General features: G+C 39.7%; 4 protein-coding genes across 6 annotated transcripts in view; 2 read left to right on the forward strand and 2 right to left on the reverse strand.

Moving 5' to 3' along the window:
• The window catches only part of cth (cystathionase (cystathionine gamma-lyase)), a 9,206-nt gene extending 8,219 nt beyond the window's left edge, over positions 1-987 (reverse strand). Inside the window, exon 1 of the mRNA XM_044044836.1 lies at positions 719-987. Coding sequence (XP_043900771.1) covers positions 719-904 — 186 coding nt within the window. The 5' untranslated portion in view covers positions 905-987. The remainder of the gene's footprint in view (positions 1-718) is intronic.
• A 2,711-nt stretch (positions 988-3,698) lies between these two features.
• ankrd13c (ankyrin repeat domain 13C) lies at positions 3,699-26,356 on the forward strand. Its single transcript, XM_044043905.1, has 13 exons — positions 3,699-4,375; positions 6,406-6,447; positions 11,020-11,124; positions 15,484-15,569; positions 16,298-16,343; positions 17,065-17,131; positions 18,029-18,173; positions 19,566-19,697; positions 20,423-20,584; positions 22,973-23,052; positions 23,415-23,513; positions 23,765-23,865; positions 24,320-26,356. The coding sequence occupies exons 1-13, from the start codon at positions 3,994-3,996 to the stop codon at positions 24,448-24,450; spliced, it is 1,578 nt and encodes a 525-aa protein (XP_043899840.1). The 5' UTR covers positions 3,699-3,993; the 3' UTR covers positions 24,451-26,356.
• A 178-nt stretch (positions 26,357-26,534) lies between these two features.
• Positions 26,535-34,175, reverse strand: LOC122780722 (serine/arginine-rich splicing factor 11-like). The gene is made up of 12 exons (XM_044043906.1): positions 33,816-34,175; positions 32,136-32,269; positions 29,402-29,511; positions 29,153-29,242; positions 29,019-29,065; positions 28,778-28,911; positions 28,439-28,520; positions 28,225-28,338; positions 27,894-27,983; positions 27,676-27,747; positions 27,410-27,587; positions 26,535-27,305 (listed from the first exon to the last, which is right to left on the reverse strand). Exons 1-12 carry the CDS (start codon positions 33,935-33,937, stop codon positions 27,099-27,101), a joined length of 1,380 nt encoding a protein of 459 aa, XP_043899841.1. The 5' UTR covers positions 33,938-34,175; the 3' UTR covers positions 26,535-27,098.
• Positions 34,176-34,924: 749 nt separating this feature from the next.
• Positions 34,925-52,278, forward strand: xxylt1 (xyloside xylosyltransferase 1). 3 transcript variants are annotated; one of them, XM_044043908.1, is made up of 6 exons: positions 34,925-35,288; positions 35,403-35,659; positions 36,225-36,862; positions 38,408-38,555; positions 44,022-44,154; positions 50,778-52,278. In XM_044043908.1, exons 3-6 carry the CDS (start codon positions 36,326-36,328, stop codon positions 51,172-51,174), a joined length of 1,215 nt encoding a protein of 404 aa, XP_043899843.1. In that variant the 5' UTR covers positions 34,925-35,288; positions 35,403-35,659; positions 36,225-36,325; the 3' UTR covers positions 51,175-52,278. The 3 variants fall into 3 exon arrangements, with proteins under 3 accessions (XP_043899843.1, XP_043899844.1, XP_043899842.1); XM_044043909.1 differs by having other exon boundaries at positions 35,457-35,659; XM_044043907.1 differs by having other exon boundaries at positions 34,925-35,659.
• Positions 52,279-72,089: the final 19,811 nt, after the last annotated feature.

Below are 72,089 nucleotides of genomic sequence, written 5' to 3' on the forward strand. Positions count from 1 at the left end.
AGATGATACAAAGCTTCTTCTTCTTCTTTTTTTAGCAATTGTATGTGCTTTAAAATGACTGAAACTCACTATGACACTATAGGCAGAGAATACTGTGTCACCTGAGTATGTGTTCATACAGGTCACATATTTGTCGGTGGCTGCACCTTTTGATATAACAAGAGGCAGATTAACGTCAAGTGTTCACAAGAGAAAAGAGGGAGAGGAAAAACTAAGGAAGTAAGGCCGCTTCTACTGAGGGAATTAAAAACATACCGTCTTGTGTCATGGAGGTTTTTAAACTTTTTGTGTACACATTGCACTGCAAGTTTAAAATGAAGTTCGAATTTACCAGATGTAAGAATATATATATAGTATATGGTCATCCTGCATTGGGGGTGGGGGGAGGAGGCCACCAAATTGCCAGGGGCACCAACACAAGTTTCGTGCCGGCCGTGCTCGATAATGTAACATGGTAATTATTCAGTAACAAGTGTTATTAATAGCTTGACATTTGTTCCTCGTTTACTCTTTGAGTAAACGAGGAAATATATATGCGACTTTGGGCTGAGTAACACAACACTGCTTTGCGTTTCTGATTATTGGTCAGACAAATCATACAACAGAAGGATGATTCAGCATCGTCTTCACTGAGAACACATTTGTTAATGTTACTGACAACATGGCAGTACGAGTATGACTCTGGGTTAGCGTAATGTAGGAGCATGTGGTTACTCACGGCGTGGTTACCAGGTCCGAGCTGTTTGAATGTGGTGGAAAGAGAAATCATTGGCACCACAGCCATAGACTTCCACTGTTCCGGCTCCTGGCCGACATGAATGGCCTCCGTGGCAAAGGATTTGTAGGCCGCGTGGAAACCGGCGAACACGTCGCTCTGCTCGTCCTGCTTCTTCTTCGAGTCCATAACGCCGGTGAACCGCAGTGGAGTGGAGATGAGTCTGCGTTAAGGCTGCATGGTATAGAGAGAACCCATTTTAGAGAGCGGTGTGCTGCGCTTGTCCCTCTCGACCAATCAGCGCTCATCAACAAGAAACGTAAAGCGCCGATTGGTCATTCAGGAGGGGCGTAAAACCCACGTGACACAGCACATTATATGCACTGTCTTCTGTCGGACAGTAATGATAGAGAGGGACGAATGTTCTGATGCAATAGTTCCTGTAATTTGAGTTACGAAGGACATGTTTCTTAACTCCTTTGTCCCCGAGAGTTTTACTTTTTTGCGAGTAGTCTTAACATTTAATCATTAGACAGGATATTGGTCCGTGTACACGGACCTATATTCACTACCGTTATCTGCAACGTCATGCTTAGGCTTCAAAACTACACTTACATTATATGTGCAATTTAGTTTTTAAGAATCAGAATGACGTCACTTTTGCCATTCATGTGTATAGATGGGGTTTGCGATTATAGATATCTACAATATAGTTGCGGGAATCTCTAGATATCTCTAATTCAGGTTTCAGATATCTACTACGTCATTGTGACAAGTCACAATTCAAGTTCGAGACATCTACAACTTCACTTTGAGTCAGAAATTCTAATTTTGTTGATATCTAAAAAGGACAATGTAGATACCTTCATCCATCCATTATCTACCGCTTTATTCTCCATAGTCGTATGAATAGATGATTGTTGGCAAAAGTAGTTTGAATCTTATCTAGTAAAAATTGAATTGTGATGTCATTCTGACTGTAACTGTAGTTTTGACTAGTAAGAATGACTTCACAGATATCTACAATTACAATTCAGACTAGTCACAATTATATTATTACGACCAGTCAAAATTAAGTCACATATGTGTCATATAATTTCAGACCGTCTGTTTCTTAACTCCTTTGTATCAAAGACTTTTATTTTTGTTGTTAAAGCTATATGCACACATCTATTGAAATCAGTGAAATTGTTCACAGATGGACATAAAGATTACATGTGCAAAATTTAGGTGAAAAAGTTTGGCAGAAAATTAAGATTAAATAACTATACTAACTTTTTATAATGTCAGTGAATAATGACCTTATTCACTGAAGCATTGTTGCGTCATTCACTTCATTCACTCAAATTGAAAAATGTAAACTTTGGTGAGAACTTCGCCTCATACAATGACGCAAAAACCAATCAGTGTTGAGATTCTCCGACTGATGCAACGTCATATCAGTGCCCAGCACACTCAGTTTGTTCACGATAGAGGAAAAGCTTATTATCTTTGTGTGTTTACACCCAGAGCTGTACTACTAAAAGTTTTATCTACAGAGACCAAAAAAAGTCAGGTGAAAAGACATTCCCGTCTTCCTGTCTCCTCTTCCAACCAAAATATACTGTTTCCTGGAATTGGCGCCACTTTCGAGACTCTCAAAAAAGTGCACACATCCCGTGGTGCGAATGACAAATGCAAATTTGTGTTTGGTGTGACCTTAGCATAGCTGAAGCGACACAGGTTCTCCAACACACTTGGAAGAAAAGGGTGACACAAGGGATAGTCAACTGCAACATGAAACTTAATGCTACTTAATAAATGTTGAATTTTACACAACTGTACCAATGCCTAGTCAAACTGAACTGTGTCACCTTGTCGTTCATACAGATATGTGCAATTTCATTTGATGTTTGTTGTTGTGAAACTTACTTATTTATAAGTATATAATGACCTTATTGTATAAATTGTCATTGTGACAAGGCAACATGACGAAGATAGCTGTAATTCAGTTTCTAATCAATTTGTTAAGCACTGTGTATGGGAACTTTTCCCAGCACCCACCTGGTAGTGTCCCCAGACCCCCCTTGGAGCCTGACTGCCCTACAAGGTCATTCAAACAATGCATCAGATATTATACTCTTGTCATTTCCTAACCATCAACATAACAGTTGTAGTTGCATAACATGATATTTACATTTTCGTTTCCTGTGGCACAATCATCAGAGGAGTGTACAAGTGTTTCACCCTCCCCATGTAAAACCTGTCACCTGTCACACAGGTTTTGACGCCCACAGCTCAGTATCAGCGAGATCAAGCTAGTAAGTACTAAAAAAAAAGAAAAAAAAAGATACATTCTATTAATGCCATTAACATTATCATCACATTATTTGATTTTAACACTAAATAATATTGATAATTGGGATCCTGACCACATAGTGAACTTCATACCGAACTCTGACTATAAACACACTGAAGATCAGTCAGTTGTGCAGGATTAAGAGAAATCAGAAGTTAAATATTCCACATGTAGAGTAAAAATGTTGACAATCTGACATTTAAATTGCTGTAAAAACACATGCTTCCACCGTTTTCTAGAAAGGACTATAATGTGTATAATACTACTATCATGTGCATAGTGCAAATCATACATGTTTCTTTTTGGATTTAGAGAATTATTTAGGGTTGGCTGGTTTGATTACAGAGGAATAAGAGCCTGGTTGCTTGACCGTAATTTAAACCATAGATTTTTCTTTCTTTTTTTGAAAAATTGAACGGGAAAGTCTGCTAAATTTTCATTACTGTACATGTATTAAAATTATAATTTGCTCCTAAGAAATATTAATTTTAACTTTATAATGAATGTTGGTGTAGAATTGTTTCGAAATATTTTGACAAATTGAATACTGTAGTAGTAGTTTGTCAACAAATGTTCTCCTTTAATATACAGTCAGTGACCATTAGCGGTCTCCTCAACTCTCGCGATACCACGAGGCGGAAGGCATCAGGAAAATATCCCCGCACTCGTCAACTGGAGCCGCTTACGTTGAGCAGCGAGCAGCGATAGTTTTTGAAAGACGAGAGGAGAGTGGACTGTTTGTTTTGACTAAAACCCGGCGCTGAACGGGGGTTACATAGTTGTTCACATCCGCTTTAAACTGACCAGTGTTAGGGGCGAGTGTTTCATGTTTTGCAGTTTTAGGTGTGCGCGTGGACACTTCCAACTGGCGGATCGCATCAGTTGGCCCGGAGGGTCATCGTCCTTCGACGACACCCTCTGCTCCGTAACTGTTTAGAAAATGACCGGAGAGAAGATCCGCTCCCTGCGGAAGGATCAGCAGAGGCCGAGCAAGGACGAGGATTTACTGGAGCCGGACGAGGAGGCTGCGACCGGGACCTTCACTGCCTCCAAGGCGAACAACAAGAGCAGGGCGAGTAAAATCTTCAGCAATCACAAGTTGGTCAAGTCGTCGTCCACACAACAGCAGCAGCAACAACAGTCACATGCGAACGCTAACACCAACACGCTGTCAACGGCGAATGTTGTCGATGACAACAACAAGAACCCAATCATTCGAACCGGGCTGGACTTCCCGGTGCATGAATGTGTGTTTAAGGGAGATGTCCGGCGACTTTCTTCGCTCATTCGGACGCAGAACATCGCCCAGAAAGATGTGCATGGTGAGTTTAACAGGTATTGCAGTCAATAAACGAAAAATAAAATCGTGATCCACCCTTTTTACGATACAGTGAAGCTTAATTCTTTACGATAAACCACCTGTCTCCAAGCAACAGTGAAATACTTGGCTTTTTACCTGTCAGGCCTGGATAACTGGTATGTAAATGGTTAGATTTGTCTTCCTTAGCAACTTCACGCCCAGTTTATTCAAGTCAGCATAAACAATACATTAATTGTTCTTTGCACATGAAGCCTCAGTGCTTTCTATTACCAATATTTATCAGATCGAGGACTGCAAGTAACAATTGGTTATTTTATTGATCAATCTGTCAGTTGTGATGGTTCTGTCACTTAATACAAGACAAATATGAAACATGTCCCTGTTTTCCATAGCTCAAGGTGATGTCTTCAGGTGTCTTCAGTAACCCAAGCTCTTAAACAGATTGTCCTTCTTTAAATAGTTGATTTAACTAATCATTATTGTAAATTCAGAGCCAGTCATGAATCAATACATTATCTTTAACATACAGTTGATGAGTTAAGGGGTGTTTTGTAAAACTTTAGGCGTCCCAGACTTATAAACAGTTGCCTAAAGGCCAAAGGCTGTTTCCAGTAAAACACTTCCTGAACTGATGAAACAGCAAGGTTGTTGTGTTCCGGTTCACTCGCTGATAAATAAATGGCCTGTAGTTGAGTTTCGTGTTCCTGACTGGAATCTGGTCTGTCCTCAAATCAAAGCTCTGACATGGTCTAAAGCAACAATGGTGTCAGGCAAGTTATGTGCCTGAGCTGATGTTGTTGTGCAACTTGAACCTGTACTTTACAGTGGTTTTACCGGCTGTGTTGTGAATTGGTATGCTTCAGTGGCAGCCGTTTGTGTTTACTCAGACATTACCTTAGCTTTTAGTGCCAAAAAACCAAAGTTGAACTGACACACAGTGGACTCTTGAATGAACGAGGCACAAAGAAATATTTTTTTTATGTCACGTCATATGCCACATACATGGCAGATATAACTTAAGCACCATATTATGGGTGGGTACTGATTCATACACAGTTAAAAAAAAACATTGTGGAAACTAATAATCTAATAAAAGTATTCACATCTGTCCATGCATATAATAAAGTTGCCTGTTTGCCCAAATGCCCACTCAACCAAAACATGTTCAATGTGATATTATTTGCAAAAAATGTCAGAAACGAAAACCGCTTTGTTACATGTGCATGAAAACAATTAGATGACTGTGTAATGAATGGGCATTTTAACCGATTAATGGACAAAATTCAGTCATTTTAGAGATGTTTTTCGTGCATATTCCCAAACGGAGTAGAAACCGCTGACAGCAAATTCTGGATGGTCTAGTGCCACGTTATTGTTCCGATTTTAAGAAATAGACTCAGTAAATGAATTTGTCTTCAATCTCAAAAGTAGTCTGGGTGCAGTTATTGTTTCAGTACTCCACAAGATATTATGTGTTGGGTTGGACTAGAGCAGGAGAGGCTTTGACTCCACTGACCTGCAACATGTTTGTGTTCCCAAATATGACCTTTTGTTGTTCCATTACACTCTTTTTTTGTTTCCTCATTTTGTATTTTTATCCACATCAAGTCTTCTAAAAGGCAGGCCCTCTTTATCTGGATGCTTGCCCACTCTTCCCTAGCACGAGGAGCCTGAGCACTTCAGCTTCCTCTCCAATGCTTATGAGGCACATTTCATGTCCTGGGAAGAGTACCAGTGCTTCTTCACACAAAATGAAAATGTTATTTTCCCTGACTTCATTTCTGGGGTGTAGCTCCGACCATTCAGTGTTGACTTTGTGTCTGATGACGAGGTTTGTCCATGGCTGTTGGGATCATCTTATTTTGGGGGTGCAGTAGTTTGATTGATTGCGGTATTGCAACTGACCATATCATTTGGTTTAAACATCACATTCTCTTCAAATGTGACTGTCCTAAAGGGAATGTGCTTGTCCAAGATCCTGAGATTATTTTTTAAAACAGCCAGTCAATTCTGTTTTCATTTCTTCTGCAGGAAACACTCCACTGCATCTTGCTGTCATGATGGGGCAAAAAGGTGAGAAATGTTTAAAAATGCACCTCCATGTTGCTGGGTTTTTTTGTCACTCGCTGTGTTTGTCTCAGTGGCTTTCTAAAGACATCTATTTTGGGCTGTATAGTTTGTGTTTGTGTTTCCATTTATTCCTATGTGTGTGTGTCTGTTTCACTTTATTTCTCCTCTCGAGAAAGCAAGATACCCATGCAGGAAAAAAAAGTTGTGTTTGTGGATTTGTGCCTGTGCAAAAGTGAGATTGAGCAGTGTCTTCTTTTTACATTAATACACTCACAGAGAAGATATAGAATACTCTTTGTGGTTGAAGTCCCTTGTCCTGATTGTTGTTCCAGTGCTGGCTTGAAGACTGATAGTTTGAAGGTTGCAGAGGAAAACTAGCTGAGAAGATATGGCATTTTAAATAACAATATCAGCTTAGTGTGTTGTTTTAATATGTTTGTAGCATTGTGCCATATCATTCAGAGCTTTGTGCATTTTCAGTTTCAGGCTTTCTACAACCTCAACATGATTTGATTTGGTTTCCTGCTGAATTGTGCTGGTCAGACTGAAAGCATGTGCATAAAACATTAATATGCTGCTCCATTGGTGTGTCGATGCTTACATTTAATTTCACAAGGAGACCTCAGAGCATCCTATTGAAAAATTAATACCCCCTTTGTGCAGGAGGCTGCCAGTGAGCAGTTCCGGCGTAGGGTTACTTGTACTGCACAGTCCTGTTTTTTTAGTTTGTGTCATTGGAACCCATTGGAGCATAGGTCTCCAGTGATTTCACATTTGTATGTTGGCCCTGAGATGGACTGCCAACCTGTCCTGGGTCTACCCCTCCTTTTTGCCCTGTGTGAGCTGGGATTGGCTCCATTGACCTACAATCCTGATGTGGAGGATAAAGTGGTAGACAATGGATAGATGGAATACCAGTTGCCAGAGTGAAGACTCTGGCTTTCGGTAATTCAGACAGCAGCTTTACAAATTGTGCTGATAGATGAATTGATATGGAACTGATTGCGCTCATGAGGTTGCCTGTCGCTTGCCTGAGCTGCTGCCCTATTCTCCAGGGATGCCATGACCAGACATGGGAAAGGCTTCAGCATGAGATCATAGTCTGGGTGTGGCCGCCCCACTGAGACTGAGAGGCGGAGGCTCTCTTTTTGTATATTGTGTGTGTTTCTTTATTATTTAAGTAATCAGTAATGACGCTCGTACATACTCAACATACTTGTTGTTGTGCAGTTCATATTTGTGATTCTGTTAAAGGATGCAAATGAAACAATCAGAAAGTAGTAGTAGTTGGTGGTCAAATCATTAATCATCTGACTCATTATTAGTTATGGTGCATGAATGCATTTTCTTAAAATGAAACATGACACACTATTTCCCGTCATGTTCTGTCTAACGACATATAATGACAATTCTTTCTATTTTGGCTAGTGTAAGTGATATTTGTTTCTATGGTAGCGAGGATACAATTTAGATATTTTAAAGGTGTAGTGAAGTTAATGCCAGGACATCACTAATAAATAACCACCAGTTAAAGTGAGAGAAAAAAGATGAGACTCCCGTGATGCACTGTCCATAAACATTATTTTTGTCTGCAGAAAAACATCACTGGTTTGGTTGCAAAGTGGGGAAAAAAACGGGATCATTGTGTGATCGATAGAGAGGAAATGAGCATAAAAGAGCCACGCTTTAGATGTACTGCAGAATGAGGGGAGGGAAGTTGCATAGCCCACAGAGCCTGTTGACCAGAGTCCCATGTGTAACCAATGTAGTAGTTTAGCATTAGATTAGCACTTCATTTCCCCACTCGTCTCTGCGTCACTCAGAGCTCTATGTGACTCAAGCAGCTGCTGCCCATGCTACTTACACAGAAACTCACAGGCAATTTCTTTATATCAGTACTATCACAACTCCATATTGGATCAAATAAACCACATAATTAGGTATAGGCTAAATGTTATTTGTCGATTTGATACTAAGAAATGACCTGAACTTGTTTGATTTTGATTTTGTCTCACCACATACTAGGAAAACTAGTATGTTAATTAAAAACATGGACAAAGTGCGTTCTAATTGTAGCTCTACTCATTATAGTTCTGCTTTGTTCATAATAGCTCTAGTGCCCAGATGAGAGATATTTTCCATGTCCAAATTTACCTCTCATTCTTAGGAATGATATTCAGTGAGTGAAACAAGTCCATTTAAATCACAAGTTCGTTCATACTCAAAGACCAAGTCATTGTAGCTGAAACACTGGACCTAGATCAGAAGGTAGCAGGTCTGTAGCCCAGACCACAGGGTCTGACTGTTTTCTCCAATGGTTATGCAACGTATATCTGCTAAATGTTGCCATTATTACACAATCATTGGGTTTAACAGGGTAAAATATAGGTCAACGACCCAAGGGAATGCAGCCCGTACATCAGAAAGTAAGCACTTGTGCATTGGGCTGGCTGTAATTTTCTGACATTCTCTGTTAACAGCTGCTTCTTCCCTGAGCTGAACTCTGGTATTCTAATGTATGAACACAGAGTTCTACATTGTCCTTTACTGATGCAGAACAGAGTTCTGGTTTCAGCAATGCATATTTGTTTGATTTAAGTGAAATGGATGTCAGAGTGCTATTGGGATATCAGATGTTTACATGTAATAACAAAGTCTGGAGAAAATCTTTAGTCTATCTTTTGGTGGGGAGCCTTCAAACAACCTATAGCACATGTCCTGCAGATCACCTCACTACGAACTGGGCAGAAATATTTTAAGACAATGTATTCAGACTAGTCATGAGCCAAGTCTTTGAGCTTGAGCTGCTCCCTGGTGCGAACAGAATTACTTACTACTGGCCTGTCTTTGTTCATTTTGGTTTTCTTTGCCATGCCTTCACCTTCAAGTCAGCCAAACTGTAAAATGATGGCATTGTTGATACTACTTACGGTGGCAAGGAAAGGTGCTTTTGGTGCTGCCCCAAACCTGCCTTTCTATTTCTCTGCAACCACATTGTCTGGACTGCCACGTTCTTCTTGGTTGTGTGGATATCCTGTTTAATTAGATTGAAATTTGAAATGTCTTTGTCATAAAGAATGTATGAGACTCCAGCATTTCAACATAGTATGTATGTAGATTAGAGAGGTGATTATGTGACAATGTTGTGTTACACGCTCTTCAAAAAGCAGAGTTTACTCTTCCTGGTTCTGGACACCAGGGTGGCTCTGTGAATGCGCCCCTGGAGGCAGGCTTTTTATTCGTGTTCATTATGACTTGTTTAGCAGAGAAACAAGTCTGAACTTGTGAGTAACCAGATGTATTGAGAGCTCGTCCGCAGCTTTGTTCACAATAAATGATCATTGAAAAGGCAAGTCAAACAGCCCTACTTATTCACTCGGTGGACTGTTAGCTGTTTGCCTCTGCTTTGCATTTGTTGGGTTTGCTGCTCACAGAGGTGACGGACTGCTTTTGCCCAGTGGTGCCACAGATCTGTATTGATGCCAACAGCATAATAAATGATGTCACGACAAACCTTTGACAGCTGAGCCAGAACAACAGGCTTCATTTTTTTTGCCTGGAGGTAGTTTGTTGACAAGCTGTCCAGAGAGTTGAGGGATTTTGTGCCGCTCTTGCCATTCATTTAGCCAAAGAAAAGGGACGAGAGCCTTTTGGCTGGTTTCCTGTTGTTTGATTCAAGCACGGCTCTGTGGGTCTCTTCACAGCATTTTTATTGGTGAGATTATTTTACTGGAGAGAAGCTCTCCTCATTTTGCAGCAGTAGTGAATAGGATGCTGAGTCTTGTGTAACTGTGGGCCCCATATGGCTCTTCAGTTAATGGGTCAGCTGTCGGTTCAATCCTACACACAATCTGTCCCTCTATGAAACCAGGATTATTTTTAAATCTGTGATGCCACAGGAATTATCTCTGTTTTTTTTATCAAGGATGTTTATAGCGATCAGATACCAATGATCTATTTTCACATTTACTGTAAAATGATAAGGCAAGATAAATGAATTAGATTGACCAAAATGGTTGGGATGAAGTTATATTAGTATCAGGGGGTTTACTGTCTTTTTGACAAGGTAATCTTTGATAATGGATGCAGTAAGAGGAAATGAATTTCTTCTAAGAAACGTTCATGTTAAGGTGCAGCTGGTTTGTCTTTTCTTGTCATTCAGGTAGAAAGCATACATACTTGTAATACCTTTTTTTTGCCTGATGTAAACATGTCTTCAGTTATTTTTGCTTGAATAGAAAGCAGCTGCTACAATTTCAGAAAGCTACATCTGAATTCTATGTTGTATTATGGGTTCATGGTTACCTGCAGAATGGCCTTTTTTATAGCTTGTTTGCACTTTTTCTTTTAAAGCACATTGAATTTGACTGTTGTTGCTTTTCTATGCCCCTTACATGCAAACCATCCCAGAGCAAAACATGTCATTGTATTGAAAAAGTTTGAGGTTAAGAGTAGGGGGGAAGCTGTGGAGTTTCTCTTTTTTCATGTTCTTTGTCCTTTTTCTATTAGCTGTGATTATATGATTCAAATAAAGTGTTTAATAATGATGTTTCTGTCTGTTTGGACCTTGTGTAGAGTGTGCCCACCTTCTGCTGGCCCACAATGCACCAGTGAAAGTGAAGAATGCTCAGGGATGGAGCCCCCTCGCAGAGGCCATTAGCTATGGAGACCGACAGATGAGTAAGTAAAAGCGTCGTCTGAATGGTGGTGCTAGGCAATACACTGAGACACAGACCTTTTGAAACTTTCCCAGCACCACTGCTACAAACCTGTTATCTTATCTCAACAAGTCAGTTACTTGACTCCTTCACTAAAGTAAACACTGCTTCACCAGTGGAGTTTCACTTCAGATGTCCTGAGAGAAAGAGGTCTTATCTGCAGATGCTAACTAACAAACGGTTTGGCACATTCTTCCACACGAATGCTACCTCCCTCTTCCCTTCGAGGAAGAGGATACATTCCACTCTCTTGCTTTTGAGTGTCAATGAAAAGCAGTTCATTAGAGAGAATAGATAGATTCATGTTTTTTTGTGTTCATTATCTTGATGGAATAAGGCCCAAGGTTTACAAGACAGTCAGACTGCAACACTGAGAGGCCAATCATATTAGCCTATACTGGTTCATGGCAGTGAAATGTGTATGAATAATAGAAGAATTATGTGTGTAAGTCTGCATAAATAATAAATATCCATGGATGTAATTCCAAAAGTGTTTTTGTTTTTTAAGCACGTGAATTGGCCAGCGAATACACATCTTTGAGTTGAAGTGTGTTTGGTCATTGTGCAGACAATGTCCAGAGAATCCGGTCAGGACTTTGTCTGGACGGAGTCTGGCCTTTGAGGGGAGTTTGCAGGTGAGCATCTGGTGGCTGGGTCTGTATCTGTCTGCTGTGTGAGGAGATCAGAGGACAGGTACAGACTCACACTGCAGACGTACAGTACAGTAGGTCAGTTTACCGGTCTCCCTGGTTAGCTGTGGTAATGAAGTTACAGAGACAGGGACTTTGCATCGGTTTGAGGTCTGTAATATCTCACTGAATTACAGGGTAGGGCTCTTATAATATTTAATATTAATTGATTATCTGTAAATTATATTTTTTTCCATGAAATGTCAGAAAATTAACAATGATGTTGCCAAATGTATTGTTTTGTAAATATTTCTTTGTTGTAGGAAGTAAAGAAACCAGAAAACTCTCAAACCGATTAATCGATTTGAGTAAATATAGTTGGCAATCAATTTAGTTGTCGTTTAATACTTGAGTAATTGATTGGTTGTTGCCTAATCCTAATAGTATTTAAGTCTAAAATGTCTTAAGTATTAATAATGCGTTAACAGTATTTGAATCAACTTTTCAACAGCTCTCTATGCATGTGGTTTAAAAAGCAGGCATCTGCTCTAAAGTGAGTGATTTTTAAAAAGAGTGTAATCTTAACTCAGTGCTGTTGCTGTGTTATTTTAAGTGATTAATTTTCACTTCTTTTTTTCCATTTGAAAAAGAAGTAAAATGTGGCTCAGAAATAGATGCTGTCGTGTGCTTTGTTTAGAAAGAGCTATTTCGGTCTTTACTTGCCTTCCACGCACACAGCTGTGTTGTCAAGCTCGGGAACTTTTTTAAAGGGCTGCCTCAGCCATGTTGGTGTTTATTAGAGAGAAAACTGCTTTTTTCATGTGGGTGTCAGACAGCAGTGGTCTTTATAGCCGGTTTTCAAATAGACAGCCAGACTCAAATTTGCTGCAGATACGTTTTGTGTGTTAATGTGAATTTCAGCAAGTCGAGGGTTGAGGCAGCTTTAAAATGTTGGTATTTTCATTAAATGTTCATGTGTTGACTATTTATTGATTTATCAATTTGCTGTTTGGTGCATAAAATGGTGATAACACCATTTTGAATATCTTGTTTTGTCCACAAACCAAATATTCAGTTTACTGTCATAGAGGAGCAACTAAACCTCAAAATATTCACATTTAGGAAGCTGAAATCTCAAAACACACACACACACACACACACACACACACACACCGATGAATGAATTATCAAAATTCTTTCACCTGTTCAATAATTTGTGAAACACTATACTAGAGATCACACGATTAACCCAATGTGAACATGTTTTTTGTTATGATTTTAGAGAAGTTTTGCTCTTTTGCAGTTCATGTGTAGCCATCAGTGATGGTCAATCTATATTTGAGGGAAATATCCCTCCAGAGTCCAAGGGACAGAAAATAATGGTGGTGTGATTTTATGAAAGGATTATCACCACTCACAGGTCTTACTCATACCCAGTGAGTTTGGCGTCTGTTTAAACTAATTTGACATTTGAACAGCCAACCATTTAAGTTTGTTTGAATATGTGAAATATGTAAAAGCCTAGCTTGTACTGGGGATGTATACAGTGCATCTTTAGTATTACATATTTGGTACTGCAGGCTTCACAGCAAAGTGAGGTGTTCTATCTAAAACATAATAAAAACTCTGCACTATCATACTAGTGTTATAAATAAAAGTAAAACAGTTGGTGACCTCAGTGTAAACCAGATTGCCCCTCCACTGTTGCTCCACCACAGTGTCTATGTGTCTGTCAGTGATGTTGGAGAGCAGCCAGCCACAGGTGTCAGCAACCGTAATACTAATTGTTATAGAGCGGCAGTTTGTGATGTTTCAAGTGCTAACTTGTTCTGACTCTGTCTCCTTTCATTAATGTGAGGAGGTGACTTTATTGAGATCACACACCTTATTAATGCCAGTAATCAGTATCTGAGTGAATTAGTGCCAACATGGTAAGTCAGTTTGGTTTAGTGCTGAAGCAGTCAGGATTGTTTTCTCAACCTCGTTTTTGGCTGGGTCAGCTGTAAGCAGATGGCAAGATTATACTCCTTACCTTATGCCACTGAGAGACAACAAGGATCAGGAGGATCCTCATTCAGTCTGTCTAACCTCATTAAACAGCCAGGCCAAAAAGTCACCCCGTGTTCTGTACCCACGCTTATGTTTGCATGCGTGCCATGTGGCCTATTTTTACCATTAAACCCAGACTTTGCCCCCTTTGCTCTACTTCATGGGGAGTGCTGGTCAGTCATAATGAGCGTCATGTTTGTTTATGTTGACTCACCACATGGACATTTAGCAGCACAGGCGCTAGTTAGGTTTCTATCGATGCCACAGTTTACACTGTCACTTTTAATACTATTAAAAAGGGTTGTCTGGGTGTCACAAGCCAAACATTTTCTTTTTTTCCATCATGAGCTGGATACGTGGCACAGTCGTGTTGCCATTTAATCCCCTCCTGGCTCCATAAAACCACCACAACTATGTCAATGAGCAAATGATGCTCCCATATCTCATCACATAAACGGCACGTTACATTTAAATAAGTGGTGGTGTGTGTGTGTGTGTGTGTGTGTGTGTGTGTGTGTGTGCGTGCGTGCGTGCGTGCGTGCGTGCGTGCGTGCGTGTGTGTGCAAGAAAACTGGTTTTAGAATAACATGTCTTGCATGTTATTCTAAAACCAGTTTTCTTGCATATAACCAAGCAAGTCTCATGCAGCCAGGATGCTAAAGAGATGTGAAAGCTTGTTGAAGTAACCCACCATGGTTCAAAGTTGCCTATCCGCCAGATCATTAAATAGGTTAAAGGTGCAGCTCATCAGCAGGTGGTCTTATTCCTGCAAGGCTTGTTCCCTTTGAACTTCCTGGAGCATTTTAATCCCTGGTGCACAGGGTTGGTCGGGTGCTGCTGGGAGTGTTCCATGTGGCTGCAGGAAGTCAACATATCTCTAAAGGCCATCAGTGCTGTAATGGACGTGCCCTTTGACTTTTGGTTGTTTCATTAGTGGTAAGATTTGCGCTGAGAACCTTTTCTCAAGATAATGGTATAGAATACATTCATACTCAAGTCTGCCATGATATTGTCTGTATAAAATCCATATTTAGTGTTTAGATACAGAGGTCAAAAGGTCCAGAAAGGTCCAGGGTCAGAGTGGCCTTCAAGCCATCATACAAATGCCATAGGTTTTAAAAAAAATATGTGTAAACTGAAATTGTTGGTCAGCTGAAAATGCTGCGTGGTAAATGATGTTTGCTTTTTATATGTAATCATTTTATAATTCTGGTCATGTGAGTGATAGCATAGCAATGACAGCTGTGTTCGGAAGTGATCATGCACCAAACCTCTCATCATCCCTTTTACACTTACATTAATAAGAACACGTATGCTAGGCACTCATCATGGAAGATGTCTCAGAAAATCCGCTCACTGAAACTTGCAATCATGAGTTTAGACAGCTTCAGTGTTTTAGAAAAAGTTCTTTCCCAGGCAGCTAATAGTGAGACTTTCATGCCTTGACTAAAACCTCTCCTTGAAGCATTTTCATTGGTGGAATCGGAGTCAAAAATGTTATTTACAAATGTAATTGTGAATAATGTTTTCTCACCAAAGGTTCTTAAGTCACTTGGCTAAAGCCTTCTCTTTGAAGATGCTTTTAAACTCACTTCTTTTTCTCGTTCTTGATTCTCAATCTGCCTTGTTTCTGCATTCTTCAGTCACAGCGTTGCTGAGGAAGCTCAAGCAGCAGTCCAGGGAGAGTGTGGAGGACAAGAGGCCCAAGCTGCTAAACGCTCTGAAAGAGGTATGTAGCATGTAGTGTAGATGCTGTTTTTTTCCGTCCATTGACCCTGACCTTCTTGTCCTTGCTCCCTAACATTAAGTCATGAACTCCTGTAGATGTTATCATCTGACAATTATTGCTTTCAGGTCAAGGAGAAAGGCAGTTAAGAAGTTAACTGGTGGGGAAATAAGAGACAAAAAGATGCAAACTTAAAAGCCTACTTCTCTAAAAGCCATGTATGTTTTTACCATGGCATATTTTAAACAACTGATATTGATGTCTTAACAAGTTGCCTGAAAGTCAGCTGTTGCGGTGTTCGCTGGTACTGTTGAGTAACCTACCTGGATGATGAGGCAGAGTTGTGAGAGTTTTCTGTGTCATCGTAGCTCACAGATAATAAAGGGCTGGGAAATAATGATCCTCTTGACAGTCTGATGTCATCAGAGAAGGGTGGATTGAGATGAGATCAGTGCATCCCAGCCTGAGCTGTGGCATTTAGGATAGGCATAGTCCTTCATTTACTTGCCTATCTAAAGCACATTTCATGTCAATTTTGCAACATATCTTTTCTTATTGTTTTTCTTTATTGTTTTGGTTGCATACACATAAACATAATTATTTATTATTTTCCCAAAAAGAGCACATTTTGCTACTTATATATCCTTAATTGTAATGTACAAAACAACTCTGTATTTTCTTTTTTTTCACCCATGTTACTTGTAATTCATTTTTTATAACATCTTCTGCAGCTTGGTGATTTTTACTTGGAGCTTCACTGGGACTTCCAAAGTTGGGGTGAGTTAAGTGCTGATGCTCAGTGATTCTAAGTAGCACAGACGAAGCATTATTTCCACAAACATTATTCACTCTGGAAACTAACCACATTTTCTCAGTGAGAAAGTTGTTGAAATACTAATACAAGAGTATTATAGATACAGATGGGAAAATATGATGTAATCAATGTGTTTGCCTTGGGAGGGAAAATATTTACTGCTGGAGTCATATTACTCCTCCTGCTGCATCTGAACTGTCATCCCACTCCATTTAAAGCAAAGTGTACACTTTTAACAATGGCCTCACATAAATGGAAGCGATAATATTATATTAGATGTATCTGCTGGCTGTAATATTAAATATAAATGGCTGTAATTTCTATTTTTCAAAGCAATTTTAACAGCTGTTAACTCCAAGCTCACTTTCCAAGTGTATTTCTCAAAGCAGAGGCTTTGATCCTTGTTGATGGTTTTTCTTGTGGGAATTTTCTCTCCACTGTATTGAATATTGGATTATTGGTCACCTCTCATACGGAGAGTCATTTTAAAACTGCATTCATGTTTCCTGTATTTTCTTGATGTGCTCCAATTATGCTGCGTATGCATTGTTTTTAAATCAGTGAAGTGACCCTGAGGTCTGTGGATTGATGAGCTTTGAAGTGGGTGGTTGTCTTCATTATTGTGTGAGGTTCTAACGTTCAGGTAGTTTTCCATGTTTAATTTTGCCTCTTTGTGTATTGCAGTGCCTTTGCTCTCCAGAATCCTGCCTTCGGATGCGTGCAAGATCTACAAGCAGGGCATTAACATCAGGCAAGTCCTGTCAACAAATGTAAATCATTAATGTAAAATGTTTACATGATGATTTAAGTTAATTTGACATTGGGATTTTAACATTATATTTTGCGGTTTTATGTCTACATCCAAAAAATGGAAAACCACATCAAATGAAACTGTAATTTCATGAGAGAAACCTTTACTTATTTATCTGCCATTGTGCTGCACAACAACACCACATTTTCTCTTTCTCCTCTTTCTTCTCACTATTCTACCTCTGATTTCATCTCCTCAGCCTAGTTTGATTAGTATGAAACAATTTCCCGGCAGTAGAAGGAAGCTGACGGGCAAATCTTTCACTTCTGTGTTACGATCATATCTTCACAGAGGAAATGTTACTGCAGAGTCTGAAGCGCTGCCAGGGTGTCAGCAAAACTCCACACATTCTGATGCATTACAATGAATCTACAGCAGGACTCGTACATCCATTGAAAGCTAGTTCACTGTAGTATTTTTGTTTTGAACAAAACCTGGCAGACCTACAGTATGTCTAACCCACCCACCCACACACAGAGATATTTCTGTGTTCTGTGTTGGGCCATTAACATTTTAAAAGAATGTAGTAAAGACTGAATTCAGTTAGTAAAAGTATGTGTTTTTGACTCTGTGTGCTGTTCATGTGTAACAAAACCTTGGAGCTCGTCATTGTTTTGTGAGACTGCTCCTGGCTGTTGAATTTGGCATTCAGAATAACCTCTTGTTATCCTGGCATTACTGGAAGCATCGCAGCTTTTTTTCTTTTCTGTAGAGTTTGAAATGTGTGTTTCTTGGTATACTCAGTCTAGCTTGTTCCCATCCTTTTCCTCTCTTTCTCCCTTCATTTATTTGAAGTCCCCCACCCTGATCTGTATTCATTTATTTGCGTGAAAATAGATTGGACACTACACTGATAGACTTCACAGACATGAAGTGCCAGCGCGGTGACCTCAGCTTCATCTTCAACGGCAATGCCATCCCCTCAGAGTCCTTTGTTGTGCTAGACAACGAACAGAAAGTCTACCAGCGGATACATCACGAGGTGTGGATTTTGGTAGAATGTGAAACAATTAATAGATGTATGTCTCTGAAAGCCTTATTTATGATGTGTCCATTAAAATCTGTGTGTAAGAATTTAAGGTTAATCCCATTACTGAAAGTGTGTCTGAAACTTGGATATTATTACAGCTTTATCAACTATGGAGATGCAAATGTGAACATTTGTTAAAGGAATACTTCACCAATTTGCATTTAGCTTTGTATTAGTAGAATAGTGGTAGTATTTTTTTTTTTTTAAATTGTGCTTCCCAACCTCAGTTTCCTCTGAGTTGAGAAATATCTTCCTTCTTTTCTCTGCCCACCAGTGACACTTGGTCCTGTTAGCATAACTATTAGCAAAGATGGCGGACACTGTTTACATTCTGGGAATGAGGTCCCTTCCCCCTACGAGTAGGTCTGAAAAGTGCGGAATTGGCATTGCACTTTCAAGCCTCGGACCAAGTGTCACTGGTGGGCATGTAACAAAACCAAAAGAATGAAGATATTTCTCGACTCAGGGGAAACTGAGGTAAGCAAAATTTTTCAAAAATACTACCCCTATTCTAGTAATACAAAGCTAAATGCTAATCGCTGAAGTATTCCTTTAAGATAATGATACTTGTGATACAAGCTGCTCGAGCTTGTCGAAGTTAGTCGTCTTTCAACCTGGAAGCTGAGGGTTTGATTCCCGGCTCCACTCGTCTACATGCCGGTGTGTCCCTGGGAAAACCCATGTTGCTCCTGATGACTGTGCTAGCAGCGTGTGAATGGGTATGAAAGATTGTGTGACAGATGTGATAGATAACACAAAGGTGTGCTGTATGAATGGGTGTGAATGGTAAAAGCTGTAGTGTAAAGCAGCTTTGAGTGCTCATAAAGATTAAAATTCGATAACACTTAATCTTTCCCCGAGGGGCAATTAAAAAGGTACATAAATACTAGAAAAGCACTATATAAATACAGACTATTTGCTCAAAAAGAAGAGGGAGTCCACACAAGTTTCATTACATCAGTAAGTGGTGTGTGTGTGTGTGCGTGCGCACGTGTGTGCATGCACGTGAAGAGCTTCTCGGAGTGAGAAAGAAACTGGTCAGGTGTGCTTATGACCTAATCAAGGCCAAAGTGCTCAGCAGGACAATAGAGCAACTCCGCTCCCCACACACACACACACACACACACACACACACACACACACAACCTACAAGAAAACTGAAGAGGTCAAAGCTGTGATATCAAAAAGGCCCTCAGCAGATATAAGTGTCATCTGTAAATGATATTAGTGTTTTGTTTTGTTTTTATTCACCTGATAGAACTAAGCTATTCATCTTGCAATTGGTTGGATCCCTCAGATCCCAGTGTCCATGCCCCTGTTTATGCCTGTGTCTTGCAATTTTAGGAGTCAGAGATGGAGACGGAGGAGGAAGTGGACATCCTGATGAGCAGCGATGTTTACTCCGCCACACTCTCCACCAAGTCTATCACTTTCTCAAGGGCGCAGACTGGCTGGCTGTTTAGAGAAGACAAAACGGTTGGTGTCAGTTTTTGTACTCAATGCTGTGACAATGTTATTCCCACTGCCTCAGCTTTTCCAAACACTGCTCTGGGTCACAGGGTTCCAGCTGCTCATGGAATTTGGCGCCAGGGGTTTCTGTAGAATTTCTGGAATTTTTAGTAACATTTTCCCAGACAAAAAAAGACACAGGAAGACACAGATATATGCTGCATATCAGAATGTATTGTACATTTAACAACAGTTGAAGTATCCTGGGTTAACCCCTGTACCTGTAACTTCTGAGCTGAAAGCAACATCAGTAACAATCAATCAAACAAACTGTGAATGGACATTCTAAGGTCACAGAAGGTTTTTTGACACCACCATTATGTTGTACTTGTTGGATGTGTGAATGTTGGTTCTCTTTGTCACCCGTTATAAGCTCTTCTCTTACTGAAACTGCAGTTCAGCTGTTCACTGCTGTCGACAGCCTCCACTATCCCGATCTTATTTCCTGTGCTTCATCACATACACTAGCAGTAAAGGACCGTAAATACATAAGAAGAGCAGCAGTGATAAACCCGGGAAGGAATCCCATATTCATGGTTAAAAACGACAAAGACAGTAGAGGGAGGCAGTCAACGAGATATGTGAGAACTGCTCCGTGTCCCGTTGCTCCTTTGTCCTTTTGACATGTGTTTAAAAGGGAAATCGACGGCTCAACGGGGGGGATCTTTTTTCACTGTTTTTCCTATCTCCAGGAGCGCGTGGGAAATTTCCTGGCAGATTTCTACTCTGTGAACGGCCTGGTCCTTGAGTCCAGGAAGAGGCGGGAGCATCTGAGTGAGGAAGATATCTTACGGAACAAAGCCATCATGGAGAGCCTGAGCAAGGGAGGAAACCTCATCGAGCAGAACTTTGAGGTGAGTGTGGCATTGAATCGGGCTGCCTAACACTGATTGTAAATTGAACATTTTTAATTCCTGGGTTCCATTCCACCCATGGTCCCTTGCTGCATATCTTCCCCTCTCTCCCCCCTTTTCACTCTTCAGTGTCCCGTCCAATAAACGCAAAAAAAAGCCCCACAAAAAACTCCTCATCTCTTATTCCATAAACATCAATTAGATTAATCTTTTAACCTCATATTGATACCAGTGTCTCCCAAACATTTATCCTGTGAATTAAGTGGTGCAGAAACTGCAGTGGCCACTTTTATGACCAAGCAGCAAAGTGGAGTCGTGTGTACGCCATTGCAAAAGTGACCAAACCAAGAAAAAATACTCAAGGCTGTTAACTTATACTCTCTGCAGCATAACCACCAGTGCAGTCCTGACACTGTTCTGTCTGTTCTGCTGGAAACTTGTGGTAGGATGTTTGTCTATTGAAAAATAACCCTCACATAGTGTTCCTGCTGTATCAGTACTAAGATAAACCCTGCAGACTCAACATGGACTTCCTGCCACACGGTCAATGCAAAACTCCTGGCATGATTCGCTCATTGTTGTCTCTTAAATGTTCTATCTGCTCCCAATAGGAAAAGCTGCTCCAGTCACTTGAGTAGTGAGGAAAAATTGACTCCCTTTGTCATCCACTTTGCATGGTCGTAATTCCCAGCACCTATTGGCAAAGGTTATGAACCGGCACCTTGTTCATAGAGACAAGTCTCCCATCCACCACCTCCCTACTACAGTATGTTCCAGAGTTTGCTTAGCAAGCCTTTGTCCAAACACTGAGCATAAAGCCAGTCACAAAGTAAAGACAAAGCCTCTGAACACCCAATAGATGCCTTTTAACTGCTCCTGTTTTTGTCAACACCCCTTTGTTCTGTGCTGGGCTTTGCCTCGCCACAGTCTATTCATATGAAGTCAAGCTTACTCTGGTTTTAAGTAGAAAATCTGTATTTCAATTGCTGTAGATACAGAAATAACTTCCCCTTCCATGCTGGTGGAAATGTGTTACAGAGAAGTTAAATGAGAAGCCGCTGTGACATAGCCGTGTTTATCACAGCAAGGGAGATGCAGGCAGCTCTTGGCCTGCCGACACAGCGAATTGTGAGGGGCTTTTCAAAAAGGCTCGACGTTATTGATCATACAAATGAAGGTTAAAACCCCTGGTGCCATGGAATGATGGCGGGCGGGAGCAGCATACCAGCATATCACGGCCTCCGCAGACTGGGTGTACTCTGTCCTCGCCGCAACAGCGTGCCAACGCTTATACAGTGAGAGTGAGCTCTTATCAAAGCCTCATCTCTGTGATAATTCAAATGTAGTGGGAAAAATAAAGGAGAGCTAAATGTCCGTCCAGTTTGCCATCGCCCGCCACACTTTTCCACATTATTCTGCCCTAGTTTCCTTATTTGCCCACAACGGAGAGGTCATCTGTTTTTCTTCTCTTTTTTTTTAAACTCAACATTGGCAACAGAACAGCAAGTTCATTTTCAGAGAAAGTCAAATTTAGGCGAAAACAGGATGGAGCTCATCCCGTTCCAGTTCAGTTTGAGCAAGAACAGACTGTCCAGACAGTGGAAGAGAACTCTCTTCAGTTCATCGACGGCGGTAGAGACGAGATCATTGCTCTCAGGAAGTAAACAGTGTGCGATTTGTTTTGGAGAGCGTTCTCTTTGCTATGCTGCCTGTGGTTCTGAGTGGACAAAAACATCAGTCAACAAGCTGATCAAACAGACTCGTCTGCAGCTGAGTTTCAACGAACGTAGAACATAGAACAGGTTGCATGGCAGCATGGAGGCTCCTCACTGTACTGATGCAGTGCAATATTTCCATTATTTGTTTCTTATGAGTCATGATCAAACACGTTCAAACCTGTCAATGTTCCCATCTCTGCAAACATTCACCTTGAACAGACTGAGCTGATATCATTTTATTGAATGAACAAGTGAAAAAGATAGTAACGTAAACAAACAAGTGTTCTGCTTCTTCTTATGTGTGAACTCTGGAAAGGCTTAACAGAGGTTACTTTTGTGATCCACTGGGGGCCCCTAGTGGCCTGTGCTGTGCATGTTTTTACTCTGGGGGAATAAAAGAATAGAGACAGATAGAATAAATGTATTCAAATGACATTCAAACAAGGTCTTGCTGTGACTCTTAGGTGGTCTGAAGTTGGCGGCTCATGTGAAGAACACAGAAACTGTGTCTTGTTAGTTTAACTGACTGTCTTGTTTTGGTCCTATCTGCCACTGATTGTGTCTTTACTCATGTTTAGTCTGCTGCGATTCAGTCCGACCTTCAAATATTTTATTTCTCTCTGTCTCTGTGGGTTTTTTTTTTTTTCCTTTCTCGCTCTCTGCTCTTCAGCCGGTGAGGAGACAGTCTCTTACTCCCCCATCACCCAACACTGTCTCCTGGGAAGAATACATCACTGCTGATAATGGAAAGTAGGTATCTGAACACATGGAGACATCAGTGTTTAGAATCCAGACTATAATTCTTTTTTTTAAACAATGGAACATAATATATTTAATAACATAGAAAAAGTAGTTTTTTACAATTGTATTTGGGTAATGTTCATACATTATAATGATGTATTATTATATTATATTATACACATGCTTTCCTTTTTCTGTAAATCTTGCACATATCGGTGTTTTTACAATCGCTGAAGTTAAACTCCATAGCTCTGATTTTTCTGATAAAGGTCACTTCATAAAGGTCATTAACCTGTGTCGGCTCTTCCTCAGTGACTTTGCTCACATGAGAAAATAATCTGACCTGAGCTTGTTTGTTTCTGTCTCCTCAGAGCACCTCATCTAGGAAGAGAGCTGATCTGCAAAGAGAGCAAGAAAAACTTCAAGGCCACCATAGCCATGAGTCAAGACTTCCCTCTGGGCATTGAATCGTGAGTCTTGTCTTTAATCAAAATAAACAGAAACTGTCAGGTTGTTGTGTTGATTATATTTGTTAAGAACTTGCTGTGTTGTTTTACAGCTGTCACACAGACTTGTGATTAGCTATGAATGAATGATTATTGAAATCATCTCCAAATTCACCATGTCAAAATCAAACAACCTAAGATTTGTAAATATTTTTGATTTTAGTCATAATGCTGTGAAGGTGTTATTAACCATTTGTTGTCCTGCTACCTCTCAGGTTGTTAAATGTTCTGGAGGTGATTGCACCCTTCAAGCACTTTAATAAACTCAGGGAGTTTGTGCAGATGAAGCTTCCTCCCGGTTTTCCTGTCAAACTTGGTAAGTAGATGTTATTCAACAGGATGACAGTGTAGTTACTCATTCTCGTGAGTTAGTACATTTCTTGGAGATTCATCCAAGAGGCTTCTACTGTACAGTCCAGACAGTTAGTGGTGAAACCCGGGATTTAACGTCCGTGGGTGTTGTCAGTGTAGCTCCAGGGTGAATCACAAACTGTCAGTGAAGAGTCAACTCCAGCTGTTGTCGGCTCCAGGTTATTAACGATTGTTATTACCTAATAAGTGCCCTGAGTTCACGCAGGGCAACTGTTGTTTCTGTGGTCATTTGAGGCTAAAATAAAAGTGGTTTAGTTTCCCAGGAAAGTGATGAAAGGACAGCGTTGTAGGTGAGGGGACAAGAAGATACAAATGTTAGCTTTTTTGGAGAGAGAAGCCATCTTTGTCAAAGTTGAAAAACCATCTAAGTATAGTTTTGTCATTTTTTTTCTTTGCAGACATCCCCGTCTTTCCCACAATCACAGCCACGGTGACGTTTCAGGAGTTTCGCTACGACGAGTTTGATGAGAGCATTTTTACCATTCCCAATGAGTACAAAGAAGATCCTAGCCGCTTCCCTGATCTTTAACCTTGCACACACGTGTACTACAGAACAACATTGTGCAACAAAAACTAACTCTTTTAAATACAAAAGGAAAACTGGAGGGAAAAAAACATTTCTGATGAAAAAAGACTTCAAAGATAAGAGACATGGCCTCATGAGACCTGATGGAGGTTCAGTGTGGCCAACGATGACACTATCTAATGAGGGTGAATGTCTTCATCAGTGAAAGGGCATTGAAGTTAAATCAAGTGACAGCAGAGCTTGTGAGGTTTCTCTATATTTACGTCTATAAGTCATGTTTGTTTTTTTTTAAAGCGACTGTTCAACTGACGTGTAGTAAAGCACTGATATTACTGTGTGAGAAGTTGGGGAGGAACTCCATAACAATTTTTTTTTTTTTTTTTATAAATGTTTTTCTGTTCATGTAGATTCTCCTCCCCCAAGGTGCAAAGCCATTTTAACTTTGTGATATTGGCTATTAGGTCATAAAAAAAAAAAAATCAAACCTCTAAAAAGGATGTTGTGTATAAAATCTAAAATTGTTCTCTTTATTTTGTATTCCCACTTACTGGTCATTATCAAATATAGAAATGTTCCCAAAGATAAACACTGTTAAAATATTTAATATCGAATGAATTGTCTAGTTGTAGACCCGGGTTTGAAACCGGGTCGGAAAACAAGGGCCTTTCTGCATGGAGTTTGCATGCGTATTTGCCCACAGTCCAAAACATGCACATATGGGGATTAGGTAAATTGGACACTCTAAATTGACCGTAGGTGTCAGTGTGAGAGTGGATGGTTGTTTATCTCTGTGTGTGTCCCTGTGATGGACTTGCGACCTGTCCAGGGTGTGATCCCGCCTATCGCCCTATGTCAGCTGGGATTGGCACCAATGCCCCCGCAATCGCCATGTGGAGGATTAAGCGGTAGAAAATGGATGGCCGTCTAGTTGTTACTTTTGTATGTAAGCAAATGGAAAGTTATTAGTTTTTGTGGGAGAACTCCCCTTAAACTCTGCACAATTTTGAAATTGTGTGCATGTGTTATAATTCCGCCATTACTGACCTATTGAACCCATGGAGGTGACACTAGATAATGCTGCAGATTTTTAAGGTACCACAGAGTTATCTCTTTGTGTGAGAGATGGTGAATGTATGTCCAAGCCCTTTTTTTGTTTGTTTGTTTGTTTGTTTCACTTTTGTAAAGTAAACAACAAACCGTTTGCTGAAGGAAGAGTCTTGTACAGGAAGTAGATGTTACAGAATGAATGAGAACATTCAAGCCATGTTTTAAACTTAATAAGAACCGGGCTTATTTCCTGCAGATCAAGTAAATACCGGTTTTATGAGTTATTACTTAGTTTTTTTCTATGTTTGCTTTTTATTTGTGCTGGTGAGTTGAAGATGTCTGATACAAGATGACAAGTTGTTGGAATTTAAAAAAAAAAAAAAACGTTTCATGGAAGTTTATTTGGTTATTGGTTTGGGACATGGTGGCAGGTTTTTTTGTACATACTTGTGTTAAAAAGAAAATACTGAATCTCTTTATTCCTCGTGTCATTTTTCCCCTCGACTAATTTTATCTGAAACTGTATGAGTCTCATTCTCATGTGGAAAAGGCCACAAAGTCATGACAGTGTATAGCAGCTGTTACAGACAGGTGATCTGGAGGATGTTATGTTTGTTGTGGTGCTGTTTAGCATCCACATTATTGGAACATGTTTATGTCCATATACAGCGCAGCAAATTGTGCAAACCTGTAACAGTTTTAAAATGTTCAATATACCCCAAGTGTGGACTCCCATGTTTCTTAAAATGATATTTGTACTCCAAAGGGTTTTTGTTAACCTCTCTGAAGCCACAAGTCTGTTTTCTATTGACCACCACCATGTATTCAGTTCATTTTATAATAATAAAATTTTCCATTTGTTGTTTGACCTAAAATTAAATGTTCAAATGTACTGTTGGCCATGAAAAAAAACAAAAAAAAAACATTAAAAAAAGCTTCGGCACAGGGACAAAAATCCCTCTCCTAGCACCACTGAAAAATGACGTCATATCGAAACCAATTTTTAAAAGATTCTTGTTTCCCAGAAATGACAAAACAAGTTGACGGTTTGATCCATTTTTATTTGTTTCCTCTGGAAAATCTGTTGCAAACTAAGTATTTCCTTGCAACATATTTCAGTCTACAGTTACAAAGCGTTGTCAATAGGAAGGTAAGCTGAAACACGACTGGGTGCATTACACTTAGAGCAGAAATGGTTCAGCAACCCAAACAAAAACAAACAAACAATAAAACTAAGATAAAGCCAGTGCTGAGTGGTGCATAACTAACAGTCTGACTCAGGAAAGGGTTCAGTTCTGACAATATTTACAAATACAGCATTTCAGAGGAAAACACTGTGTATTCTACTGTCAGAAAGACAAAGTTTGAACACAAAATCAACAAGATCTTAAAAAAGTACAGCAATGACAATTTAAAACCACGACGTGTGTTATTTTATGTCTCGTTTTCCCGCATCTTTACAAAAATCATTCGCCTCCCCTCCCCCAAGGCTTCTACCATTAAGACGACAAATCTTTTCAACAGAACGATCAGGCACAGATATGATGTGGCCGATATTAAAAATATAAAAGGACAGTGGACAGATAACGGTCTTGAGGATGTTCTTAATCGCTCATCTCCATGTCTTCCTGATGGTGATCATCTCCATTTAGTTTTGACTTTTTGGGAATTTGGCCCTCAGACCTCTCCCTCTCCTCCTGGCCTTTGGGGGACGAGGCAGAGTCAGAGTCGCTCTTCCTCTCGTCGTCCTCCTCGTCTCCTTCTTTTTCGCTGTCATAACCTTGTTCCTCCTCATCATAATCCCGGGTCACCTGTTGTCACCACAAGTTAACGCCGTTAATGACTAATTAAAGGAATTCTGAAAATGGTTGAAGCTGGGAGCTCCTCAATGTTCCCATCGTAAAGCTGGACATACCTTTACGTCTCCTTTCTCACTATCAGACTTGCGGTCTCGTTCGCGTTCCTTATCCTTGCTCTTCTTCTTTTTACTGTTGGAGCGTTCCCTTTCATCTCTACTGCGGTCCCTGTCCTCTCTTCTGTCTCTATCCCGCTCCTTCTCACGATCCTTGTCCTTCTTCTTTTCTTTCTTGTGACTATGAATATTATTAATACATTATATTGTTATTTTCAGCCTTGTACTTGTGTGTCAAATTAAGACATACTGCACATCACTCAACTCACCGTCTAGGCGATGGAGACCTGGAAGGCTTCTTCCTGGGGGAACGAGAAGCACTGCGGCTTCGCCTGTGCCTCCTGACAGAGAAAAGTAAGTACAAAAAGTCCATTTACAAAGTAAAAAACCCAACACTGAGTTATGAATGTTAACAGAATATGAACTGAAAGAAAGTTAATTCATTACGAGTGGCACGTGTGTCTAACACTGCACTCAAATCACTCACCGGCTGATGCTTCGAGATCTCCTGGCACTGCTGTAGCTCTTGGGGGGTGTTTTTGACCTTTTCTTGGACTTTTCTTCCTTTCTCCGGTCCCTGCTCAAGAGACAACGTCACAAATATTGCAATTAACTGCAAATAACCGTGCTCTTCATGTATCATGCAGACACACTTAGTTTGTAAGATGGATAATTGCCAACTTGGCAGCATTTTGGCTTTAAAGCTGGAGAAACCGCAACAGAAGTATTTAAATAAGGATATGTGCTCATGGCAGGACATGATTTCTGCAGTAACTGTAGCAGCTACAAGACTGCTACACATTTTTAGAGATGCTGACCTTGATCTACTCCGGCGACCTCTTTCCCGGGAGTGGGACCTCCTCCTTCGTGGGCTCCGGGACCTCCTCCTACTCCTTGAATGTGACCTCTTCCGAGATCTGCTCCTTGAGCGTCTGCCAAAATTATGACGAAAATGTTGGTTAAGCATAATAACTATATTTTGTACGTAGTCACAAAGCTCATAACTTCGCTTGCTGACAGCTTTGTCTTTACCTGTGTCTTGAGCGAGATCTGGACCGCCTGCGACGAGACCGCGAACGGGAGCGGGAATGCTTGCGCTTGTCATCTTTCTTATCTACAAACACAATTGCACAATGTTAAATATCAACCATGTAGTACAGGCTTAAGACTAACTGTTCTAAAACCTGCTAAAGTGAAGCAGGAATCCTTTATAAACAGTATTAAGAGTCACGTATAAAATTAACTGTCTGAGGCTTGTATTTTGCCTCCTTGTGTAAGAAAAGTATTTATTTTCAATAGACACTTCACTAGACTTTTTTTTGAAGTTTTAAAGAGGTTATTCTAAACCACTAATACAAGATAACCACTCACTTCCAGGTTCGATGGCTGCAGAGATCAAAGACTGAGCCTCTCGGACTCTCTTCATGGCCTCTTCAATCTCCTTGTTAGAGGCATCGCTCTTGAGTCCTGGATTCAAGTTCAGTCCAGCCGCTAATGGGTTCAATCTGCAAGTAACAGTGATCATTTAGATTTTTTCACATAATATGTACTTATATACTTATATATGTACGCACACCACTCTGTCTCTGAATGAGACACTATAGTTTCTTACTTGGGATCCATGGACTGCATGAGCTTCAGGAAGTCCGCAGACAGAGCCTGAAAGACACAAGAAGGTAGTTAAAAAAAGAAAAAGAACATTTTGTTTGAAAATGCTACAATTATTAATGTGTATCACATGCTCACCTGAGGGTTCATGTTTGGTCCAGGCATTCCCATGGCAGCCATTTGATCCATGTTGGGAGCTCCAAGACCTCCAAATGGTGTTGCTCCCATCTGGAATAGTGGAAAAGGTGAGTTGAAAAACAAGGCAAGGCACTCAGAAGCAGCTAAATGATGAAAATACGGATGAGAACATCTGCATGCAACAAACCGTGCTGTATAGACACAGTAGTTGCTTCTATGAAAAGGCACAAACTTTAAGCAAATACTAACTGATGCCAGTGGATTGGGTGTTGGAAGAAGGCCACCTCCGGGCATCATTCCTGCCACGGCATTGGCTGGAGCCAGCAGCGACATAGCTTTAGATTCATCAGGAATGACTCCTGGAGGAAAATAACATTTCAGTACATGCGCCAAGAAACATCGATAAACACTCAGACTTGCAGAAAAGCCACCTCAGTCTAACTACTCTGTAGTGTAAAATAAAAAAAAATAATAATATATCCACTTTGACTCATCTGTAATCCTTGATCCCTGACTTTTTTTTGTCAAAGTATGATTGTAGGATTAGCAGCTATGAATTTAAAAGTCACAATACACACTGTGGTCAACACTGCCAAGATTTTATCACCTGTACTTGTTTTTTAAGTCATGAACCAAACGTAAGCAAGCACAGCCAGTTGTCCCGTGGGATGTGCTCTCAACTTTCATTAGATGTTTTATGAACAAGCGACTCACGCCGGCTGCTTCGCTATAAAGCACACAAAAACATTGAGATACAGAAAACAAAGTTCATGATTTGGGTGTAGACAAAAAGGTACATTTCAACACAACTTACCACTATTAATACAAAACACAGAAAAGGTTTAGTCATGTTACCTTTTCTGGGCTGATCATGGTTACTTTGTACAATACCACCACAGGGGAAAAGGGAAAAAAATAACTTACTTTACAACCAGATAAAATACTATTAATGAGCTACAATACTGATGTTAGCCAACAGTATGTCATTAAGTAAATAATTTAAAAAAAAAACTATGTCCAAGATTATCTACAGTAAACAGTGCCAGCAACAGCCGTGATAAAATCATGAAAAATGTGCCCAAAGCTGAAGAACGGTCAAACAGTAAAAATCAAAAAGGAAGATCTTATGGAGCTGATCATCCACGGTTGTGCAATCTGAAAACAGGCTACTTTAAATCTGACATTTTGACATTTTAAAAAAAGGGGGGAGAGAGAGAGAGAGAGGGAGAGAGAGAGGGGGAGAGAGACACACACGCACACACTCGCACACACACACACACACACACACACACACACACAACAGAAAGGACACTTGAGAAACAGGATAAGGCTGCAGAGGACAAAACTGTTGGTGGCATTTTCAGCAGGGCCTGGTATATAGGGCTGGCTGAACCAGGAAAAAGAACTGTAAAACACAACAACAAAAGAAATACCACTGTTAAATGTGAGATTCACTCAACTCTTTTTCAGAGTCATGTGTGGAGAGGGTCAATTAAGAAAAATGCATTTTTACTGCAACATCAAGCAGAGGCTTAACACTACTTTTTAGCTTGTTAGTTGAAATTTGGAAACAAAAATGCACATTCTAAAACACTATAATGCTTTGGCACATGAAGCAAGTATAAGCCAAAGGCAGTCTGTGCGCTTATCATGATTAATCGCTAAATAACTTCCACTGAAAATAACAGTAGATGGTGGCACACTTTCAAAATCTAGACTTGCATGCAGAGCCGATTAGTTAATCTATCTTGCATGCTTTATGCTTGGTGTAGGGAGGTCCCGAACATTTTCTTTTTGTTCCCATTCTGAACAAGTTAATATCTGCCAAAAAATACCAAGTCCTGATCCAGTTTTTATATTTTTCTTTGTGATGCACTGTGTACTTGGCCTAAATGAGCCAAAACCACAAGTGCAGTTCTGAAATACTATTCTCACTTGTCTGGCTGATTATACCTCCTCTCAGCAGTTTGAACCTTGGTTGTCAACTCCATCTCTATTTCTAAGCGATACTGCACTTGTTAAGGTAGAATCTGGAGTTTGGTGACCTCAGCAACAACAGCCCCATTTTGCATGAACCTAAAAATTAGGTCTAATCAGCCAGTAAGTGAAAACACCCATGTGTAAGTGCAGCATGTTTATGTAAAATATCAGCATGTTTCTATCATTATCAAATTAGACCCTTTTAACTGCACATCTGTTGATGGTGAATCTTAAGCATCAAGTGTTTTTCCTCAAGTGAATGTTGTTAGTATGGATTAAGGAACATTTTGGAAACTGGTGCATTGAAAGTAGGAAAGTAGAAAATGATTCAAATATAAACAAAGGATAGGATATGGATCAAGCCTGACAGTAGACATAATTTTTGTTTAGAAAATGCCTTGATGCAGATCTGCTCAGGGCATCCCTACTTCGGTGCATGCCTACTTATCAACATACATTAAATTTGCAAGATTTTAAGATACTTTGATTGAGTGAGGAGTTGAGAATGCCCTAAAGCCTCTCCCCAACTCCCTTATTTTTTGCTTAAGAGTTGTGTAGCTAACTTAAAAAAAAAAGAAAAAAAGAAATGATGCCTTGAACAGAGAGAGAAAAAAACAGAGTTAATATATTACTGCTGAACAAGAGAGAGAGGGTGGCTTGCGAGCCTGGTGCCATTATTTTTTCTAATCTCCTGATGGCAGCAGAGGACCACTGTCAGCCAGCAAGGAAGGGGCTCTCTGCAAATGACTTGTCCACTATGAAAACCACAACACAAATAACAGAGAGAGAAGTTTACAGCTAGGTTGAAAGACATGGACACAAATGCACATATCCCTTTTACATACCTACATATGCCAAGCATTGAAAAGCTTAGCTAGCAGATTGGTCAGGAAAAATTCACAATTGCTCAGATAGTGTTTTCAATGCTGATAAATACACTTATGCATTGCGATGTGTTCAGAGACTGTCATGTGAGTGACATAAGAATATTAAAGACACCCACCTTCCGCAAAAGGGACCACAATCAGGGCTCTGTCCACGAAGACGGTGTTTGTCAGGTGTTGAGAAACCCCCACCGATTCAGACTCAAGGAACTTTACAAAACAGACACGTGAAGTCACAGGCAAGGGAGAGTCACTGGAAAAAAATACAGATATGTTGTGCAAAGAATACAAACAAGGAGACCCAACATGTCATCTTTGTGTCCCCAGGGACAACTGAGGTAATGAAAGGCTGTGAGAAAAGCAGCATAGCCTGATGTGTCCTCTGCTTACATTATTTCACATTGAATAAAAAAATGAAACAAATCTTATTAAACAATAGTTGAAATGAGTGTGTAAATGATTTGTCCACTCTATTAAGAATTAAATACACTGCTAGTCATGCACATTTAAACCAATGAACATCTTCATCTCATTGGATTTTTGTAATATGACTTGAGTGTTGCAGCTTTACTGTTTGCATTTTGATGCTTGACTAGTTTGCCAGTGAAACAGTCTGAAGACATCTCCTACCTGCAAAGTGGCCAGATGTAAATCATAAGAGAATGCAAAGCAGAGCACAATTGTTTTCTCCTGTAGATTTTGTGAAAATGCACCAATTCAAGTTTCTGCAGGAATCTGTGAAATCTAAAAGAAGTCACTGATGTTGACGTTTACACAAGAAAATGCTTTTCTAATGCATTTTCTTAAGTTAGATTAGAGCTGTAGTGACTCTTCTCCTATCCTTAATATAACTGATAAATAATATCTACTCACACATTAAGATGGAGAATGTGAGGAATTGCCACGGATTATGATCGAGTTGTGCATCTAGTCTGTTACACATTAGGACTCCATCTTTAAAAAGCTATTGACAAATACCAATTGTTGCCATCTTACCAAAAAAATTCAGTTGTCACCAGTTGGTCAGTCAAAACAAAAAACCTAAAAACCATCACCTTGAGCACAGGGAAACATGTTTTAATTTATAATATTGATACTACTGAATCATGAGCACATACCTGACCAATAGGGTTAGGTAACAAGTGAATAACAAAATATGTTGTTACATAACCATAAATAGCAACACGGGGTTGGTGCACTGCACACACTTTGCTATTTTGCACATTTAGTAACCTTAATGTTTAACTTGATGTGTTTCTTCAACATTCATCCACGTCCAAAACCAGAAACTGTCTTCCATTACTTGACAATTAAGGTAATTATCAATATCGACTGGTCCATTTAACCCGTAAACCAACGTTTTGTTGGAGGGGAAGTCATGTTTAACAGCTAAAACCACTAGTGTGCAAATATTTACTACGTGAAACGTATTAAATTGAACCCTGATTGTGTCGCTGATTAAGTCACGAGACTGGGCAAGTATACCACACACGCACACTAACATGGTGTAAAGACCAGGTCCAATGATGTCGAACTGGTTTAAACATTAATGGACATTTGAAGACAAAATGACCAGGGAATGACTGAATAATTTGAATAAAATGAAGATATAAGTGTTTATTAAACGGTAATGACGGCGTTTGTGGTGCGGGGTCGACTGCAGCTCAGCTAAGGCGCGGGCAAATATAAAGTTAGCATTAGCAAGCTATGCAGCGAGGCCTACTCTGCGCTACAGGCCTTCGGGGAACGCGGGGTACGCGGAGGTATCACATGTGCGAGTTTAATGAAAAAATACTCACTCAGGTGGAAACAACTTGAGCTCTTCTATGTTTCCGAGGAACCCGAACAGAGTCCTCATTTGCTCGGACGTCGTGCTCGGGGAGACATTTGTCACCTGAATGACGTGCGTGCTGGAGTTCATTTTCCGACTGTTAGCAATATGGCTAGCGCGATGCTAGCAACGTGCCTGGGGATTAGGGTTAAAAGTACGAGCTACGAAACTTTTATGAAAAGAGTAACATTAGGCGAATAGAAAAATTGGCATCTCTCCAACGATACAGACCGCGGTTGTCGTACAGCACGACCGAGAACACACTACAGCTGCAAGCCGAGGGTAACAATACCGCGGCCGAGACTGCAGGAGGGTGCGACGTTCAAGTACAGCACATCGATTCGGATAACAAGAGGCAATCAGGTTAAATATTATTTCAGAAACATTGTCGGTTTCTTCATTATTTATTTTTTATTTTATATTGTAGTTGTACTTGTAGTTCATGTTTTTTTAATCTGGAAGAGAAATGTAAGTCTTTGAAATACTCTTTTCACAGTTAATTGCTTTTGTCATTAATTAATTTATTTATTGGCATTGTTGTTTAAGACAATTTTGTCGTCCAGCTGCTTTGAAACGAATTTACTGTCCACGCATTACTCTAACATGATGAGTGTATGAGTTAGACACACAGTAGTCTGCAAATGAAACAGTTTACATACTAGCAATAAAATAAGTAAAATGCAAACGGGACTGTTGCAACAACATAAATAAAAATGATTATAGTTACCGATAAAAATAAAGCACTCAGCAATATATCCTCTTATTGCTCTAACCAAACTAACTAACTAACTAACTAACTAACTCAAAATCACGGTTTTTGTGTTTTCTATGCAAGCAGGAAGGTAGTACCTAGCATCAAATGTCAGTCAGTCATCTAACCGCTTAAATAGCATTACCCTTAGATTAATGAGTATGTAGGAAACACCTAATGTAAACATTTCCTGGGTTCATTTTGTCTTTCTGCTCAAGGTTTTCAAAGAAATTAAGATTAAAATTCCCAACAAAAACACTCTGTTTTCACCCCTTTCAATGTTCGACAAGATTGTTTTTGTTAATCAAACCAGAATGATATTATATCATAATGTCATAATTTATTTTTTAGCATCTAAGTTATTTTTCCGACAGCACATGAAGGCAGCATTACTTGGAGTGGGTGTGGCTAAGGCGGTGTCACACGGTTTTGTTGCTAGGTTGCTGCTAGCCGCTGGTTCATGCGGCTAACATTGCTGCAGTCAGTTACCTATCTCTAAATCGCGTAGCTGTTCAGCGGCGGTTTTAGCACGACACAGATTTGCACGCACATGTTTTAGAATTCCAACAATCTAGCGCAAACAAAGCGTCGACGACGGAAAACTCCACTATCTGCATCTGGGCGCAAATGCGTTGCTTGCTAATTTAGCATCCCTACAGCCAGACAGTGTCAACAGGTTGCAGCTGCAGAGTGAGTGTGTGTGTGTTACTGCAGTTATTTAGATTTTTGCCTGGACGGTTACTGTGTCGTAACTTTAAAGATTGACTGTTTTAGAACTCCATTGTTGTTGTTTCTGCACCGCAGCACGATGACGAGTACTCTTCTTATATGTGGCAAATTTCGTATTTCTTCATAAAGTCGAGGATCCAGGAACTGGAGGGAGAAGTCTAATCCACGGATTAAAAGCTATCGGGATGTCACCACGCAGAGTTGCAGTATCGGGCAGGCAAGAGGATACTAAATAACATAACATAACATAAATGATGGTTTTGTGTGAGCATTCTAAGAAGATGGTGTTTTAGTCGGTCTACATAGTTGACGGTGCAACGTTTGTGGTCAAGGTATGGAAACGGTCATGAAAGCATCAAGACATACTTGTTTAGTAGTTGTATTTATTCACAATTATCAAACAAAACAATTGAAACAGGACGTAATATCATCAAATATTTTATTATATTTAATTAAAAATAAACCCAATTGAAAAACGAAAGGCAAGACGGAAAAACAATATTGTAAAGTTTAAATTTGGGTTGGTTCATTGGTGAAGTCAACACAATAATGCTATCATTACAATAATAAAATGTGTTACACAGTACACAACCCATTATTAATGTTAAGAACTAAACTACTTTCAACTAATCTACTAATCATGAAATGTGGAAAAATGTCATTTACAGGTTTGCAGAGACAGTATATTGTTGTTGTTGTTTTTTGGATTCAAAGACTCTCACAAATATACAATATAGATTTTAATGACAAAAAGTGGTGAATCTACTCAGTTGAGAAGCTGTAATGGCTCTCTTTGTTTCACTATTTTTGTTAGACTGAATTAATAGATTTATTGTATATCGAATGAAGCTGCTTATTTGTTTTTCCATGAATCAACTAATTTCCCCTCTCTTCCAGGAAAATGCTGGCAACTGAAAAATAACCATGAACCAAAAGGACACAAAATGGTGAATGTTTTCTCATTTACCTTCCCATTCTCATGAGGCCAACAGGAAAATATGGGCATCCTGAGACTGTTAGCCAGAATCATGGGTAGGATCAGCACATTTAGATCCTATCAGTTTGTGCTTCTCCTGGCTGCTGCACTAGCTGTTGTAGCTTTTTACTACTTTGGCTCAGAGAAGCAGAACTTCTCCAGCACTACAAAGAGGATCAAGCAGACCCAGGCCAGCCATAACATCAACAGGAATGATGCAGACCTCACTGTGGACACTAGGCTCTCACAGACAGCTGGATCAGAGGAGCAAGGACAGGAGGATCAAGATGTTGGAGGCGAGAATGAGGTTTTTGGGACACAAAATGGGGACAGCAAAGCTTCTGACCAACATTACCATGCACTCATGATGTTCACCAAGGTGGACAAGAGCCGGAGCCTGCAGGACAAGTTCCGGGTGGCCATGTTGTCTATGGTGAAACATGGACACTTTCTGGAAGGAGAGGTGTTGGTGCTTCATTTCGTGAGTGACCAGCCCAGTCAAGAAATGGGAGAGAGGATGCTGCAACAATTTCTTGTTGATGCCACATTTGAGTATGAGGTAGGAAGGTATTGCACTTAATTATCCATTACCTGCATGTTTCAAGACGGAGACAATAGTTTTGACTTTGTCATAGACCTAGTCCACACATATTTAAAAAAAAAATAGGCAGGCAAAATATTATATATTGCTTGTTCTTGTATGCAAACACTGTAGTAGTTGGAAAAGGTGGTCATGTGACACAAGCATGACAAATGAGAAAAGGCATCGTAGCCTATAAGAACCAACCATAACCGTTTCCACAGGTCTTTATTTTTGCATGTCCAAATAAAAATGAAACCAGCAGTCTCTAGAAAATTGTTTCACATTCCAACACACCTCGACGGCAAGTGCTGCAGAAGCCTGATCATGACCTATTTATTTGAATCAGGTGTGTTAGAGGGGAAACCTCTAAAACATGCAGGGCAGTGGGTTCCCAGGACCAGGATTCAGGAAATCCTGCACTAGAACACTGGTTGTGTATGCATTTTTAAACAAAAATGTGTGTAGTGTGGATGTAGCGGTAGATGTGATGCAGAGACATCTGATATTTCTCCCAAAGGCCAACATGATGTGTTTAAATGTGTTTTATTTGACAGAAAAGTCTCCAGTTTACAGATATGCAAAAGAAAATAATTACATTTAGATAAATGTATTTATTTATTTATTCATTTATTGACAGCTGAATGTTTTTAGCATATTCTGGAAGATCGTCATAATGTACAAATAACAAAAAGAGCAAGTGTAGAGAAATGGGGCAAAGGTCCAAACAAGTGCTCAGTCTAAAACACCCTGATCACTCAGCCCATATTATGGCATCCTACAAGAGAAACACTGGCTGGAGATGCAGATGAAACTTGAAACACACGGGGGCAGTGTTGGCCTGTTAAATAAAGACATCTGCAATGGGGATATACCTCTTCAACTGTTTTTTTTTGTTCTGCCAAAAGACAGGCTTATGTTCCCACTTTGTTGGTCTTTGTCTTCCATATAACAACATCCTGCCTCATTTCTTCACTTCTGTGGACTTTTTGCTCACCACTTCCTAAATCATCCTCACCAGATAGACCCCTTTTCTCAGGAATGCCTCATCATCTACAACATCCAGTGTGAATGTAACTGCTTCCTTTTAGCCTAAACTTATTTCATTCACCTGCTTTGAATTGGTAAGAGGTTTCCTCAGCTTGGCATGAGCTTAGCAGCTTGGAACCTTTGGATTGGTTTGCTTTGTTGGGTTTCTCTACACTTAGTTTACACTTGGTCTTGCAAAGTGAAATGCAGGACAGAGGCTTATTCTTGATCTGAAAGGAGATGATGATTCCTATCTTGAAATGCAGCCATCTGCATTAATGAGCTGGTTAATACAGATTCAGACATGCCTATAATTCCCTATGTTGTATTTATTTTTGAAAAATTAGCAAACCAAATTTAAAGCCAGGGGTAATACAGATTTGTTATATGGCCTGTAAGAGAAATCTCAGATGCGAATAAAACTGGTCCCCAGCTATACTGCAGTTTGATGATTATTGTGGTGATATGATTCCACTGTGCTGATCTTTCCTGCAGGTGTTGTTTCATGAAGTGGTTGCTCTCACACAGAAGCTCTTCCCTGTAGTGGAGGCCATGCAGAAGTACTTCAGTGCTGGCTCTGGAGCTTACTACAGCGATGCCATCTTCTTCCTGTCTGTAGCCATGCATCACATCATGCCTGACAGTAAGAGAAACTCCTCTTCTCACATTTCTTTGTAGCAATTTCTCATCTTCAGCTCAGCTTTGTACTAGCTGGTTGGTTTAATGAGTTACTTGAAAAGATAAATGTTACAAGTATAACTTTTCCTGAAGAGGTTGCCTCATCTGTCCTACTACTAATGGTAACTGCCCATTCAGATAGTTTTGCTGCTCCTTATTATATTTAAATTACTCCTTATTCCTATATTTAAATATGCACCTGGAATGTGTATTTTATGACTCTTTGTAAACAACAGCATCAGAAAACTTGAATTATTTAGTTTGAGATGTGTTTTGTTGTTTTTAAAAGCCTGCCAACCTGAGTAAAGGCAGGTTCTGATTCTATAATTTGATACTTGGTACTTGTTTTACAAACATGGCATTTATTATCCGTCCTGAGAGTTCATCCAAAGCATTTCAAACACCAAAATCCAAAAATAATATGAACTTTGTAATGGTGGCAGCTGACGATCAATAACTCCTGTGTGCTTACTTAGAGTTTTTCTTTATCTGAATACACAGTTATGAACAGGCGAGATGACCCTTAACAGCCCAGCTCCAGTTTTACTTTTGGCTGAAAAGGATTTATCCTTTACAATATGTCCACCCAAACATGTGTTAACATGCACTTAGAGGCTCACTTTTCTATTTTGGCACAGCGCACAGCTGGAGAAGGTAGAATAGCCAGGTAGCAAAGAGACATGTGACATGCGTCAGGACCCCTGTGGAGCGAGAGGGGGTATTTTCTGTCATTGCTACCCACATACAGTATGTGCACCCTGTGTTGGTGTTGACTCATAGTTTTGCACTCCCAAGGTAAACAACAGCACTGAGACAATCAGGTTAATTTGCTCAAGTCAAAAACCTTTTATTTATTCAGATGAAAGAAATACAATGTTTGTCTACATGCTCCTTTTAAGGGGTTTGATTAAACTCTGTGGTCAAATCCAGGTTCATTCAGGTTTTATTTTATTATTTATTTTGATCATGACAATGTTATTTAAAAGTTATTTGAAAACAAAGGTGCACAGCTGTAATGAAAAAGCTGAATGTTTTTTTTTTTCTTGAGACAAAAAGGATGATAACTGATTCTGCCCCTAGGGAAGTCTGGTTTGATTTTGTCTAAATGTTAACATTTAAACAGTGTTTTTTGTGTGATAGCTGAACTGGAGTTGTGTGTCTGTGTCTTGTTGCTTGCCTAAATTACTTATTGATCAGCCACACATCACCCATCTACCCTGTGTTTCCAAGCAGTCGCCTATCTCTATATAAAAAGGCTTTCATCTAGTGCAAGGATATGTGGTGCACAAATCTAGTCATTTATTGACCCTTTTTTTTAACATTCTGTAGATTTTATTGGGGGAAAGGAAGACCATTATAGAAGTTTGGATTTAGCTACACAGCCTGAATGAAAGTGTTTGTTTTAATGACATTAAAGTTACAGTCTTCTTTTTTTGTCAGTGTTTTAAAATTACATGCAAAATAGGGGTGATGACAATGAACATGAGCAATTTCTTACACAATACCCCTCAATATTTTGGTCATAATAATGAAATCACTCAACCTTTGGTTTAGGAACCATTGACCATATTGTTGGACAAATGTCAGCTGGAAGTCAATCGTATTCTATTAGTTGATGAGTTGAAATTGTGTGCCAGCATTAGCTATGATTTAAATGAATGACAAAGAAACAATAGTTCAGGCCTCAGATCAATGGTTCTCATTATTTACTGCATGCTAATGAGCATGAAAGCTCATCCTTGACTGTGACCTTGTCTTTAATAATGATCTACAATAGAAGTTTAAAAAATGTAATGCTCTTGAGCTTTCATCCATGTCTTATGGTCTTCATTTGCGAATGGACAGGTGGTCTCTGATAAGATACAGTCCAAACAAGAATAAGTGAACATGAGATTATTTCCTTAGGTATTCGGCAGCTTTTTTCCACCTTGACAGGTTCACACACCATAATGAAAGCAGTCATGTAGAGAGAGGACTATTTTAACACCACCAGTCCTCAGAGGGACATCAATAAAACTCCACAGTGGACCTCTGCGGTAATTAATGATAAAGGTTCCTAAGAAACTGTTTTTGTTGGTGACAAGGTGTTACGTGTTCTGCGGCCCCTCTAGAGGTCCCGGCATGTTTGGACTTGAGCCTCTTCAACAACTCTAACCCTTTTTTTTCCCCACCTAAAATAAAAGTGGCACCACCGATGTGAAAAAGAAGCGAGGGAAGTGGTTATATGATCAAAACTAACATTGTAGACACACCGCTGCTCTGCTGATTAAACCTGTTAAGAATCAAGTGGCTTTAATATCTGGTCTTATTACCTTTTCAGTAGACATTTCTGCAACGATCAAACCTCCCACACTGTTTCCCCCTGAGCTAATAACACAAAGCTAATGACTCTCTCTCATATGGATGTAAGGTAACAGAGTGAGCGTGACTGGAATGGTGGAACGGCACACACTCAGGCTGAATTTAAATGTCCTGATTGCATCCCGATTATATAGTGGTTCAGGTCGACAAAGGGTCTAATGTGGACTTCGTCATAAAATCTTTAAGCAGACTTCACTACCACCAACAAGAATGATCATGTTACACACACGTGAAGTGGAAGAAAATTGAAGGGCCGTATTTTCGAGGAAAAGCGAGGAAAACAGCCATTGGTGACAAAAAGCATATCCAGTCTACCGGACATGCATGAGGAAAAGCATACTGGAGTTTACAAACAGGAAGGCTTCCAGTCATTTGAGTCTACAATAAAACTAAACATTAATTACTGAAGGAAATATTTCCAATGAAATACAAGTTTCCAAAAACAATCGTGATGAAAGCCAACCAAGGGGCTCACTTTGTTTCAGTTTTGTATTCATTAATTTCCAGTTGTAGCCTGGCTCTCCATCATTATCATTACTAAAGGGGGTTTAAAAATGCTATTTGGATAGAATAAATGCTATTTTTAATTCATTCAGAGACAATGCTGCTCTAAAGCTCAATTATGTATTTCCTCTCTTCATTGTTTCTTCTCTTTATTTGTCTGGTCGCCTCCTCTAATTAATTTGTGTTACGTGACGATACACGCGTGTTTCAATGCCAGGGTAAACTGATGATTTTTTTAAATTAATTCCAAGTGATTACTTCTTAAAAATAGAGTAGACCAGTGTCTCTTCCAGGAAATGCTGGACAGAACAGAAAACATTGACCCTTACAAAGAGGCTGTAAATGCTCACATCAAGACTGATTTTTAGAGGTTAATTAGATTGACCCACTTTCTCTCTGAAAAATTGTCATGTTGAATAACAGCGTCCCTGTTGTTGTTGTGGGTGAGTAAAGGTTTAGTTAATAATGCCTCTTTTAATCAAACCCTCAAGCAAGCTCTAAGCCACGCTAAAGGTTTTACTCCTGCAATACATTTACGACACCCCCATACCAATTCTAAATGAACCTTTTATTTACTGCTTACTGTCAACTTCTCCTGGGCTAATTGATCTAATTGGTGCAATTACTTTCATCATTCATTGGCATCGTCCTCATTTTATCTCAGCCATCAGAGAATCAGGTTGATCGGCTGAGCCGAAGCGAGGCAAATTGGCTGTACAGCCACATTACCCACCGGTTACCCTATATTGAAAACTCAATTCAGAAATTTAGAAAACACAAAGAAGGACCTAAAAACATAGACACGCACGGCACAATCAAACTTGACTCAAAACAATCCCAGTCAACTCTCAAGTTTATAAGAACGGCCGGTGAAGTGCAACAAAAATAAGCAAAAACGGTGCATTCAAGAATTGTACAAAGTGATAGTGTTGAGAGACAGAACAAAGGAAAACTCCTGGGTAAATATATCTGGAGATGGTCAGTCAGTCCTAAAATGAGGCAAAGTTATGTCCCAATCCTGGTTCAACTGCAAACACTTGTGAATTTCTCGAGGTGATGTTCCTCTATCATTTTTGATGGAAAGTTTTACTTTTGAAACACTGATCATATATGCCACCATTATCACCTTCAGAGAACTTGTCACTGATCATCAAATCCAAAACATTACAATGTTGTAACAACTTAAGACCCTCTTTCTGGTTCACTTCCTCTAGCTAAGCCCCGTCTGTCCAAACAAAAGGCGCCCACCACTCATAGATTACATTCCATGCCCCTCGCTGTTGCCACAATGCATGAAAGACTCGCCATGGCCGCTTCCTTGTTTGAAGAGCACAGAAAACAGGTCGCTGAGTCTTCATCAGTCATGTTTTGACCATATATACTATGTCCAAGTCTCTAATAGTTGATTATTTGAGAGATACACTGCACAATAACTCTGTGTATTGTTGGATGGCATTATTTGTTGTTCTTTTAAGGCAGTTGTGATCCATAATGCTGTTTTTGGGACATTTGGATTTTTTTATATCCTTGGTATAATACTGATTATGACCAAAATACCAGTTTTTGATCAATTATATTGTATAAGGATTTAACTTTTCACTTCTCACTGGATGCTCATGGTGGGAAAGTTCTACACGGTTCAATAAAACCTTTTTGAACTAGTAGCATTTTGTGCTACACACATTTTTGCTGCCATTACTCTAATTAAGCTTAATACATTTTAAGCATGTATATTTTGTGCAGCTAATACTTCCTAAGTAGCTCCATCCTCCAAGTCCCACAGCTCCAGCTGTAACAGTTCCACAGATGCCATCAAGCCAAACCTTTCGTGTTGCCAATAAACATTTACTGCCAACGAACAACAGGCTATTGTCATCTGATGGCATCTCTCATGCTGACATGGCAACTGTTTCCATCAGTGCACTCATTAGGTTGTGCCCGCTGTGGTGCACCAATCCTGAGTATTTCCCCATCTTTTCAGTGCCATGCCAACCAGCAAAACATAGGAAGCCCGAAACAATGAACAGATGAGGGCCCGAATATCCTGGTTACCATTTTGATGTTTATCTTTGCACAAGATACAGTGTTAATTATTTACTGTGCATACTTTCACAGTTGTGAAAACACAAGCTGTGCACAAATTGATAGTATTTGCAATTTGCTTTCCATCCTTTACGCCTTACAATGGAGAGACATTGTCATGCAGTCTGTTCTAATTTCCTGTTATTACCCTGTCTTCCAGAGTAGGGCCTCCCGGAAGTGATAAGGCAGGCAGTCACTGTGTGATGTGCTAGATGTCAAGAATTCCAGCCCTTACTCTTGCATATACAGTGCATCTCCTACCATCATCTTCCTTTCTTCAACTTGGTTTAAAATAAATAATGAATTTTTTTATCCACATGAATGTAGGTCACTCATCCGTCATCAAACAATAACTATCCTGTTAGTGCTTATGTTTAAAACAATCATTGATTAAACTTAAGCGTTAATTGGTGTATTTTGGTTGCAGTTGCCACAAAGTGATGCGGTAAATGTGTTTTTGTTTTTTTTTTGTTTTTTTTTAAAGATTTGACACGAATTGTGCAGCTTGACCTGGATCTGAAATACCGGACCAACATCAGAGACCTCTTCCAAGAATTTGACCAGTTTCCTCCAGGTGCAGTTATAGGCATCGCCAGAGAGATGCAGCCAGTTTACAGGTAAACACTACGCAACACACTACAGCACAACAAGTATTAAAGGGCTTCTGCTGTGTCCACCACATTAAAGGTAGCCTCAACCTTTAACCGTTTTAATGTGGCACATAATGTAATTTAATAAAGTGTTTGACCTAGAAATAGTGTCATACTTTGTTTTGTTTTTCAAGCATCTCACTTGGACACAAGTCATACTTGTGACATCCAGATATATTTTCCAATGTGGTACAGAATTACCCAATTCCATCCACACTGAGCAGAGAAGAGTCTTCTCTGTCAGAGTGATTGAAGTTCTAAAGGATTTTAATGGGAGCATGAGAGAAGTAACTTACCTCACGCTCTATCTCGGTCCAGTGTTGCTCACAACAGCTCAAGTGTGTGTGAGGAAGAGGAGGATAGGCACATGTACTCTCACAGCCCCAAGTGGGCTTCATACAGCTCCTCCCGACTCAATTATTTCTCTCTCTTTCATATATAAATATAAAGTATGTTGCTTTTCAGCCAAATTATACTGGAATATTATTGTTTTTGTCCATATCCCCCAGCCCTAAGTGTTCTGCACTCCCCATATAATAAATAAATAAATGAATGAAAACCTGCAGGAAATTACAAACCAAACCCAATCCATTTACCTGGCAGCATCAAAACAGTGCTGCAAAATACTAGTAATCTGTGATCGTAGCCAGTGAGTTGAGTGGACGCAAAGAGCTGGTGCTACACTGACTGATGAGAAAGATGTAATGTTTTTTTATGAATAAGCTTTTTTAAAATGAATAATTGAGGGTTTGGCAGGATCTGAGCAGAGAGACGCTTCCTGTCAGGAAATATTTTGCACTCATCCTATGAATTGGATATACCATTTTGTCAGACCTGTCTCGAGTAAATAAACAACTTTCTCATATCCTTTGGCAACACACAGAAAGGTCCCTGTATAACCTCTTACAACCCGTTGTATCATCTGCCCTATATGTCTGGTTCATAAATGAATTTATATCCATCAAGAACATTTAATAATAATTTCAAGTTGTAGTGACCCTTTTGTTGTCATGCAGAACTTTTTTTTTTTAGTTAAAACAATCCAAGTCCATTGTTTTCAACTAAGGGGCAGCCAATAATTACTCCGTATTGATGTCAGTCTTGATCAAAATCACTAGATCAGTAAAACAAAAGTGTAAAATCGATTCCCTAAACACCCTAAATGTCTTTATTCAAATGTTTTACTCATAAGTATTACTATAGCATTTATTAGCATTTTCTCTACCTGTAAATGTGTGTCATGCAAGTTTCCTCTTTAATTCATATGTGTATATATAAAGTGACACACTGTAGGATTTCACCCTTCAAATAATGTCTCCAAGATTATTCTGATGCTACATGAACTTGGGACAGGATGAATGATGTCTCTGACAAAGCCTGAGCAGGTCAGCATCGCCTGCATTGGCACTGTGTAACTTGTGGTTTTCAGTGGGTGCCACAAAAAGAGCTACAAATTCCATTCTAATGTATGGCATACATCACAGTTCAGCCGTATTATACTGTATTTTATGACAGTTGTAACAAATGATACCATTTACCAACTGTGGGGGGACTCGGGAGAGAGAACAGCATGGAGTTATTTCATTATAGAGAGTCAAAGTGTCATATCTTTGTCATTTTCTGCTGGAAAAGTCATTCTTAATCTTAGATTAACTTGTCTCTATGTTGCACCTTAAGTGCATTTGTTTTCACTGGCATAAGTGAGATATCAGTCATGTTTAGTCTGCAGTAACCGTTGATGTTGGTGATTTCAGGTTTCTGAGCACGTAGTTAGAGAAGTGGAGCTTTAGTTTTCCTGGCAGACTTCAGTCAACACCAGCATCTATAAACAGATCTGTGACTCTGCTGCGCTGATGTTCAGCCTCAGTGGTTTACAAACCTCGGGAACCCCCTGATAATGTCGCTCATTCTGTACAGTAAACACAGAACTGGGATGTCAAAACTGGTCCTCAGCCATTGTAGACCATTTTGTGTGTAGAGATGTCTGTGTGGGTTTTCGAAACACAAAACTTCCATACCAATTTTTTGGCCTTTTCAATTTGAGAGTTTCAAAGCATGTTCCACATTTATTCTGTTGTAGTTTTAAGATTGGGAGCTTAATATTTGAGTGACAATTTATATTGACTGGAGAAACTAATTTGATCTAAGAACTTGTTGAGTAAGAAGGGCTTTAGGTTATGCTTTAACAGATGTCAGTTTCATCATTGTACAAGCAAAAAGACGTTATTGACTCATATGTAAAAGTATAGACTGTAATCCGATTCATTACATTGTGATTCATGAAATTCACGAGAATGGAGGAGGATTTGTCAGTGCAGTGGCACTACATCCCAATATAAACCATCAGTGATACATTGTCAGGGTATCTTTTATACAGGTTAAGATACAGGAAACAAATCCAGCATCACTTTTTAAGCCTGTTGAATGGGCTTGTTTGCCAATAGTCAGTGGCTGATGTACTTTGAAATATTAAAGCTATATATTTTTTTAAGCCATTGTGTGCTTCCTCTTTACTGCGGTGTCTTCCTGTGAAGAGTGGAGAGGGCTCTCAGCTCCCACTCTGTTTCAGTGCTAATGGACAGAGCATTATGCAGGAGAACAACAACACACATCCTCCCACCAGCCACATTCAGAGAACATCCTGCCAATGAAAAGTTCATTATCAGGGAAAAATGCCACATGTCTTCTCTCTGCAGCTGCATCTGTTATGTTTTAAACCCCAGGAGACAAGACCCACTTACATAAGTGTTACAGTCGAAACCACAAACACAATGAAAGACATCAGCATGAAACACGTCGAGTCTCCTTCGTGTGGCACATCCCACGTATTCTCAAGTTTTGGTCTAGGGTGGAATCTGATATTGTGTGAAATATTTATCATTTTTCTCAGTGTTGTCACTCAGATAGTATTGAGTTGTGTACAAGGTTCCAATTGGGACATTCCTGTCTCTCTTTTTCTGATCAAAATATTTCATGATTTGATTTCAATTATAAATCTGCAAAAGCACCATATACTTAATCGTTTGATGGCTCAACATTTTGACTTTATTTTCTTCAATTTATGACCATTATGTTGCCAAACTGCTATGTGTGCATCCCAGAACCAGACTCCCGCTTGTCAGTAAGTGTCACACACAGCTTTCAGGCTGTTTCTTGTCCTGAACAAAGTGGGGGAGACATTTGGGTGGGATTTCAGTACAGAATGTCCCCATCACCTGCTAATGCTTTTCGTTCTTTCACAACCAAGAGAGACACTTAACTTGAAAGGTTGAAAATTGGAAGCGGTAGAGTAGACGATGGCGCTGTGAACTGGCAGGGCCGGACAAGAGGCACTTGTGGCACTTGGAGCAGTGATCTTAGTGACAGTCTGAGGCTTAGTCTGTGACATTTGACTCAGTCTAGTTTGAGTACACCAGATCAGAGGAACATTGTCACAGACAACAGAGCTACATCCTGTACTCGACACTCCAATTTCACAACATCATCAGACATGATTAAAAGAACCTTTGTCACAGTGCCCCGTATATGCTGAAGTTTTATGTTTGTCTCGTGATGGACTGACGATGTTTCAAGGATTTACCTTTTGCCCTATGTCGGCTGGGTTTGGCTCAAACTCCCCCCGCGACCCTCATGTGGAGGATAAAGCGATAGACAATGAGTGTGTGAGGGTGACCTGTGTGTCATCAGAATTGTAATCTCTTAATTGTCATTGCACAAGTACAAGAGAATTCAGCAGTGCTGTCGCTAAATACACCAGACTCCACTGTTAAATATTGTGACACGTCCTTGCTGAATGATGGAGATTAACGCACGTTTTGAGGATTTTGAAGTCGTTTTAATTGATCTACAGTAACAGCATTGTTCGGTTTGATTCTTGCGCCTCTTCCAGTGACACCAGTCTGACCAATCAGTGGCCGGCAGTCTGACAACGTCACACTTGAGCCTGAGCAGGTACTGAAAATGTACCAGGTACTTTCGCTAATGGAAAAGCAAAATATCCGTGCCATGCCGAGGCGAGTATAGTCGCGCTGGGACCATGTGGTGGAAAAGCGCCATAAGGTATCATGGGAGTAAATGTATTGTTTAGGTTATTATTATTATTAGGTTATATTTAAGTGTTGGTGTATTTTATACAGTGCGTGAGAATTAGGTTAAACTAGTAATTGTAAACATGTACCATTGTGCATCATGTCTGAAGCTCTCTAAATAATCCCTGGTGTTATTAAGTAAGCACTTGACTGGAAAAATGTTTACATTATGCTGATGATGATTTTAAGTCAAATCAAATGAATGGGTCATTATCAGGCTTTTGTACAGCTTGGTGACGAGCATCAAAGCCTGTCATGAAACTAAAATAAATGCAGTGCTAGTCTCTTGGTACATTATGTCAAAACAGCAGAATAGTGAAGTTTTGTAAATGTTCCCTTATGGGGCACGCTCACCCAGAATGTGTCTGCCGGCACGTAGTCTCTATGTAACTCCTTAAAATGATGAATGCTCCACGGGGACCACTGGTCCCCAGCTACCAAATCAACAGACTTTATACAACTGTGCTGACATGCTGCAGCTGCAAAATATAGGTCAGTAATAATAATATCAAAGTGTGACTCAGAGAATCCCTCGTGATTTAAACAAACTGTACACAAACATACACACACGGTGTGTGGGGGGGAGTATTCTCTACTATAACAAGCATAATTACTCAATGTGATTTTTCTCACGTGTTTATCTGCACCAAAAGAGCTGGCGTGGTTCTTTCTTTTTTTAAACTGCTCCTTTTCCACTATCCCCATGTGTTTTGGAGTGCACTGTGTACCATTAATATTTAATGTAGAGGTTTCTTTTAGCTTGGTCAGTGATAAGAATAAACAACTCCAGTTGTGGGTGTGCGTGCATGTGTGCACATGTCTGTAGTGGACTGTGAGGACATTCTGTTTTATTGTGAGGGCATTTTGGCTGGTCCTCTTAAATTTAAAGGACTTTTTTTTAGGGTTAAAGCTTGGTTTTAAGGTTAGAATTGTGTTTCAGGTTAGAGTTAGGCATTGATAATATGGACAAAAACACAATTCATCATGAATAAATCTTAAACGTCTCTTGACAGTCCTGACATGCATATACAATCTGTTTGCAGCCCAGCTGTTTTAGAGGTAGGAACTGTGAAAAATCGACACAAGGAAACAACATCACGGACGCCGACTGCCATGAAACACCAAGAACAACAAAAACTGACCATTGAATAACATGATTTATTGCGCTCATTTAGGAAAGTAAAAAGATGTTGCTTGATACTTTTTCCAGTGTGCATGTTCGTCAAGTATCACCGTCCTTTACTCGATGCATAACCTATTACAAAGTCAAAGTTGTACTAATAGTAACTACCTTTCCTGGAAAATCTGTTATCAAAATATAAGAAATAAGTTTTAAAGAAAACCCTCAATTGGTTCAAAGATTAAATCAATGTGTTTCAGTACTTGAGATAGTTGTGGGAAAGATTTATTCCCTGAATGGTTGGTTTTGAATAATTATCGTTATAGTCAAAATCTGTACAAATATATTATAAGCTATTTTTTGCCCATATCACCCAGCCCTAGTGCCAAGTTAGCACAGTCGTCTGAACCGTTTTCCTGTTTTGGCCAGTGTTCAGTAAACAAGTGAAACATTCCCCTCACTTGCCCAAACATGCTCATATATGACCACAATCACATGAGTCATCATTGACGGTGGACAGAAATTAGTTACAGGAAGTTATTGTTTTTACTCACTCAACTAAAGTAATTGTGTTTTACAGGGGGAGATGTGTCATGTATGCTTCCAAAAATTGTTCTTTTAATTCTTCTCTGGTGTTTACAACATTTGGAGTCCATACAGTTGCATTTAATCTCTCACCCGTGTCTTTATTTGACAATTTATTCATTTTTTATTTGTACTATGCTGTACCTATACTGGGGTTGGGTAAAATCAGAAGTAATTCTGTAGGCCTCAAAATGTGGCATAATAAAATTCATATGCAAAATAAGTGGTATGAATAGCTTGGTAACGCTTTCAGTTTACTTAAATGTCCATTGTGTAAAATTTAGGTGAACTTATTTTCATTTGCCAGGAATTTCAGTTTTTTTTCATTGTACAATTGTATTAGTTGTTGGTTTTCATTATCCCAGAATGAAAATGTTGATATTTATATCACGAGCTGTGTCAGCTCCACAGAGGCCGTCATTTTGGACCACAGTGTTTTAACAATAGCCTCATAATGGACCAACGTTTGAATTTTGATGCCAAATGAAGGCTACATAGCTTCTCCAGCACACTTGGAAGGGAAGGTGAGGGATCTTCAACATGCAACTTCACAAATAAGTGCTGCTAAATTTGACACACTGTATCTTTAACCCTAACCCTTCACACAGGCAAATCTGCAGTTAGATCTATTGACTTTAAGCCACTTGATGTGAATAATGTTTTTTAATTATTGTAAATTCTGAGACTAAATGTTCAGCAGAATAATATAAATCACTTTCCTCACCTGCTGATTGTGCTGAATAAGTTGCCACAGTCAATTCCACCTTCATCATGCACCTGTCTTCCTCTTTCTGCAGACACACCTTTTGGCAGTATCGGAAGGAGAACCCTCAGAGTAAAGTTGGCGAGCCTCCTCCCGACGGCCTCCCGGGCTTCAACAGTGGTGTGATGTTGTTGGACCTAAGAGCAATGAGGACCTCGGTTCTCTACAACGAACTGCTGAAGCCCAGTAACGTGGCCAAACTGGCTGACCAGTATCGTTTCCGGGGCCACCTTGGTGACCAGGACTTCTTCACCATGATTGGCATGGAGCATCCTGAACTGTTTCATTCCCTGCTCTGTGGCTGGAACAGACAGCTGTGCACGTGGTGGAGGGACCACGGATACGGAAACGTGTTTCAGCTGTATTATCGCTGTGATGGACCCGTGTATATCTATCATGGTAACTGTAACTCCCCCATACCGGACGACTAAATGCAGAAGGGCTGTGCTAATAGCGCTTTTCCACTACCCAACAGCACTTTTTTTTTTTTTGCTTTTCCATTAGTGATAGTACATGGTACTTATTTTTAATATCTGCTCTGACAAGGTTCAAAACAAGCTGAGCCGATACTAAATGTGACGTCGACAGACTGCCGGCTACTGATTGGCAGCGTGTCGGCACTGGAAGAGTCATGAGCGTGATGTCCAAAACAAGAATGAAACCGAACAGTGCAGAACTGCAGATCAGTTAAAACTGCAACATTTAGCCGTGCGATGATGACTCCACGTTGAGGAGGTACTATAATGGAAAACCACACTAAACCATGTGGAGTTGAGCCATGCCGAGCCGAGGCAAGCCGTGCTGGAACTGGGTAGTGGAAAAAAGCCGTAATACTGCATCTGAGGAGCCTATGACACCTTTTAAAGAAATAATCTGGGGCACTTTATTTTCCACCTCTGTGGCTTGTGGATAGGGATGTTTCACCCCAGTTGGCCATAACATTCTGCCACAGCTCCTCTCTAATGCATCTTTCTGCGGGGGTCAGAGAATGAACAATAATTCTGCAGGCGGCTGTGGTTAGTGCTCTGCAATTACAGTTCAGCGAAGGCCAAAACACGAACCCACTTAAGTCAAACACCTTTCATAAGGAGTGAGTTTTTTTACTGTGCTGGCTCACTATAAAAACGCAGACTCAAAACCACTTCATACTTAGTATTCAGTCTGAAAAATGGCTTCAGTGATGAACAGTTCAACACGCGTGATGAGAGTGAGGTGAGAAATTCAATACATTTCCCATGTTACACCCTTTTTACACAATGCTGTCTGTGTCTGAGCAGTAAATGATTTATCTGCGTCAGTAAGTTGAATGTGCAATGATATTGACGGGCTTATGAATGAATGAATGTCTCATCTTTCACTTAGAATCCCCTCAACAGATTAGAAATCTTTTATATATGAGATATCTGTAAATATCTCATATAGAATAGTAATAGTGATTTTATATATATATGTATATATATTTTTAACTTTTGTGTGTTCAGCTTTTATGGCAACGTTTTATGTTTTATTGAAAATAATAAACTACCCAAAAGTCATTCGCTGTTTTTGTTCTAGTGTGTAAGGTGTGTGTGTGGGGGTGATTTTGGTCACTTCACTGTAGTAAAATTAGGGTAGAAAATGAGTCACTAAACCTATATCTGTATTCTTGTTTGTCTGCTATAAGCCAGACACGAGGCAACCAAGGCTTCATAGATGGAGAAACAACAACCCGCCGCAATTACTTAGTGTACAGACATTAAAATAACCATGTGACGATCAAAATTAACCACCGCTCCATGCAGTGACCTCACCGTGACGTTCATCCAAAAAGGAATAACGCGTTTCGCCAACAGAAACATCACATATATAATATTACTCTGACAGACAAGCACACCTGTGCTTGTGCGTATGACGACAAATTCTAAATGGTGTTTAAACAAGTGACCTATAAACCTGTTTTCTGTGTGTGCGTGTGCGTGTGTGTTCACCACAAGATGCAAAACACGGCACGGTATGAGGTGGGAATGCCTTACTTTATAGAGTACCGACGTGTGTGTGTACATGTCTTTAGTAGCCTGTGATTAAGGTTAAGGTAAGAGACTAGGGAATGCATTATGTCTATATGTCCACACAAACAATGCAAAACCAGCATGCGTGTGTGTGTGTGTTTGTTTTCTTGTTTGCAAAGTTTGTTTTGTCGTGAGACACGGATTCAGCTGGCAGGTGCAATGATGTCCTGGTGTCAGGGTTAAAGTTGTGCAACCTTCCTTGGTGGATGTGGTCTCGTGCTGTTGAATAGCACCAAATCATAGCAATCAAATCTCAACGATTTGAATGTGCTGGACAAAATATTAGAAATACCTGTCGACGTAACACGGTGCATATGCTTTTTTTAATTTAGTTTTGTCCTTTACTGTGTCAACTCTTTGCGTGTAGTTAGTTGCAAATTCCAAAATCTAACGTCTGCTTTTGACACACCTGAGTCATATCTCCTCCTGTGGTTTGTTGGTTTCCTTGGTGTGGTTTTGTCTTGGCTTCGTCTTTTACCCTCCTAAGATGGATTAAATGTTTTGGCTTTTGTCTGACTACGCTAACGTCACATGAAGACCATTTTTGTCTTAGGCTGACAGTGTTCTGCCACATTTTTAAATCTTTTTGCTGATTATCTACAATTTCTACTTTGTCTGGGAGTCACAAAACATCTAAAGACATCAGCACAGCATTTTCACTCTTTGTACAAAACTGTTGATTTATGATATTTATTTAAAAAGTTCAAATGAACACAGTCGTAAAACAAGGGCCTTTCTGCATGGAGTTTGGCAAACTGTCCAGGGTGTACCCCACCTATCGCCCTATGCCAGCTAAGATTGGCACAGCGACCCTCATGTGGAGAATAAAGCGGTAGAAAATGGATGGATGGATGGAAGTTCAAATTCATATTAAAAATGATTTTATGATCCGAGTCTTTATTAGTTGTTGCATCCTGTCACGGTCTGATGCCTATATATGCGATGCGGCCTCACTGCAACATACACCGCCGTCTTTTGCCAATGCCTCTGACTCATCTTTACACTGTCAGTATGCACTTAAATGCTCCATTCATTCAGGAGACTGCCACAAAAGCTGTATTTCCTGACAACCTGACAGTTTGTCAACAAAAGCCAATCTCAAGGTGAATATAAGCAATCAGAAATGACGTGTGTTGCTGACTCCACGTGAAAAACCCTTCACGTGCCTGCCTGGTAGTGAGAAAAAAAATAAATCAAAATGATGGAAATCACCAGTGATTCAGTGAATGTGAAAGAAATTATGGTCAGTTATCTTGTCCATGTACACGACTCCATCAGCTGAGGAAGCAACAATTCCCAGCAGAGGGTTTGTGTTTAATGCCCTGACTCCTTTTCACCGTGCTCTTACCTTATTTGTTTTTTTGCTTAAAAAGAGGGACACAGATAATGACGCACGTGAACACCACCACTACCTGTGGCCTTCAGCTCTGTTTCCTACCTCTCACTGTCGCAGCAGAGCACAGTAATTCATGCACAGGATGGGAGGTCATGATGACAGGGGGGCATTTTGTGAGTCACGCGCACATGAAACATCAGCTGAAAGGGCATGGCTCGTAAATGTACCGCCGCCTGTCAACATGGTGTTTGCCACTCATTAGTCTGATGTAGTTAGTTAATGGCAGGTGGGATTGTGTGGTCTTAAAATGAATGTGAGCTGATGCTGACAATAGAAAGTGAAAGCTACAAAGAGACGATGAGGTGAAATATACTCACAATCACAGACAGATTATATTTTTGTTGTGTTTTTCTGCTGAATGTAAACCACATTATGTGTCTAAAAATGTCCAGAGGGGCTTTATGTCACAGAAGACGTTTGCAAGATACATATTATCTTGCAGAGTTTAAATGAAGTTGTTTTTCTTCCGTCTTTGCTTAGTTTGGCATAAACACTAGAACTGGAGGAGCTGCCTGGTCCAAAACATTAAAAACTTGTCAATGTTTCACTAAAGAGTTTAAAATGATTAGAAAAAAAGATATAATACAAATCAGTTGAGCAGTTAAACTAAGATAAATGACAGTAGATTCGATCTTGTCTAACTTTTTGCCTGAACACCAGTGTGTGCCTCGAGCATTTCTTAATTCAAGGTACTAGAAGCACTTCTGATATAACCCTATAATGTGACCTTCTCTACACATACTCGTTTTATTTGGAATAATCACATCTGACAGTAAGTTGTGCTAAAATGATTTTTTTGTGGATAAGCAGACAGATGCTGACATTTCACAAGATATGGTAAAGCGGGTGGCAAACGTTTCATCTTGTGGAAATGTGGCAGGCAAATGTATTTATATCTATATTCTATTAAAACTTTAGGTTGTCTTTACCACTCAACCTTAAAGCAGCAAAAGCTGTACTAACTGAACTCCAAAGACAAAAAAAGCACAAAATGTTGCTCATTACATCGTCAAACTTTAAGAAACTATGAATGTATTCCATAGAGTGTGTACCTCAGCCTTTGTGCAATTCATGCTGATGTAACATTCATAAATGTTGTGCTGTTTACATTTTACACAGTTGAGTGCATTTCAGTTCAGTAGGTTTTGCGTAATCTTGCCGACATGAATGGAAACACAATAGTCTATAGTTACACAGCCACTGTGAGATAATATTACTAGAAAGCCACAAAGCGATTATGTATACACTGGACAGAAGAGTACAGTTAAAGCACAACAAGAGACTCTGAGACACGTAAGCTCATTTCCTCTTATGCACTGTATATTCAGTTTCCAATCATGTGAATGACACAAGGTAAACCAAGTGCGATGGGCCGGGTACAGGAGCTAGACGGAGATGTATCACGCACCATGGGGAGGACACCAGCTCACACTGTGTCGACAGTGAGATATATGAACAGACTCTCTCAAGAGCTACACCTAGACATATTACAGTCTTTTATTCACAAAATATGGACTCATAATGCCTTCAGGGAGGATGTGAACTGTGAACACTGCCTGGGAGGCTGACCCATTTAATATAAGGCTCCATCCGGCAGAAATTAGGTCTCTGTGTTGCTCAGCTGCGGAATCAGATTTAAAATTGTAGGTGGCAAACTATTCTTAAGATACAGGTAATTTCATTAAACACATACCCAGTGCAGTGGAGCTGTAAAATAATTGTGTCATGACTCATGATTCATTTGTTCAAATCACAAATCATAAAACAGTGTGTTGCCTTGAATTAATATTTTACTTCCTCATATTAATGTTGGATTTACTCTGAAATAAGTCTCAAATAGCAGAACCTTATCTAATCAACACATTTTACACACCGTCAATGGTGTTCACACACCTCCTTTTTAACAAGCGTCTCGGACTGTACTCACAGTTTACACTTTGCTTGCCAGCTCTGCCTGCCAAGTTCACACAGTTCACTGTAACTTAATGCAGTTGGTCATGGAGAATCACAGTCGTCTCTCGTTTCTGCTTTATACACTTTCTACATATAGTTATACCTCGGCCAAAGAGCTTCTGTTTTTGCCTCTGTTTATGAGCTGCATAACTCAAAAGGTAAAGGACAGTCACGGATGAAATATTCTGGGGATGTGGGTTATGGCCCAAGGATGGCACAGTGATATTGTGTAGATTATTGACATTGTGGAAAACTGAGAAGCCTTCTCTGTGTGTTCTCTGTAGTAACAGTATATAATTGTACAATTATTTTTTGTGTGAAAAACACTTTAATACATGTCTACGTAGTTAATCGAGACTACTGCACTTATCAAAGTACGGTATTCCCATTTCAACAGTTTTAATAACAAGTCATAATGCCGCCCCTTTATCTGTTTTGATCAACTCTGTGTAAGGATTTTCAGTGAAGCCTGAGTTCATAGTGGATGTGGCCGAGCAGAAAAGCGTCCTTGACTCATTAAACACTGATTAAATAAATAAATCAATGGCCCTCGAATCAAACAAGACTTTGATTATAGGACACTCGGGGAGATGGGTTGGCTGAGAAATGTCTGCTCTGGAAAATGGCACCTGCTTTATAGTTGAAACCTCATTTGGTCTTGAATAATCTTGACAGACTTGGCCTTTGCAACTGTGACACTCTCCAGGTCAGAATGACCACCCTGTTAAAATACCTGAGACAACAGTTCGGCCGAGCTTATTGTGATGAAACAGCACGTCGGCTGTGAGCTCTGTGAACTCGGTGATGGCCGCGCTTATTTACGTGTTTAGCTCTGTGTGTGCCAGATTCCCGACACGACCTGAAAATCAACCCCATTCTGAAGATGTGACGTCTGATTCATGACGAGGCCACACGTAAGACCTCTGCAAGATCATTAGATTGCATTAAAGGGAGTGTGTTTGTGTATCTTTGTGAGGACCAAAAATCATATAAATGGAGTGAGGACATCTTTAAAGGGCTTTTTGGGTTTAAGACTTGATTTTAGGGTTAGGGTTGGGCATTTAGTTGAGATGGTTAAGGTAAGGGGCTAGGACAGAGGTGTTAAACTTGCAGCCCCCGGGCCACATGCGGCACTCAAATCAATTTATATATTGATTTATATTTATATCACGTATATAAAAGCAAATCTATAATTAAACTTAGCATGGTGACCAAGGCACAGCTGCCAGAGAGGTGATAGAATATAGACGTAATAGTAATAATAAGACATTTATTAAATGTATCACATTACATATGATTTACAGTATATGATTTAGTGTTCTGTTTTTAATCTTAATAGATTTATTTTGTGTCCTATATGTGTTTCTAAGTGTACATCATTCCATATGAAATTGCTTTTACTTTGAAATGATCATCAAGACTATCTTTATTGCGATATCATGGAATATTGTGTTTTAATTTTTAAGATCATATTGCCCACTTGCTACTTAACAGTTGTTTTTTTCACACTTTTTTTCGATAGACCGACCCCCTTCTTGACCAGACTAGATGTTCATTGGCGCCCAGGTCATTGGAGTTTGACACCCCTGGGCTAGGGAATGCATTATGTCTATGAGGGTCCTCACTATGAATGCTATGCATACCTACAGCTCCTAACTCATATCTGCTGCTTTGCTTATACAATAGAGCTAAGTACAGACACTCTCTGGCCAGAGTTATCACTGTCCTATATACAGACAGTAATAGCATACAGTAAAGAGAAAAAGGAGAGTGAAAGAGTGGTATAATGAGGCGCTGATACTTCAGACCCATTCTGTGTTCCTTGCGTCAGGAAAGATGCGTAAAACACAAACAGCAGAGCACATAACTAGGTCAGTGTGCTGCTGTACATGCAACAGGGCAGCAGTGGAGAGGCTTCAGTGGTGATTAACAACCACTCCGGCCCTGTCGCTGCATACATTATGAGAGTGACGCATGTTAAAACAGGACGTGGGTATGGAGGTCACTGTTTAGAGTCCGTCTGTGGAAGATTCATCAGTGATTCACTCCAAACAATTAGGAAAAAGAATTTTCTACCACAATACTGAAAATGAAAATGTTGTAGTTCTTCGCTGAGGGTCAGTGTGACCAGCCAATGGAGTCTCTGTCATTTAGACTAATGATTATGTCCCATGATCATGATTCCATGCTGCCACACTGGAGGCACTGAACTCCCATCAGTTCAGAGAGTGCTCTTGGGTGATTGACCTCTAACTTTTGTGTGGGGAAGCAAAAACTGCTCAGAATTAGACCAATTAAAATACATTCACTCAAATCAAGGCACAGATATCAACTAGAACCTTGTAAGAAAAAATGTTTCTGTCTGTTATTGGGGTTGAAAGCATTTAACATTTGTATTTAAGGAGATTAAAGGTGTCAGAAAACAAGGGACTTAAAAAAAACCTATTTGTCATTTTGGAAAACTTAAACTAACCTTAACCTTTTCTATAGATGGAATAACCAAATTATTGGTTTGCTAATCCACTCTCTTGGTGTGAAGTTTTGCTGTTTCTAGGAAATTTGCAGCATTTGTTCCATCTTTGATTCTGAATGATGTTCGGTCACTTGTTCTGTCTGCTATCTGGTCAAGTGTTGCTGAGAAAACACCTGAAAAAAAAGCCCCAATTTAATGTGCAGATATCCAGACTAGTTTTCCATCTTGGTTAATGATGGATGATACATTAAAAACAAAACACTTCTTAGATGGCATTTTGTGATCTCATTCACTTCAAATTCACAATGATTTGAATATAGCAGACATTTGTTTATATTCAAAAGTGACAGCTTAAATGTGTCCCTATTCTCCTCGGCTTTGTGTCCATCCAGCAACAAGAAGAAGAAGAAGAAGCACTGTGATGGCAACAAGCACACTGTAACTTCTCAACAAATCCACTCTCTTTTGTTAAGAGCATCATTATAAGCCACTACCAAATGACTGCATGCCCCGCAGGCAGCCTGTGTGTCCACAGCTCTGACCTCATTCCTTGGCCCAGATGGCCGGTGTCCATGACCTTTGTGTCTGCCAAAGCAGTGGTGGTGACTCACTGGCACTTGTGACCGAGGTGTCACTTATTTAAAGCCTTCTTAATAAATGCCCACACTGCTCATTAACAGGAAGGCGTCTTAATCAAAAGTTCCTCATATACACACACACACACACAGTGAGTGACTTGTCACAGCGTGGCCTGTGATGAGTCTAGTTCATCATGACCCTGTTCTTTCACCAGAAATGAGCTGTAGAATGTTTTTACCTAACAGAACAGTGGTGTTTTGCTCTTACAATAATTAACATATACACACACAAAGAACAATTCATTCCAATACCAGAGGAAAAATACAGTACTTGAACATCATGGCTCGTGCTCTTTAGCTATAAATATTGTTTTCATATTCTAGGTCAAGCGTACTTCATTGTGGATGTTGATGAGATATTTTTTACACCGTGACATTTGGAGGAGCCTTGTTGTCGGGTGACACTGTTGTTAAGCACGCATGCACGCATGCAGAGTTCCAACAAGAAAAAAACATGAGTATCATAACAGTGAAATGTAGGTGATTTTAGCGCAGTGCCGCCGCACGTGGGTGACAACAGCAGGAATATCTTTAGGTTCATTAGAGGACATCTTGAAAAATGTTTGGAAATTGGTATGTAATGAGCAAATAAACACATATTGATATATGTTATACTTTTATTAGGTTATTCATCTCAGGAACCTCATTGTATAGAAAGACAAAAAGTAGGCGGGAAGCTAGAGTCAGCTTCTTTCTGTCTGACTCACTGATACTGAAGTGCTGCTAATGGGCATTTAAATGTAAAGTTATTGGAAAGAAAACAAATGATTACCATATTTTCTCTTTTTTTTAGGTATATACAGTATATATATGTATATATGTGTATATATATATATATATATATATATATATATATATATATATATATATACATATACTTTCTATGCAGGGAAAATAGTAAAACAGACACCACTGACAAAAATCTTTTTTTTCTTCATTTTGTCTTGAATGATCATGCTCCATATATTCATCCGCTGGTTTATTTTTTTTCCCCTTACTCTGACTTGTTTATGAATCTAAAAGACTATTTTTATCTAAGTAATTCTTCTCCATCATGGGCCACTGACTGGTGTTACACAATAATGTAGGTCATGTTACTCACTTATGATGGTTGGGGGTTATCGCACAAGTGTAATCCGATTTCTTTTTAAACATTTCCCATTTATGAGGGGAAAAAAATAGAGGACATTTTTTTAAAAACCTCTCCAGGTCAAGCTGAAGATGGGCGCACCAATGCAAATATATCTTTGTGTGGAGTTCACATGGATGCGACAAGGAACGATTGCTACTGTTCCAATCTCACTCTGAGTGCACTTATTTATTTGAATGAAAATGACCGCTCCCCGTGGTGGGGGGCTCTGCTGGGCTACATACTTGCACTGCTTTAAATGTTCAGCTGCTTAAATGATGGTACATTATGTTCAGGGAAAGGGTTTGTTTCCACATGTGTTGTAAGAGTAAGATTTCAGCAGTAGCATTTGAGCAGTGAATATTTGACTTGTGTTTTTAATACTTCAGTTTTACTTCACTTTTAATGTGAAAATCAAACTACAAATGTAAACCTGAGGACACACAGTGCATAACCTGCGTTGACACAGGTGATCTTGATATTAACAAGAAATTCAGACCACACGGCTCACATTTTAAGGAAACAATGACTTTGCCTCATACCTGCAGGCACAACGTTTACTGTACTCATGCATGAATTACACACTATATTATATTGCTAAGTTATTTTACCATCTCCATCTGAACCGCTGTCATTTGTCGCAATTAGCCGATTTAATCAGCTTTGAAGAGCGGCACAATTTGTCTCTGTTAAGTCAGCCTTTTTTGTGATTGTGTGGTACATTTTAGTCCCCTGAGCAGAGCAAACAGCAGGAAAGTTAACCAAAATAATTGTGTAACACTGTGCTCTATTTATCTTTATTGTGCTTCAGCCCTCCTGTAGTGATAGGATTATGCAATAAAAAAAAACACAACCTGGTTTCAGTTCTTTTTTCGCGCAAGTTCTACAGAAACTGAAATAGAAATGCAGAGCTGTTTAAAATAGATGATGAAGGAAAACCAGCTAGTAAGCTATGGGACCTTCCTCCATTGGTCAGTTGTTTTAAGACATGCTCAAAAAAAGCATCCATATTCAATTTCAACAGATGTCCAATAATTACTATTCTTGGTGAAATATGTTGATGGCAGTTAAGTATTATCAGCATTTCTTTGTTTTTAGTGTAATAAATATGCCGTTGTAGTGAATCCAGCACCAGCTGTCAGTTAATTAAAAGTCGTGGGTGTTCATGGAGGACACTAAACACACATATTTTTGCTCACTCCATGTCTCACTGTTTCTGTCGTTTGTGTTCAGGTTAAGGTTTAACAATCCAATTATCCGTGTCTGCACATCCAGCCACCACAGGCCCGTTGCGTGTGCATGCCCTTTTTCTGCATGTGCTTGAACTAAATCATCAGTTTTAAGCTTGAACTCATTTTTCTAATGTGATAGGGGTCTAATGTCTTGACGGCTGAAAGAAATCACATTTAGAGTTTCTGAAAGTCTCCACACTCTCTGGCTCAAGCCACACAGGGATTAGAGCAGAACCATGTATCCTTGGTTAAAACCCCCATGGCAGTGCTGCTTCCGCCTTCTGCCCCACAGAAGCTGCCAGTTCAGTCCTGGCATGAAACCTCGGTCAGCAGCCAGGACAACCCACTCATATCTGCTGTGACATCTGCAGGAGTGACACTGACCACAGCAACACTGTAATCTCACCTACATAGATTTCTACTGGGTTTCCTGGGGTGTAAGCACAGGGAAATTGTGAACCATCACTTCTAATGTTCACCCTACAGTCACACAGAAGTCTTTCATGACTCCCTCCATGGTTCTCAGAGTAGCGGCACTGAGATTTCTAGTAAATTGTGACTTTGAAGACACAAAAGAGCCCTTTGGGAATTCTGCTGCAAAAACCTGGTCATTTCCAGAAACAGTAAGATAGGATACATGTCTCTTGACACACAAACACTTTTCAGATGGAGGACACAGCACACAAACAATGTTACACTGTTTCAATTCACAAAGACCAAACAGAGGCAGAATAATCAACAACAACAGAAATCCCCCAGTGCTTCACACTGTGGCTTGAACTAAACAACAATGACTTGCTTCCAACTACTTTACATTTATTGTCACACATATTTTTGTATACAGTGAATTCATGTACAGTATTAGTTGTAATCTATAAGAATATAAATTATATTACATGTGAAAAGAAAATGTATCTCAAAACATACAGTAAAGTCAAGGCAATCAATAGATTTATTGTTTGAGTTGTTTGGTTTCTACAAATGTCCTTAATGCCTAAGAATAACATACATGTGTTGTATGAGTTAAACTCAGTGGTAGTTTGCTCATATACTGTATATATATGTATATATATGTATATATATATATATATATATATATATATATATATATATATATATATATATATATATATATATATATATTTATTTATATAAGTATATGTATAAGTATGTACATTCAGTCACAGCATTCCAATCCAATTCCAATAATCAAAGCATTTGACAGACAAAAAACAACAAAACTGGTGGATCCCCAAGACATACTTGTATGTACAAAACATGCCCAGTGCAAAAATGCATGCACAAATGTAGACATGCACACATATGTTCATCTACCGCCACGTGTCCTATATACGGAGACTGCATCTAATGAGGAGATGGTGCTTGGATCTTCTTGGAATTACATATTGATGCAACTGTGCTTCCAGTTAATTGCGTTGTGTAACTTTAGCCACAGCTCTTTTTTTTTATGTTAACCACTGCAGGGGTAGTTTGATTTATCAATGCCAGCTCGATTGCAGCTGCTCTCACTCAAGGTCTCAGGCCTCAGGATAGTAAAAACAACACAAGATGGTGTTTGTTCTCGGACGAAGATTACATTATTCCTCCCTAAAGATGATTTGAAAAACAGGATACTACCATTGCAAATTGGACACTCTAAATTGACTGTAGATGTGAGTGTGAGAGTGGATGGATGTTGTGTCCCTGTGACTGGCAATCTGTCCAGGGTGTATCTGCCTTTTGCCTGCTATGTCAGCTGAGATTAGCACCAAGGTTATAAAGGTTTTGGATTTTTTTATTTCGTTTTGACTTTTTGGTTTTAACCCTTCGTGCTCACACGGCACGGATCTCTTTTGTCCAGCAAAACGAGTCAACTTTGAAATGTGACGTATTTCCAGATTTCACAAATTTAATACGATTAATACAGGCGTGTTTATGTAGTTGGTGAAAATGAAAAAAAAACATTTTCATCAGATTGCCTATAGGTTGTGCTGAAAAAAGGATATAAGACACCCTATATTGAACATTCTTACCGCCTCTGTATATACTGTATGTTTTAACATAGTCGTGGAAAAAATGCTTCGTTTTAGTTTAGTTTTTATTAGTTTTAGTGTTCGTTTTTGGAATATGGAGTATTTGCCAGGTGCAAGATGCATGAAGGTGTTAATAGGTATAACCTTTGAAAAATTGCTTTGCAGAGAATAAAATAAATATACATCATATGAACCCAAAAGTATTGTGTATGAAATGAATTTACAAAGATGAAAACTAAGCACATTTTCACTAGAATTGTAGTGTAGCTTAGTTTTATAAACACACAATTCAGTTTCAGTTACTTATCGTTTTCGATTTTAGTTTTTTTTTTGTTATTTTGTTAACTATAATAACCTTGATTTGCACCCGCGACTCACATGTGGAGGATAACACAATAGAAGGTGAGTGAGTGAGTGATACTAGTGTTCTTCCAAAATGATCCTCAGTAATCAGTTTCTGAACTAAGTTCATCAAATGACTTCTCAGGTGTCTGTGCAGTGGAAGAGTCCTGCTTCACTTCATGTGTACATCAGCAGCTCACAATCTGAATATCAAGTCACTTCTGTACATTATGTTCTGTTCATAGTGAAGTCAAGAGTCCCAACTTCCTGTGGGCTGCCTATGGGAGGCACTGATGTACTCTGAGGGGGGAGCATTGTTGACGCTGCTCATCACGAAATGGGCCAAATCCATTTGCATGCACACACAGATTCTCTCAGCCCAGTGTTTGTCAGACAGCAACATGAGGTCTGTGCAGAGAGGAGATATTATATTGTGTTGTATTAGGGTAATACAGTGAATGTGAACGTATTCTGTCTCTCTGTTATTTTCCTCTATCCTATATCTATATGTATTGTCCTGTTGAATGTCACAGTATTGACCTGTTGATCTACCACAGGACTGTTAATTGCATGGTTTCACACTGTGATCCCTGAGCCATTTAGGACCATGCATAATTCAAAAGCGGATTGATGTGCTGTAAAACATATCACAGCCACATCTTTCTTTTATTGTTCTCTATTTGATTTAGTCTCTCGCTGTGTTTTTCCACTTCTCATCTAACTTCCATTTTCTCTCTTCTCTCCTGTCCATTCTTTAACGACTCTCCCTGTTATTACTCACCTAACACGTTGTTTCCCTTTGTGTGGTGGTCCGTGCTTTCATCTGTCTCTCACATGCTGCTTTCTTATGTTGTCTTGTATCCTAACATACTGACATACATTTCTGAATCGATGACCTACATTCACATCTCCGGGCTTCATCACTCATTATAGCAACTCTCTCTCTCTCTCTCTCCTCCCCTCCTTTATCCCACTGCCTCCTACTGTCTCATCTGCTCCCACCATGAGTCCTCAGTTTGTGTCAGACATATTCAGATGATGAGAATTGCTCACATTTATTGATTTACTCAACCTTTGTTTTACCCAGAAGTCACTGAGATTGGGAAGTGAGCCCTAGACCTATTGTGTCATGGTGTGTTTTTGGACTGGGGAGGAAGTCATGCATATGAGTTATAGCAATGTTTCTCAAACCTGGTAATGACCCATTGATTTAAATCAGGTGTGTTGGAGCAGAGAAACATCTCAAACATGCAGGGCAGTGTGTCCCGGGTACCAGGATTGAGAAACCCTGAGTTATAGTAAACATTACTGCCACAAAGAATAAATAAAGATGCTTTGAGCTGTGTTTTACTTTAGTATATCTTTTCTATACTCAACAAAAATATAATGCAAATATGTTGTGGTTGCTTCCATTCCACATTCATTGAAATAAAAGATGTACATTGTTCTATATGCAAAATAAAACTTTTTTTGTCTCACATTTTTGGAGCATGATTATTGCACAGGTGAGCCTTGGATCGGTCACAATAAAAGGCCACTTCAATGTACAGTTCTTTCATGCAACAATGACACACACAGTGTTTGAATTACACTGGGACTTTTGGTGGAGCTCTATTTTCAGATAGCACCGCCACTAGACATGTCGCATGCACGTGGCAGCGTGGTCATTTGCAGAGTACTACGAAATAAGCGTGTGTGTGCCTCTCTCACGTCATGTCACCCTCCTGTCGTTTCCCTACTGTCTTACAAGCACGCAGGCACTTTAACGATAATTCTCCATACAAATGCAGTGGCCGTGCCATCTCAGGTCAAGAGGGAATGTAATGTAGGTGATTTGAGCGCAGCACTGACACATGTGGGTGGCAACAGCAGGAATATCATTAGGTTTATTATTGTATGTAGTGGGAAAATAAACACATATTTATGTATTTTACCATTAAGTCATTTATTTCTTGAATCTCATAGAACAGAAAATCAAAGTCTGTAACCTGTGACCCAAAAACAGACGATGTTTCAGAACACCCCCTCAGTCAGTACGTTTACATGCCCAGTTTAATCGAGGTACGGCCGTAGTCCGGGGTAGAAAATCAATTTATTGGCTGTGTATGTCTGATTTTACCTCTGTAGGTGGCGCTGTATCTCTCTATAATTGAATCAGTTTCCTGTTGAGATGGTGAGCTGGATTGTGCTGTGGTTCTGTATGTTTCGTACCTGCTGTACATCAGTCCAAACGTGGGTCTTCTCCGTAGATTTCGCTCTCGAGCGATGGCATCGTGTTGTTTGTACTTCTCCGGCAACAGTTCTGCAGGTTATACATCGTCTCTTCTACTACTTCTACTTCTACTTCCGGGTCAAAGACCGGAAAGGAAATTTTAGTGCATGCACAGAACGCCAAGTGTGACTCCAGTCCGACTAAGCGTATACAAGCAGGAGTAATCAGACTATGAATCACATTATAAAGGTATGCTAGTCCCACTAAGACTAGCTCTATTTTAGTCAGTCTATCGTGTTTACATGACTTCAAGAAAACAGAATTATTATCTTTGTCCGACTTTGAACATGCATGTAAACGCATACATTGAGTGTCTCAAGCCTAGCTCCCCTTTACTCCTCCTTAATTTGAATCCTGGCCACAGATGACACAGAATGTAATTGGTTAACTGGAGCGATGTTCAGAGCTGTTACTCGTGAACTGAATGTAAATTTCAACGTTGTTTCAGAGAATGTGTACATTAGTACATCCATCAGGCCTCAGAAGAAGTTGCAGAGTAGTCTCTTTTCTCTACTCACACAGCAAATATGAGCAAATATATAACTGACCCTTGTGTTAATTAAAGGAAGGGCAGCTGTGCTTACTGCATGCTGTGACATCTTCCAGCCTGTTTTTACCCTCATGAAAACAATCATTACACATCATTGTTTTTCCCCCTGTCCTGTGCGCTCCCCAATCACAATCATTTGTGTTTAATCACAAAAGCAGCACTTGTTGTTTTACTCAAAGTATTGGCACTGACCCTCTGTGGATGTGATGCTGCATAATCAATGAATAAAAAAAAGTCACCTGTGCTTGACAGGCACTGAACAAGTGCTTCCCCTTTTGCTTCTCATCCACCATCTGCTTTATACTGAAACAGATCTTTATCTCTGTTGTCATTCATCTTGTTTTGTTTTGTCATCTTTTTCTCACAATGCTTCTCCTTTGCCTTTGTTTTTCTCCTTTGTTGTCTATTTATTTTCATGTTCATATCTCTTCTCTTCATTCTCTCCTCTTTTCGTTGCTTACATCTCTTCTATCATCTCTCTGTGGACACAGAATAGATGCTGCCTGATGCCTCTGTGCAGCAGGTGATCAATCAGCCCTGTTTTTTTCTTCCCCACAAGGCACCAGGGGGGCCACAGCAGGCGACCACGACACGTGATTGTGGGTTGACATGCTCCACTCTCACACACTCCCCCTATGTACTCAGAGGCACAAACCCAGTTTCCATCCGTAACCTCATTCACACAGAGGGGAGGGACTTGTTAATCCATGGAGGTAGCAGAGAGAAATCAGTGTCTGCATGAAGCTCTGAATATGTATTCATCACTTTAAACTGTGCAAATTATTCTATTACTTTATTGCATCCCGGCATCCCACAGCTTTTATTCTTTATAGACTTGTTCAGCACAAGGATGTGGATCATTGGGGGGGAAACCTTTCCTGCCACAAATAATGAAAGTGTACAACACATCCGCTCTCTCTGGCAGTGAACATGCTGGACTCTTTGTCATTTATTGTAACATCTGCACCTTCAGGACCTTGCACAAACTCCATACTTGCACTATGTACCTATTATTGCATTTTAATACTTGTTTAATACTTGTTCCATTCAGTTTCTGCAAGCTGCAGTGTATGTCCTTTTAATGTCTAAAATATAAAAATATGCACTCCACTGTCAAAAATAAAGCTTTAACCAAATCAGGTAAATGCAAGTCCAAACAATACCAAATAAATCAAAAAGAGGTCAAGGTTTAGGATGTAGCAATAAGCCTTAGATTTAAAAGTAGAAACATTCTTTACTCAGTGCAAGAGACTCATGTACTCATAGACTCATATACTAATAATGATAACTGCCAGGTCTCATAAAATTGCCTGAATTATATGTATTTGGTTTTTCCTGTTTTATTTTGGTAACATCTTTCTTGTGTTGTTTTTAGATCCCCACTTCCTGTCAAGTTTCCCACTCTTGTGATTACCTGCCACACCCTAATGTGCCACACCTGGTCCTCGTTGTCTTCCCTCTTCCCAGTGTATTTAGGCTCTGTCTCCTCTTCCCTCAGTGCTTGATCTTCTTCACCCCAGTGAGTGTTCCAGTGTTTTCGGTAGCATTCCTAGTAAGTTTGTTACGATACCTCTGCCTGTGTACCAGCTACTGCTTGATAAAGGATTGATTGAACTTTAACTTCTGCCTCTGAGCTTGGGCAGATCTACTTATGGGCCTCGATCCAGATGGACAGCCTGCTAACGCTATCAGATTCATGAAGCTTGTGATATGGATAATAAATCATAATAATAATAATTGCTTTGAATGTTATGAGTATTTTAAAATAACCATCACATTACATGTCATTTAGCGGACGCTTTTATCCAAAGCGACTTACGTTAAGTGCAACACTTTTCACGTGGCTCCGTCAAGTGATTTCCTGTAGCTAACAGAAACTATAGCAAAACAGCTACTTTTTAGATGTTTTTTTTTTTTTAAATTATGTCTGGGCGGAGAAGCATGTTTTCCTAAAGGGCTGTCGGCAGGAAAGTTGGACTGGACTGCAGACACAGACACATCGTCATCCCGGGGCCGTGATGGCCATGACAATATTAGCATGCATACTCCACTTAATCGATTGCCGGACATTGGATTACGATGACCTCCGCCTTGTGTCAGCACAACCACAGGTATACACATTTTTATTATGGCCCGCCGAGGCAGTCAATGTATGTGTTTGTGTATGTTTTATTTTTATTATTGTTATTTTCCTGGCCCGCCGTGGCATTTGTGGTTTCAGTAATATCCTGCTCCAGGTTGTGTTTGAAGCTAAGGCAGTGCTGGATTTGAAATTAAAATTCACTACGTGTCCACTGGTTTTCAAGAAGCCACTGTTTGAAGATAAGAGTGGTGTGGTAGGATAATAGTCAGGATAGATGGTGTATGATATCACACATACTGTAAAAAAATGTGGCTGTCACTCGCTCTTATCTGTGTATGCTGCTGAATTGTGCACCACACTATTACTGTCTCTTAAATCCTGAGGTAATGTGTTCTCATAGCAGTGAGACATATTTCACTGATTCGACTGTCTGGATGAGAGGCTAAAAATACACTGGCTGCGCTCATTCCTGACAAAAATCTTTCCTTAACTAGTGCACGATCTTTGCTTCATTCGACCGCTCACCTGTTTACACTAAAAACAAACACGTACATGTTTATATTTCAACTGGCCGATATTACCAGCATGTCAAACCAGATTCAGCACCCTCATTAAAAATGAACTTGTGGATTTCTCCTATTTTAGATCTTTCCTCTTTGCTCAGGTTTTGACTTGTCTGGTATTGTAAATAACTTCAGATGTAGAGCAGCAGTGTCTTATAGAAATTGTATACCCAGCTGTAGCATATTAATTGTTCTTATACCTTTTTCTTTAAACACAATATTTTTATGCAAAATGAATAGATTGAATCTGTATTTAAATAGACACATGCAGTGCCCGTGCACAATCTGTTTTTGTGTGTGTTTTTAGTAATTGTTGGTTTGGTGTGTTTGAGTGGAACGATTCTTTTCTGTCTGCCACTTGTTGTCTGTAGCTGGTTGTGCTGACTCTGAGTTAAGTCTTGTATCTCAACTCTTGGAAATGAATCACAGACAATTACCTTTTATGAGATCAAATAATTATTAATAGAAGGGATAAGATAAGATGCCCTATCTTATTTGCACAAAAACAGAAACATATAATCCACCTCAACCAAGTTCCAGCCTATGACTTACTGTGGGATGGGACATCACTTGTGCTCTATATTGCTATGTTATGCTACATATATATTTTATGCTACACAATGATTGTGGTCTACGTTCTAGATTTTCCTTTTATTTATATCATATTTTTTCTTATTTTATATCATCTTAATAGCGACTGAAGTATTTATCTCATTTGACTTAACATTGTATTTATTTCTAATTAATATCAAATCTCAGGAATTTGTATAATTTCCAAGAAAATGCAGTTGGGAATGTTGAGTCTTTGTGCTAAACTTCACGTGTTTGAGTCCAAGAGAAAGGAGGGCCATCACGATAGATCGTTATTGTCTCTGAGAATGTGAGCAGCATCTCCAAGAGAAAGACATTGAGTATACAGACAAATGTTATTCTGTACTGGCTCCGCTTGCCTGAAGCATCTCTTCAGTTGGGAACCACCATTCTGCAACATCTCGCCACTTTAAACTGGGATTTTCTCCTGGTGGCAGGACAGCGAGGACGTCTCCCTGCTGGTGTTACATCCTGCTCCAAAGCCAAAAGCCACTTTTGTTGGCATCCAGTTTCTTCAGTGTCTTCCACTAATTTGCTCTAGGGGTGGGAATCTTTAGGTGCTTACAATTATGATTCGATTCGATTATGAAACAATTATCGGTGCATCTCGATGCATCTTGATGCATCTTGATGCACTATCTATCAGTCTTTTGAACATCACTGTGTGATCACTCACCACTTCCCTTTTACTATTTTTAACAACAGGGTTTGATTTATTTCCATTATCTTGTATTAAACTAAATGAAATGTGTAAACTAGAAACAACTGTATTGTAAAGAAGTCATATCTTGAATCACAATTCACAAATTTAAGAGAAAATGTAGACTGAGCCGTGCTTTTACGTGCAATTATGTTTAACAGCTCAGCATCATTAGCACCTGTGTGGCTCTCATCCATTGCTCTTGTTTGGAGCACATGATGACAGTAGCCTCGCGTCATCGGTGATGAAGTGCGCAGTTATAGGGACGTACGAAGCCACGTTATACGACTTCTTTCAGATAAATGATGGTTCTATATTTGGCCTCCTTGTATTCTGTGTTGAGGTCATAATACTATACTATAACCTCTTCTTCTCCTCCATCTTCTTTGCCCTCCTGGAACTGTCAACTAAATAAGGGGCAGGATCTTGGTGTCACTAGAACATCAAGATCTGGTCAGAGGCTTGTGGTAGTGATCTCCCGAGAGAACTGCAGCTTCCTGCTAAGATCAACTCTCGTGTTGCTGATAGGAGAGCACTGTCCCTGGGGGAACTCTTGTGTTTGAGCTTCCCCCACCTGCTCTGATGGAATGTTCCAGGCGTTCTCCTGGTAGTGGATGGCACCTGCTCATATCCTTCCCTCAGTTTATTTCTCCTGCACCTTGACTAACTTTGTCAGGACTTGATTGTGACACCTCCTGCTGTGTCCTTGAACAAGTGCAGTCTTACAGCCTGACAGGATGTGGTGAAGGCTGGTGTTGCCCTGACAAAAAAAAACAAAAAAAACAAAACTGAGACTTGACTGTGGTATCTTTCACACTTCTGCCAAGCTCATGTTTCTCACAACAACACCTTCACATGTTGTCCAGCTCCCTCTGTGTTCCTGTGACACAGCCTTGATGTTCAGATGCTCAGTTCTCCATTCTAGACACTTCAGCCTCCACCAGAACTGTGGGACTAAGAGCTGCTCCTTTCAGTCTGGACTCTGACAAGAAAAATAGAGAGAGAGAGAGAGAGAGAGAGAGAGAGAGAGAGAGAGAGAGAGAGAGAGAGAGAGAGAGAGAGAGAGAGAGAGAGAGAGAGAGAGAGAGAGAGAGAGAGAGAGAGAGAGAGAGAGAGAGAGAGAGAGAGAGAGAGGGGTTACTGTTGCTGGATCAATGACGGTGAACTAAGTACACTTTTTTTTCCAACATTTTTGGTGTGATAGTCAGATCAACGCAGAGACAAGTGGAAAAAAAAGAAGGTCTGAATATGTCAGCATTTAAATGATAAATACAGATACAGTGCATAAAAGAACTGAATTATTAGACAAAATGAAATACTTTTAAGATCTAGTGTGTTGCAAA

The sequence above is a fragment of the Solea senegalensis genome, linkage group LG14 (assembly GCF_019176455.1).
Source record: "Solea senegalensis isolate Sse05_10M linkage group LG14, IFAPA_SoseM_1, whole genome shotgun sequence".
Taxonomy (NCBI): Eukaryota; Metazoa; Chordata; class Actinopteri; order Pleuronectiformes; family Soleidae; genus Solea; species Solea senegalensis.

What these genes read in the sequence shown, in the direction of transcription:
- ankrd13c (XM_044043905.1), top strand. Translation starts at nt 3,994, where the DNA reads ATGACCGGAGAGAAGATCCGCTCCCTGCGGAAGGATCAGCAGAGGCCG. An exon ending in CGCCCAGAAAGATGTGCATG is followed by an intron (nt 4,376 to 6,405) that starts GTGAGTTTAACA and finishes TTTCTTCTGCAG; the next exon opens with GAAACACTCCACTGCATCTT. An exon ending in TGTTTAGAGAAGACAAAACG is followed by an intron (nt 19,698 to 20,422) that starts GTTGGTGTCAGT and finishes TCCTATCTCCAG; the next exon opens with GAGCGCGTGGGAAATTTCCT.
- xxylt1 (XM_044043907.1), top strand. Translation starts at nt 36,326, where the DNA reads ATGGGCATCCTGAGACTGTTAGCCAGAATCATGGGTAGGATCAGCACA. An exon ending in GCATCACATCATGCCTGACA is followed by an intron (nt 38,556 to 44,021) that starts GTAAGAGAAACT and finishes TTTTTTTTAAAG; the next exon opens with ATTTGACACGAATTGTGCAG. An exon ending in GAGATGCAGCCAGTTTACAG is followed by an intron (nt 44,155 to 50,777) that starts GTAAACACTACG and finishes CTCTTTCTGCAG; the next exon opens with ACACACCTTTTGGCAGTATC.
- LOC122780722 (XM_044043906.1), bottom strand. Translation starts at nt 33,937, where the DNA reads ATGAACTCCAGCACGCACGTCATTCAGGTGACAAATGTCTCCCCGAGC. An exon ending in ATGCAGTCCATGGATCCCAA is followed by an intron (nt 28,912 to 29,018) that starts GTAAGAAACTAT and finishes TGTTACTTGCAG; the next exon opens with ATTGAACCCATTAGCGGCTG. An exon ending in GGTCGCCGGAGTAGATCAAG is followed by an intron (nt 27,984 to 28,224) that starts GTCAGCATCTCT and finishes TCTCTTGAGCAG; the next exon opens with GGACCGGAGAAAGGAAGAAA.